At 34.4% G+C, this 72,089-nt stretch overlaps 1 protein-coding gene and 1 long non-coding RNA gene across 6 annotated transcripts in view; one reads left to right on the forward strand and one right to left on the reverse strand.

Annotated features, from left to right (window-relative positions):
• The first annotated feature begins 9,343 nt into the window (after positions 1 to 9,343).
• LOC112940162 (uncharacterized) lies at positions 9,344 to 25,016 on the forward strand. 3 transcript variants are annotated; one of them, XR_003244092.2, is made up of 4 exons: positions 9,344 to 10,844; positions 16,723 to 16,882; positions 17,554 to 19,479; positions 20,706 to 25,016. It is a non-coding gene; the product is annotated as an uncharacterized lncRNA (long non-coding RNA). The 3 variants fall into 3 exon arrangements; XR_003244090.2 differs by having other exon boundaries at positions 16,723 to 19,479; XR_003244091.2 differs by having other exon boundaries at positions 16,723 to 19,479; positions 24,515 to 25,016.
• Positions 25,017 to 67,658: 42,642 nt separating this feature from the next.
• LOC101249684 (uncharacterized) overlaps positions 67,659 to 72,089 on the reverse strand; it is a 4,460-nt gene continuing 29 nt past the window's right edge. For 2 of the 3 annotated variants that reach the window (XR_011212143.1, XM_069290414.1), the window contains exons 1-6: positions 70,662 to 72,089; positions 70,382 to 70,576; positions 69,888 to 70,304; positions 69,033 to 69,687; positions 68,874 to 68,947; positions 67,659 to 67,869 (exon numbers count right to left, since the gene is read on the reverse strand). The exon at positions 70,662 to 72,089 is cut by the window's right edge and continues 29 nt beyond it. Coding sequence is in view for 1 of the 3 variants with exons in the window: in XM_069290414.1 (XP_069146515.1) it covers positions 67,840 to 67,869; positions 68,874 to 68,947; positions 69,033 to 69,414 (486 nt within the window). In the remaining 2 variants the exon portion in view is untranslated. The remainder of the gene's footprint in view (positions 67,870 to 68,873; positions 68,948 to 69,032; positions 69,688 to 69,887; positions 70,305 to 70,381; positions 70,577 to 70,661) is intronic. The other variant, XR_011212144.1, reaches the window with a different exon arrangement.

Below are 72,089 nucleotides of genomic sequence, written 5' to 3' on the forward strand. Positions count from 1 at the left end.
TATTGGAGATTGATTTTTGCAACTTTAGCAATTAATTGATATCCGAAGTCGGTTTCAAAGATTGTGACTTGAATTTCAAGTGTGATTTCTGGGTTTATTATTTTTGCTATGTAAGTTTATTATCTTTTCATCTAATAATATGAATTGTGATCTTGCTAATATGGGTAACTAAATCCATAACTAGGCTATGGAACTATGGGTAATTGAAAGAGTATGACTAGCAACTAACCAATTCTTGAGTAGTGGTTTGCCTGCGTTGGTAATTCTTTCATTTAGAAGTCTTTTTAACAGTTGCCAACGTTAGAACTCGCCTTATTGCTATTTGCTAGACCAAGAAGGTAGTTAGTAGGAAAAGAATTTTCAACATAGATTTAGTGTATACTATCTAATAGGCTAGTGTAGATTGGTGCGAACTAAAACTAAGACATACATCTATTAGATGTTTAATATGAGGTAATGATAAGGGTTAGTCAGTTACACATATGTAGGCAGACCAAAGTGGGGGTGAAATTTCAAGGATGTCGGGCCAATGATTTAGAGATACTTAAAATAATCACTTTGAATGTAATACACTAGGAAAGGATTGCTATTTTTATGAACACTATGTTATGAACATGTAGGGAACGCATACACCGTAGTTACTTTCTCATACTTGATAACAACCAAAGCCTACTTTTGTTCACTTGATAATCAAACTATTTAAGGAATTTGTTTCACAAACCCCAGCTTTACTTGCTTATTTTGGAATGAAATTGACTACACAAATATAATCAAGGGTTAAAGTTAATTCTAAATCATTTCCTCATGGGATCGACTGAAACCTACAAGTTGGATTCTTTACTTAATAACAATCCCTTATGCTTCTTTAGGAAGTTGTAATTTGAGTGTATAAAATTTTGGCTTTGCTGCCAGAGAATTTGGTTTTTAAATTAATTTCAATTACATTATTGAAAGTCAATTATTTCCTGATATTACTTTTTTTTTGTTTATATCGGGTCTAGCTCTAGTGTATATCAAGTACGCAGAGCCGAGGGGATTTACTTACTCCATATGATTCCGAAATGAATTGAACCTTGTGAAGAATGAAAAAAGAGATCCTAGTTAATCAAAATAGCAGGAATATAGGCGATGGAGCAGGCCATCAGCCTCCAATACAAGTTGAGGCACACAACCAGGCACACATGGAAAATCAGTTTGGAGACACCTTGAAAGTGCAACCTCTAGTAGCCTCAAGACCTCAGGACTACTATAGATGCAACATAAACATCACCGACTCTGATGGACCTCTTGTCCTACCCCCACTGCCTACAGGGCACACATTAATGGTGACGAGTGTCCTAATGCAGATGCTCGCCATGAGGGGTTTATTTTTTAGACTGCCACAGGAAGATCAACATTCTCATTTCGCCAAGCTGGATGTTTGTAAATGTTCTATGGGAAGACCACATCTGGACATGGATGTTATCGAGTTGCGCGTGTTTCCTCTATAACTGACAGGGGAGGCTGCAATGAGAGATGTGTTTTTAGCAAAGTAATATCCAGTTTCCAAGAATGTCAATCATAGGTGAACAACTTTGTGGCGTTATGTGGAGAGTCGGTGAGTAGTTCTTGAGATAGATTCACTGCGTCCGTGAGGGTTGTCCCAAATCACCACATTAATGATGAGTCACTGAAGGAGTACTTCTACAGGTTAAAATGACAACAATAAACCGGTGCTAGGCACTATCGAGGGTGTATAGGGAATACACATATGATGAGACTGCAAAAAAGTTGGAGAAGATATCTCGCAACAATAAATCTTCTAGCACTACAAAGTTGGACACTGGCAAAACACTTTTGATGTTTAGTCTACAAAAATAAAGACACAGATGAGATTCGTGAAGAGATGGAGTAGATGAGAACTGAGTTGGGTTTAGTCTTCAAGCATGTGAGCAGAGGCACAAAAAAGGTGAATGTAGTAAATTATTTGACTAGAATGCCACCACTAGTAGAAGAGTATTACTATGAAGAGGATGTATATTAAGTGAATGATCAGACAGGGTTTTTTGATCAAACACCCAAGGTTCCAACACGAATAATTGGCACAAAAGTCAAGGAAATATAGGTTGGAAATATGGAAAATACAAACGATAGGGTCAATATGAAAGATATGGGAACTATAATCTTCAATTGGAACAATTTTGACAACAGGAGCGATCATATTGGACCATATTTTCCCTGTAAAAATCAAGAAGCTGCCCCTAGGGAAAGTTGAGGTAGTATGGCACGGATTGAGGATATGACGCAGAATATGTTAAGGAGGTTTGATGTAACTGATAAGAATTTCAAGGAAACAAGAAGTAATCTATCCGACATTGGACAAAAGATGGATGCACATGCGGTCTCGATAAAACACCTTGAGCTACAAATGACTCAGCTGTCTACTGTAGTGAACCCACGCCAACCCGACACTCTCCTAAGAAAAAACTAGCAGAATCCAAAGAATGATGGGCATTGCATGACAGTCACTACTTGAGGAGGTAAGAGAACCAATTATCCACCCATGCCATCTGCAGGAGAAAATGGTATGAGAAAAGAAGATGATGTAGCATAAGCTAGTTGACAGTTGGTAATGCAATAGAAAAAGAAGCAGAGCCATCTCAAAAAGCGGTCCAATGCCTCGACCTCCACCACCATTTCCACAAAGATTGGTAAAGAAAATAGAAAGTAGGAGATACCGCCGATTTATCACCATGTTGAAGAAACTTCCCATCAATATTCCTTTGATGGACACTTTAGACATAATTCGCAAATATTCTAAGTTTATCAAGGATATGGTGACAAAGAAGAAATCGGTGAGTTTTGAAGATGATGATAGAATGCAGCAATATAGTGCTATTACTACATGGTCTATGGTGCAGAAGAAGAAGGATCTAGGATCCTTCACTATTCCATGTACTATAGGGTTGGTACACTTTTATAAGGCAATTTGTGATCTTGGTCCAAACATATATCATATGGCATTGTCCATTTATAAGAAGCTAGGGTTGGGGGACCCAAAGCCTACTACGATGCATTTACTAATGGCCAATAGATTTATTCCATGATATGCTTGTGATAGTGGAGTTATTTATAATTCCCACCAACTCTGTGATTCTTAACTGTCCGATTGATTTTGAGGTCTCCATTATTCTTTAAAGACCATTCCTTGCGGAAAGTGCCGAAATGATCTATTGTTTCCTCCTGAGTGCCCCGAGTTAGAGAGCATTGAAGAAAGTTATGAGGAAGTTGTTGCCCGCAAACCTTATCTCGAAGGACATTTGGCAGAAGGAAACCAGAAAATCACTCTCGATGAATATCCACAAGAATACCGAATAAAAATGGAATCCATTTCGTGCGCCCTCATTTTGGAGGACTATTGATCTAGACGTATGTTGAGGCCCGTCGAAAGAGCATCCTCCAAGGTGGGATCAAGAGACACCCGCAATACTTATGAGTGTCATCCTAACAAGAAATGCCACACAATATAGGAGTGCATAGAGTTTAAGAATGCGGTCCACCGTTTGCTCGATATGGACAGTATTGTGAACAGTTGCGGTGACGGCGTCATCATTGCGTGTGATGAACCGAGGCTCAAATATACCGGTCACTGACAAGACTAAATTCTATCATTTCTCCTTCACACCTTTCAAGAAAACAATTTTGGAGGTCTATTCAGAATTGGTTTGAAATAGAGTCTTTACCCTTCTCTATAAGGACATGGGAGTGTTATATTCCCTTGGGTTCGAAGTTTTGAAACATTATCCCTAACACAGGGCCGCTGATCATAGCATGTAAAAGTGTCTTGATTTTTCCCCATGACATGGAATACCTCACCTGTATGGCTGGCAGCGTGTCCAGAACCAGGACTGCTAGATACTGGAATAGTCACGAAATTGGGATCCACCAGTCTGAACCATGCCAGAAGACTGATCGATACTGGTATTTCCTCGATTTTTCCCTGTTTCTGTTCTGGTCCGCCAAGGAACCAGTGCAAAAACAAACCGATCCAGACCGGATTCTGAGTTTTGATCGGGTTTAATTCTTTTTAAAAACAATTTTCTTAAATTTTTTGTGTTAAAATAAATTAAAATTAAAAATTATTTTTAAAAGTTAAAAAATTATACTTTTCAAACTTTTAAAGTTAATTACTTATACTTTATAAACATCAAATTTATAATGTTTGTAAAACTTTAAATTTTAAAGACTTAAAGTTTTAAGTTTGAAAGTTGGATAGTTTAAAGTTTGAATATAATTTATATTATATAAATTTAAAATTTTATATTTTTAGTTTAAAATTTCAAAGTTTTAACGTTTCAAATTTTAAATTTTCAAAATTTAATACTTTGAAATTTAAATTTTCAAAATTTTAAGTTACAAAATTAAAACTTTAAAAACTACAAAAGTTTAAATTTTACAATAATAAAAAAATAAATTGAACAAAATAATAAAAAAATTAAGGCGAATTGCCTAGGCTTTTATTAATATTAATTTGATAGTACAATTTGATCTAGAAAAATATTAGTAGAGTATTAAAAGATGTAAGTTACACAACCACCTGCTAGGAAGGGTTCTTTTTGAATTAGATCTCGATTATCGTTCTCATACTAATAAACAATTAAACATTTAAATTTAATAGTCAGTGGTACGATAGAGATCCTTTGTTAAATCATTTAACATTTCTATAGTAACATGATCGGAAATTGGTTGAATAGATAAATCCTCCATTGCTTCAATCCCGTCGTCACTATAATCATACATTATTTCATCAACGTCACTTTGAAATTTGGTCGGTAGAGGTTCACGACCCAAATTTCATCTATCGGTGTTAATCCAATTTCTAGATAATACTGATATCTCCAAGCTATCTACTGCTAGTGAATTCTTATGCTCTCCAATTTGAAACCTTGCTGAACTAAAAATGCCTTACAAAGCTACTGAAGATGCTTGAATAACTAATACATCTCGACCCATCGGTTGAACTTTTGAAATCCTTTGCCGCGATTTATCCACCATGCTAGAACATCTTCAGTAGGTTCTATATTTTGATTAACATATGCATCAAAATCATTTCTATTATTGTGAGAAAGTTCAACAATAAGAATCTAAATAATCATCAATATTATCTTCATTAACTCTACTTCTAGAACTTTCAGGTTCTTGATTATTTGATAAATTTATATTGAAATTATATAAGTCATACAATTTTCTAGATTCAAATTTTATGCTATCTTTGACTTCTTGACAACTAGGAATTTCATCTTTTCACTATCAATATCCATGTTAAAATATATTTTATCAACCATCTTAGATGCACCTACATCTTTGTAATGAGGGTTTAACAAACAAGCGGTTAAATAAATTTGAGGAATAGGAATATATTACTTTTTAAACCTTTTAATATTTTTTTGAATACTTTCTTGAAATCCTGCTTATTTTTATATTTATAAAATTTAGAATAAATCATACAAATATCAGGTAAAACATTGCAAATTAATGGACAATAAAGTACATATATTCTTTTGGTCGTGTTGTAAAAAACATTTAGAAAATGTATGAGTTTATATATGTCATGCCAATCACTATCATCGAGTCTATATGACATATCTAAGTTATGAACATCCCAAACCATTTGTAAGGGTTTTCTATATTCATAAGTGATTACAAGCATTTCATATAAAGAATTCCATCTAGTAGACATTGTTTTTTGAATTTTTCTAGGTGGAAGAGGATATTAAAAACAATGATTTTGAAAATCTCTACGTCTAGACTTAATTTTCCATATAAATATAAAACGACATGAATTTTCTACTTTCATCCAACCGTTATCATAAATTTGTTTACCATCTGTAACAATCAAATTATATATGTGTGCAGTACACCTAATATGATAATCATCACCATACTAGCAATTTTTTCTATCGACGTAGGTTCATAGATTTGCTCTGAAATCAACCAATTCCACCGATCATGAATACTGAGAAGCTAAAGTGCGAAAAGCACCCCAATTAACAGTAGTTTGGTAGATGCAGGAAATGTTTTATATTGCTTATATAGACGACCTGGGAACATGAACAACATTGTTTCATCAAATTCCAAATAATGTGAAGTCTATAATGAAGATACAACTATGATTCAAAAATAAATCAAATAAAACTCCCAAAATACATTTTTACGATTTTTATCAAGGACGTCATATGCATCATATTATAAGACATGATAGTGTTACTACTCGAAGGTTTAGTTTGTCCATAATATCATCTTAGATGATACACTACATGGAGGGTCATTTTACCATATTGTTAATCGAGGCGATATCATTATTTAGAAGATAACTATATTGCTCGATTGATGCACTGTCTTCATTTGGTACCAAAGATGACATCAAGAGGGAAATATCATGCATCACGAGAAAATATTCATGCATCTAGGAGAATCATTCGTCACAAAAAATCATGCACCGGGGGAAGATATTCATGAATCAAAAAAAATTTCATGCACCACAAGAAGATATTCATGTCTTGCAGAAAATGTCATGCACCGCGAGAAGATTTTCATGCATTGCGGAAAATCATGCATCGCGTAAAATCATGCATCACGATTTTATATTAATACATTGCGAAAAATCATGCATCGCGAGTTGATATTCATGCATCGCGGAAAGTAATGCATCACAAAAAAAGAAGTCATGCATGGCAAGAGAAATTCATGCCTCGCGAGAAGATATTCATGCATCGTGGAAATTCATAAATCGTGAAAAGTCATGCAATGCAAGAGGAGATTTGGGCATCGTGGAAAAAATCATGCATTGCTGAGAAGAAGTCATCCATTCTAAAATAAAATTCATGCATGATGAAAAAGAGGCTATGTATAGCAAGAGAAGTAACTCATGCATCGCAAAAAAAAGTCATTGTGCATCCCTGGAGAATATTTTCCCATCAACATCAATCAAATCCTTGTTATTTTGGAGAAGATTAAACACCAAGAAAATCATCAAAGATGACATCAAAAAAAATTAGCACATTGCTTCAACTTTTATTTACTTCGACATCAAATGAGGACTACATTGAATATTATATTGCAAACGTAATACATGAGCTTTTTTTTTCTTACGTCAAACCCGAGGGAGTTGACGACAAATGTTGAAGGAGAGAAACTAAGTGTCAACACGGTAAAAAACACTGTCTCCCATTTGAATTGCATTTTTTATGCTGTCAAATTTTACCTCATTCTTTTTCGAAAGCATCCAAAATTATGAATTCTCCAAAAAAAGAAGTCGCAGGTGCGGACGACGTCAAAAAGGATACAACATAACATGCAATTTTTTTTAGCAGCGAACTGGGACATAGTCCAAAGAGGAGTGTCAAACACTTAGGACGCGATCGGAGGAGCAAATTCCACCACAATCAAACCACATACCTATCAGAAGGCATGTGAGTTTTTCTTTAGGTTTCTTGGTTTCGGTCACGCATCCGGAAATTTTGATAGCCGGTGTAAGAAAGTTTCCAATCTGAGTGACAATGCACCAAGAGCTCTGGAAATTATGTCTATGTAAGTTCTTGATTGTGGGTGTGAAGCACGCCAAATTCATTTCTAAGAGGCTATAAGCCTCCTTTTCATACTCGATTTAATTTGTCACTTGTCCAGAACCAAAGGTTATCTAGCATAATAGATTCCCTTTTCAACCGATCTAGTCAAACTACAAGCAACCTGATTTCTTGAATTTAAGGATATGTAGCAAACTAAGTGCTGGAAACTCAGCTGTACTCCAACATTTGCTCTGAAATCTTATTATCGAGCATCTCAGTCCCTTCATATTTTGGTATCGGGTGGCTTTTAAATTTCTTAAAAATCGTGCGTTAAATAAAGCATATCAAATTACAGTTGACCTCCATTCTCATATATCCTAAGATTATGCATTAAGCCCATATTTAGGGTTCGGCCATAATTCCTAAAGTCCATAACAAATCCCTTTCCAAAGATGAATGTGTGGTCGGCAAAAACTGGATTACTCAACTTCATTTTTCTCGAATTTCTTGCATCAATCCAAGCCAAATGAGGGACATTTGTTGACACCCAATATCACCCTCCCCATTAGGAATTAATTGAAGAGTTTCTTAATTTTTAAACGATTTAGAATAATTAGTTTACTAAAATTCCAAATGTTATTCAAATTATTTTATAGCAATGTAGTCATTTTAAGAAAATTTAAATAATGAATATATGGTGTATAATTAGTATATTTTATGAATATTTAAAAATCATCTTGTAAAGTTTTGTTTTAAGTCAAATACTCTTTTAGTTTGATCCATAGTATAATTGCGATTAGTCTTTATTTTTAATTAATTAATTTTAACCGAGTTTATTATTTTATTTCGTTTAAATTAAGAATCTCATTAATTGATTATCCTCGTTAGCCTTATTTATGTTTAAGCCTAACTAAAAATTCGAACTTAATTCATTCGAAAATCTAGCTAATTTTGTGATTCATTTGGCCTAACTTAAGATGCAACTCTAACCATCTACTTACCCACCCCTTTATCCCACTTGAGAAGATAAAATTAAGCCTACAACCTAATCTCTTTTCTTTAGAAAGCCACCAATAATTCTCACATTTATTTCATTCTTTCAACACCCCAGCTAATCCAATCCGCTGACCTAGTCCACTCCTATTCTAAAGAAACCCAAAATTGTCATCTAATATAGTACAGTTCCTAGCAAAACGACAGGTTTTAGCATCCTAACGATTTCAGCGCATCAACTACGAAACAAAAGTGTTGAAATACGCAAGCCCGATCTCTACTTCGTTCTTCCTCAACACGACGACAACATCCCAAACAATGCCCCTTCGCACATGACCAACCTATCCCTAACGTCTCTTTCCCCTTTTCTTATTTATTCGGCTTTAGCGATTGTACGACTCTTAGCAGCAAATTTTGTCCTTGGATAGGTGGATGGGCACCACCTCGAGCACAAGGACAATTAGGTTGAATTTGAGCCATCCGTTCCTTGCCTCATCCGAGTTTTGAGGGATTTTGGGCTTATTTCCTGCCAACAATAGAGCAGTCCCTTGTCTTGGGGAAGTTTTCAAAATTTTTGAATTGATGTGATTTTCAATTTTAACCCCTTCTAGTATGGAACCTTAATTTCCTCTCATTTATAACCTCGCTTCATGTTCTGGAGGAAGGGGATTTTCTTACTTCCACTAAAACCGTAAAGAAAATAATGTCCTAGCTCAAGTCGGAAATCAGAGGCTTATAGCAGCAAATATCACAAAAACATGTGCTAGCACATCTACTGGCATATCAGGGATAGACGCAAGCAATCCAATGTATAAAGAATTTATGGATTTTATAAAATCCAGACAACAAGAACAGTCATAATACTCAGCAGTGGCCAATGAAGAGGTCATTGAAAATATTGAAGTCTATGACCAAAATGATTTGGATGAAATAATATTAATTCTAGACCCAAGGGATCTACAATGGAAGGATGAACCTTGGCAAATCATGACAAGGTATTTTGACACAGCATCATATGCTGTCCCGACTTATAAATTCAAAATGCATTATGAGATTATACTCTCATCCATGGGATCAGCTGAATTCCAACATTTTTACCCAGCAAATACTAGAAAAGTTTATAACTTTTCTAAAATAATCATAAAAAAGATAGTTACTCCAGAAGAATGGGGAACTAGTACAATGAGGGAGAGAGAATATTCTCACCCAGAACAGAAAACAGCAGTAAGATTTAATTACTGGGATTATGTGGAAAGCTTTAATAAAGTTCTGTTATATGAGAACGCTAATAGAAATCATTCATGGTTTATTAAGATTTGCTCTAATAATTTTAAACAAAACATCCCAAATTGGTTTTGTAAATGGTGGACTTTATATGGTCCCACAATAAATATTCTTCCTGAGAATTATAAACGATTATATGCAGAATGGGTGGATATATCCCCCAAGATCTTACAATTACAAAAAGATGATATTTATTTTAAAGGGATTTCAATAATGTATTTCTTTATAGAATTTTCAATTCAATGGCTAATGAAATGGACAGTTGAAGTCCAAATAGATGGACGAGAATTTCCTTGCCTCAAGAGGAAATTTCATACAAAGTTTTGGAGTAAATTACTCCACAAAAATCCAGAAGGACAATTACATGGACAGGAGATAATAGACTCCATTAACATTTCCATTGAAAAAGGTATTAACCAGAATGGTTCATCAACAGATAGGGAAGATACAAGTCCCTTTAAGTAGATTTGCCGAAAAATCCAGATGAAGGGAGGAGTCATATCTGAGTCTGAAATTCTAGCTTCTTATATGGAGGAGGTAAAAAGAGACTTAATAAAGCATTTGGGAAAAAATATCCCGAAAAAAGTTACAGATAATATGTCAGTTTCTACTTCAAATGAAGATGAATGTCTAGCCGGGGAATCCCAAGACGAAGATGAAATGGACATCGAAGAATTCCTGCAACAATTCAGCAGTCAGATGGAAGAATCTTCCAGTTCAAAAAACGACAAAGGCAAACGAATAGCAAAAGACTAAAAATGTCAAAAAGATAATAATTAATTAACTTTTATAAAAGTTGTAGGTCCCAATGTCGGCCATCACTAATGTGCATGATGTAAGCGCTTAAGTCATTTATTTTGTTATTTTCCGTGATCCTTCTCTATAAAAGGATCCTTCTTTCTTAGTTGGAGGCAGGCATTAGCCCCCATCATATTTCTCTCTTTTAAATTTATATCTTTTGTAAGTTTTTGGAGTGTGAATTAAAATCTTCAGCAGTTGTGCATATAAGATAATCGTAAGGTATATTATTTTATATCTGTTAATTCTAAATTTATTTACTTTGTTGTTTACTTACGCCTAGATGATAGGCTAAACTTTTACTGACGGATTCATATCGTCCTAAACTATGAACAAGATGGTAAGTCTTGAAGTGTTCCGATGTTTCTATGGTCGAAATAGTACAGTTTAAAGATGAAAAATCTTGGCTTTGTCGGAGTTCCTATTTAGGCCCATGTGAAGCCGTTGAGTAAGGCGTTGTTTGGGCTATGTTGGAACCGTAAAAGATTTTCCGTCCCTAAAACTGTACAATTCGTAAAAGATCCTGTAGTTACATTAAAGTGATTCTGGATGAAGCATTTGATTCCATATGCTTAAATTGGCAATGGCAGCGCAGACTACCGCCAGCCAGCCAATCTAAGAATGGTATCAGAGCCATGTTGTTTATATGCTTAGGCGGTATTAATCTGTCAGTATTCCTATAATGAATCTTATAAGAAATCGGTCTACTGTCAAAAACAGTAGAAAAGATGAATATGATATGCCTTAACAATTGGATCTCCTTAATAGATGGACAATTCCTAAAATAGAACCCAGGGTTATATACCAGATGGGAACTTTTAAAAAATTGGGTTTTAAACAAATTGTTAAAACCACTGAAGAAACTATCACTGTGGATTCTGATCATGGCACCTTCAGATTATTATCTGAAAATGCTTTTGCCCCTTATAGGGATAATTATAAATTTATGCATATTGGCCTTGTTCAAGTTGCTTTTAAACCTCTTACTTTAAGAGGTCTACCGGAAAGCTTTATAGCAGCTTTAAGAGATGGTAGAAACCAAAATTGGAAGAAGTCTCTAATAGGGACGGTGCAAACCAGCTTGGCCTATGGCCCTGTTTATTTTAATGCTTATCCTAATTTGCAGATATCTTTAAGTGATGAAAATTCTTTAAATACTTCAATATTAAGTATTATGATTATTTACCTAGAACTGAAGTTATATGTATTTGTTATAGAATCTATTATAAACCACTCTATACTTTAAATCCTATGTGTAAAATTATGGATCTAAAAAATGAGACTATTTTAATAGAAACTAATTTTAGTAGATCTAAAGTTATTACTAGACGACCTATTAAATGGGATGAAATTGATTTTCCTAAAGAATGGATTATAGAAGAAGCCGTTGCTCCTAGAAATAATATGAATTTTGATATTTCTGATATTGAACAGGCTCCTGATGGAACGGTAAAAGTAAAATTTACGGATCAAAACCTGTTAATGAGCTATACCGATAATATCGGGCTGCAGGCAAAAATGCCTAGATCTAATTATTCTTATATTTCTCCAGCTGATTATGTGGTTAATATACCCTCCCGAGCTTCTACATCTCAAATAAGAGATGAAGAAAACTCTAGATCTTCTACCTTTGATATAAAGGAAAATGAACGAATTGATAATATCAAAATAGAAAATCATATTGTTACTCCTGATATGGATGAACCCACTCTCTCTGAGATGAATTTTCCAAATGGTTTTGATGGATCAAAAAGACAGACTTGATTTTAGACCGGGATCTCCGGTAAGAGAAAAGATTTCAAATGAATTCTTTGAACCTAAATGGAAACTTTTTAGAGAATGGTTCTTTAAAAATTTTGATAAAAACCAAAGGACATTTTTACAAGATGATTTTTATAAAGATCTTTGACAAGCCAATAAGATTATCGCTTTTATTCTTTGGTTTATGACTAAATATATTTATAAATATATTTGTATGCTTGAAAGAGATTACAAATTGACTGATGGGTCTATTACTAAATCAATCTTGCCTCCCCAACAGTCTTTTCAAATTGAAAAAAATAATAAAATTGTTCATTTTACAACTTTTGCAGAATTATTTAATGTTGATACTGCTTTAATAACTACTAAACATGTTAAAATTCTTATACAGCAAAATAATTATACAAATGTTTATATGAGCGTTTTAGGAGAACATATTCTTTCTTTACATGATAAAATCAATCATATTTGTTCTACTATTGAAAAATCTAAAGCCTCTGATAAAGGCAAAGAAAAAGCTTCTGCAAGTATCCAGCCTCCACCTGAAATCAAAGATTTTAAATTATCAAAACTTCATAATATTGAGAGATGGCTTGAAGAGAAATATAAAAAAGATCTAGAACTTAGTCCTCTTAATATAGAGGGAAATGATAATAATACTTCTAAAAAGAGTAATACTCTTGATGAGATTAATAAAATCTCTGAAAAACATGCTAGAAAACCGGTCCAAAGGATGTACTATTATCCTAGACCAACTCCTCAAGATATACTCTTGGAAGAACAAGAATTTATTGTGTCTAATAGTTTCAGTGGTACTGAGATTTACGAATGGAATATTGATGGTTTCACTGATAGACAAATTTATACACTGGCTCATAGAATTCTTATGTATAGAACTATATGCAAAGCTAATAAGAATTCAGAACAAAAAACAGCAAGTATGGTTATTGCTGGATTTACAGGACAATTAAAAAGATGGTGGGATAATTATCTCACAGAAGAACAGAGGATTACAATTTTGAATGCCGTAAAACAAGAAAATGGTAATCCAACTCCAAATATAGTTTATACACTAGTTCTAACCATCATAGAGCATTTCTCTGGAAGATGGTCAGATAATAGTGAGACAATTAGGACTCTTTTACAAAATCTTAAGTGTAGATCTCTTACTAATTGGAGATGGTACAAGGACACATTCCTGTCAAGAGTAATGGAATTACCAAAATGTAATAGTTCTCATTGGAAATCCAAATTCATAGATGGACTTCCAAACTTATTCGCTGAAAGAAATAAGAAAGATCTTAGAGGGAATAAGGTTAATATTAAATATGAACATTATACTTATGGAAAGATTATAGCAGTTGTGGTTCAAGAAGGGCTAGCTTTATGCAATGAAATACAGTTGAATCAACAAATCAAGAGATATCATATAAATGAGAAGCAGCAATTAGGAGAATTCTGTGAACAATTTGCTATTGACATCCCAAAATCTTCAAAAAGATCTTCTCAAAAGAAGAAAGATAAGGACTATACAGATAGGTCTTATAAACCTCATAGGAAAAAGAAACGTTTGGATAAACGTGAAAATAGGAAATCCAAAAGATCTGATAAAAAATCCTTTAAGCATAATAATTCGGATGCTTGCTACAAATGTTGAAGGGTAGGCCACTATGCCAGAGATTGTAGCGTTAAGGACAAAATTAAGAGTCTTAATTTAGATGATAATATCAACGATTCATTATGTAAAATCCTGTTAAACTCTTCACCTGAAGGATCAGGCCATGATGATAGTGGGGGAGAAGAATCCCATACCAGTGAGGATTTAACGGTTCTCCATGATGAGAGTTACATCTCTTCGTCAGATGGAGAATGTATGCCTTGTCAAATAGGAGAAAGCTGTGAAGACAAGCAGAATACAGATGAGTTTTATAAACTCTATTCTCAATTCAAAGATCTTAATCTTAATGTCATTAGTAGTGATGATTGGATCGAGATGATCAAATTAATAGATGATCCTATAATAAGATCTCAAATTATTGACAAAATGGGAAGTACTTCTACTAATAAGGTAGAGTCTCCTAGAAAAGAAATTCAGACTGAGAACACTACTTATACAATGGCTGAATTAAAGAGACAACTTCATAAGAGGTCTCAAAGGAATAATATTCCAACTACAATTCAAGATTTATCTGAAGAAGTTAATAACCTTAAAAAAGAAATTAATGATTTAAAAAATAAAAATATTATTCTTGATGAAAGAATTACATTTGTTGAGAGTATTAATAAAACTCAAGAAGGTAAGCAGGCTACTGATAATTCTGTAGATTCTCTTAATAATTTAACTCCTAAAGATTTTACAGAAGAAAATAAAGAATCATTTTTAAAAACTATTGAGTTAATTACAGCTCATAAACCTCTTGCAAAAATTTTTATAGTTATTGATTATAATTTGAAATGAGATTTTATTGCTCTTATTGATAGCGGAGCTGATTTAAATTGTATTCAAGAAGGGTTGATCCCTTCAAAATATTTTAAAAAGACTACTCATATTTTAAGAAATGCTAGTGGTCATAAGATGTATATTGATTATAAAATTTCCAAAGCTTATATTTGTACAAACAATGTTTGCATTCCTGAAAGTTTTGTTTTAATAAAAGAACATTTCAAATGAAATTATTCTTGGAATGCCTTTCTTTTGGAAAATTTATCCAATTACTTCTTGGGATCATACTGGTATTACTGGAAATTTTGAGGGAAAAAGGGTTAGAATTGATTTTATATCTCCACCTTATTCTAAATTCATAAATGAAGTTAAAGATTTAATTTCTTTAAAGAACAAGCAAATAGGCTTTTTGAAAAATGAAATTTGTAGTCTTACTATAGAAAAAACTTTACAAAATCCTAAATTACAGGAAAAAATTGAATATTTAAAAAATCAATTTTCTTTACAAATTTGTGGTGATCACCCAAATGTTTTCTGGGAAAGGAAAAAACATATTGTTAGTCTTCCATATGAAGAAAATTTCTTAGAAGATTATATTCCTACTAAGGCAAGACCTTGCCAAATGAATTCGGATTATTTAGAATTATGTAAGAATGAGATTAATAGTCTCTTACAGAAAGGTTTAATAAGACCTTCAAAGTCACCATGGTCTTGTACTGCTTTTTATGTTAATAAACATGCAGAACAAGAAAGAGGAGTTCCTAGACTCGTTATAAATTATAAACCTTTGAATAAAGTTTTGAAATGGATCAGATATCATATTCCTAATAAAAAGGATTTACTAAATCGTCTTCATGAAGCTATTATATTTTCAAAATTTGACTTAAAATCCGCTTATTGGCAGATTAAGATTTCTGAAGCTGATAAATATAAAACAGCATTTAATGTACCCATGGGACAATATGAATGGAATGTTATGCCATTTGGTTTAAAAAATGCCCCATCAGAATTTCAAAAAATTATGAATGATATGTTCAATCCTTTTAGCAATTTTATAATTGTGTATATAGATGATATTTTGATATTTTCTAAAAGTTTAGAAACCCATTTCAAACATCTTGATTTGTTTAAGAAAATCATTATTCAAAATGGTCTGGTTATATCTAAACCAAAAATGCATATTTTTCAAACTACTGTTAGATTCTTGGGTCACAATATTGAAAAGGGAAAAATCATTACTATTCGGAGAAGCATAGAATTTGCATCTATATTCCCTGATATCATTACGGATAAAACACAGCTTCAAAGATTTTTAGGAAGCTTGAATTAAATTTCTCCTTTTATAAAGGACTGGGCAAAAGATGCTGCTCCATTATATGAAAGGCTTAAGAAAAATGCTAAGCCATGGACAGAGGATCATACGAAAGTTGTTCAACAAATTAAAAGTAAGGTTAATAACCTTTCATGTCTGGGTCTAGCTAATCCCAGTTGGAACAAGATTGTTGAAACAGATGCCTCTGATATAGGCTATGGAGGAATTTTAAAACAAATCTCTCCAGATGATAATAAGGAATATCTAATACAATTTTATTTAGGAAAATGGAATAATAGCCAAAGAAATTATGCTACCATAAGAAATCTTGGCTATTGTAAAAAGTGTTCTAAAATTTCAAGGAGACCTTTATGATCAAAAGTTTATCATAAAAGCTGATTGTCAAGCTGCTAAATTCATTTTTAATAAGGATGTAAAACATGATGTTTCTAAACAGATGTTTGCTAGATGGCAGGCCTTATTGACACCTTTTGATTTCGAAATACTTTATAAAAAAGGAATAGATAATAGTCTTCTTGATTTTCTGACTAGAGAATACTTAATTAAATAATTCTCTTTTGCAGCATGATGAGGCCATCTTGGACCTCTTCCTCTAATAGAGGAAAGGGGAGAGGACGAGGAGGAAGGACGAACAATAATGTCCTAGCTCAAGTCGGAAACCAGAGGCTTATAGCAGCAAATATCACAAAAACATCTGCTCTCCAACTCGCTGCACAAAATACGGTAAATACAAATTCTATTTATTTGGACTTGTTATTCCTTGTCTTGTTTCAATCGTGTTTGGCCGCTGTTTGATTTATCTTTGGTCGTTCTTTCTTGGCTGACCCATGCTGCTCGACTCTCAGTTTATATAGTATCCTAGAGGTTGAGTTAGAATCATTTTCGCGTTCATCCGATGTATAAAAGATGTGCTCTAAATGTTGTCGCTCTTATAAGTTTTAGAATTCTTCTTTCAAGTTAGCTATGATATTAATAGTTCCATCTTACTTGAATGGAATTTCTAATATTGTGTGAAATTGCTGGTTGTCTCTTTCTTGGTGTTGCTGTCTCTTTATGTTATTTTGTGGCCATTTCCTATTCTCTTCTTTTCAGTCTATTTGTTTTAAGTGGGTAATCTATTTAGCATGTTTTAGTTTATTGATATTTTGAGATTGGTGTTCTTGTTCAAAAAAATTCTATCTGTTGTATGTAGGGTTTATTTGTTTGACCCTATTCGAGTTTCCCCTCTTTTCTCATGTTCGTAACTAAGTATTCATGACCAAGCGTAGTGAAGTTGGTTTGTTCTCCCTACCTCACATCTCAAAAGGTCCATTTTAGTATAGATAGCGTCATTCACTTCATCTTTAAAACATTTGAATGGTCTAAAGAGGTCTGTTGTTTCTCATTTTTGCAAGGCTCTTCTCGTTGCTGGCCGAAGTGTTATATTGCGATTTCTTCTGTCCATAAAATTGCAGCATGTCTCCCTCTTCAGTTTTCCTTGGTTAAATTTGTCCAACAAGCACTTTTTGGCTAGTTTTAGTGATCGAAGGAAAGTGCTCAAACGACTATCATCATCTGAAGAGTAGAAATTTGTAATTTTAGGCTCGAAACATACAAATATATGTGAACTGTTTTATATTCTAAGTTTTAGTGACTGATTTTTTAGCATGTTGTTGTTAGTCAATATACAAGTAGCTCTCTCTCATCTTTGTCGAAATTCAAATATATCTGTACTAGTTTTAGTTTTCCGTCCATCTCAACTACTTATATGGTATCTTCACTTAGCAATGTCCTTTTTGGATTTCATGTATATCCGTGTCTGCTTGCGTTTACCGCCAGCATTTTAGCTTGAGAAAATAGAATCGTTGGGGTCAGTTTATTATAGTTACAATTTATCACTTCTCTTAGAAATGGTGTGGCAAAATCAATTCATTTTCTCTACTTTTGCTTGGGAAATTGTGTTTGCTCCCTCCTTAGCATTGTTAGTTTTCATTAAATAAAGTTGGATAGACTAAAGTCTGTGATTGTTTTATTTGCTAATTATCCACTTGTTTTCTTTAAATGCTTGGAGTTTTTAAGTTTTTTAGTGAACAGTTGTATATCCCCTGGAACATAGCAAGCTCATAAGTGAACATACACGCATATATATGTACAACCGTTAGTTTCGTGATCCGCTTATTATCTTTGTCCCTTTTAACTTGCTTATTTAATTTTTCGTTAGAGTAGTATTTCTGTTCAATTTAATTTCCTTGAATAGCATCCATTTTAATCAAATTCCATTTTTTTAAGTTATACCTTATTTGTTCTATAACTTCGTGTGATAACCCTTGCAATTTTTTTGATACATGTGAAATCTACCTCCGAGTCTTCATGGACTCCATTTTGTCCCTGCATTTCAATAGAGTTACAAAGAATCATAATGCCTTTCGATTGAACCAATCATTAGAAATCGACGTATAGGTCTCGATGATTAAAGAATCGAAGGAGATTAGATAAATTTGACGGAGTGGAGACAAAGTGTCCAAAATTTTATTTTGGTAGCGTTGTATTTTTTAGTTTGGGCCTAGACCTTGTCGTCTTTTCTTTTCTGTATTTATGATTCGTTAATTGTCTGTTTATCTTACGACAGGTACAAATAAAAGTGGTCCAAATACCGGTCCAGGCAGACAGAAACCGATTTGGGCCCAACCAACTCTCTCTCTTTGTCTCTTTATTGTTTTATGTTTTTTTTAATTTACCATTAGTTCTAAGGTCGAAAGACTCAAATCCACTGCAAGGCGCTATTTCATTTTAATAATTCAAAATAGATCAATCGATTTCAAATGGACTTAAAAACAAAAAAAATTGAAAAATAAACAAATCATTTAGATAAATTTTATCTTACCTTTTTGAAAGACTTCTAAAGAAATTTGATTCAAGGTATTTTTAAAGTCAGACAAGTTTGTTGCTGGAAAACTGAATTAACAGATATTGTAAATTTCGTAAAAACCATTCAAAAATATAAGTGAGAATTCCTGAACCCCCTTTGAAATTTTCAATTGGTTTCCTGTTTGAAGTCGTTTGAAAACCAAGTTTTCTTAATTTTTCTTAAAAATTTTAAAAATTAAGTGGAACCTCTAATTAAGTCTAAAACAACATAAAATATTTTCATTTTCGAATAAAACAGTGTTTGTGTCTAAAAAGTGTCCAAAAAAATAAAAAAAGAATGGCCTAATATGTGTTACATATGCAGGAGGAAAAATCAAAAATTTGTTGAAAATTGTCTGGTGCAGAGGCCTACAGACCCCATTGACGGTCTGTCTCTTGATCGACAGAACTTAAAGGACGTATGCTGATCGCAGGTAAGCCTTGAAATATTTCTAAATATCAGCATGATCGATGTTCCAATCGACGGATCGTCAACCGAACACAGACCGTCAATGGTGTCCGTAGATCCCAAGTAAGCTATACAAATTTTCTATGTCTAAGAGTGATTGACGGACCTTCGATCAATCCAAAGATCATAGACGGGGACTCGTGGATCAAGTTGGCCAGTGAACCGACCCTACCCAGACGGTTATATTAAAACCCCAATCTTTCAAATTCTTTCCCTCTTTCCAATTTCTTTCAAACTTTTTTGCATAATCGTTTCACCCCATCAAATTCCTCCTGAAATCACTCCCCAATTGAATACCACATCTCCCAAAACCATATGTGTACTTATTTCTCCAAATCTCAAACATTCTTTCCCAAATTCTCTCATCCTCTATCCTCCAAAGTCCGGTCATCGGGTTCGGAAAGCGTCGGCCACTTCTTTAGGTTGTATATCACTGTAGGCACACAATCACAACACTTTTCACTGCTTGTAAGGTAATTCGATTTCCCCTCACTTAGAATTCCCGTTCATAAATTATTATAGGAAGTCGAGAGTGGGTCTTGGTGTTGGGACTAAATTGAATCACTTTGCTTGCTAAAAATCGCGTAGTAACTTCTCTTAGGATATTAGACAATGGTAGTGTAGCAATTTAACTACCTAAACCGTTGTGTGGCTAAGTCTTCGTGTACGTTTTGACCTAGGGTTCCAATTTTTACTCAATTGGGTTAGATATTGGTACGAAATAGCAACCTCGGGAATGAGGAATTAACATATTATGTGTTGAAAATTATTTTTAAACTTGATTGTGTTAAAATGGGTCACTAAAATATTTCGGAAATTGAACTTGAAACAGGCCTGAAATCTGTCACATGTTAAAGTACGAGACAGTTCTATGAACCGTCATTCAATCGATAGGCCATCATTAAACACACTCAAAAATAAATTGATGTGTCATACGATAGATGTGGACTACGGTCCGTTTATTGATCGACGGGCCATTCTGCAGATCCTTCGTTTCTATCAAAGAATCTATTTTTACCCAAACGAAGGACGATTTCTACAGACCATAGATAACTTTATGGACCTTTGATAAATCTCATTGAACTAAACTTGCAGTCAAGATTTGTATTTTTTTTCTTTTCATGTTTTATTCTTTTCGTTGTTATACAAGTGTGTCGTCAATCTTCAAGGATACTAACAATTACTCAATAGGTACAATGACCCCGAAGATGAAATTAGTGTACTCAAAGAAAGGCAAATCCAAGTCATTTTCCCCGTCTTATCAATTGATCAATGAAGACAATGATACAGAGCAGGACCAATCCTATGTTCCTTCTCGTATGCAAACACCACCAGCATCATCCCGATAACCTAGGAGCAACCTACGGAAGGTGCACCTTGACTTAGTCACTACCTCCCTAAATGAGGAGCACACATTGACCAATTCACAAACAGGGGATGCGTCCAGTTCAGAGGGGCCTCAATATCAAGCTCTGAGTCCGCCATAACTTCAGGTTCAGGGTTAGCCAGTCTTCAATGTCCAAGTCGGCCACTAACACTGATTCCAACTTTCAGGGAGCCACGAGATCAGGGGGTCAAGAACAACAAGGCATGTCTGATGAGGCCACTAGTTTGGATTTTGCACCTGCACCCTAAACAAATTACTCCACCCTTGTTGTAGATGAACTAAACATGTGATGTGTGGATGGGAAATTATAGGTATATAGAGATGCAAAGATGCTCAATAAGAAAGGGGTGATGACTCAATTGAATAATGAGGAGCGTAGAGTTCTCACCGGGATTTTTCATATAGTTTTAGAGGTGCAAAGACTCCTTAATCTCTAAAAATCCGACTGGATGGATCAGGACTTGGACCCATATAGTGAGGAGATTGTTCGGGAGTTCTATGGCTCTTATCTTGCTACCCTCCAGGGGTCTATCCACAACCGGGCCAAACTCACAAAGCAAGACCCTCTCACATACACCATCTGTCGATTCCTATATAGTCCCACCACCGGTATAACATGGAGCCTCAACAGCGTAGAGTTCGGTTACTGGTGGGATACAATATGAGGAGGAGATCTTCAGAGAAACGCAGAGAAGAAGGAGGCAGTGAAACTGTGGTTAGCTCAATATATTGTAGTAGCTGGGGAGATGGCTGACTGGGTTATAAATCCCTGAGGGCTCATAAAAGAGACTACAGTCACTTTTGTGGACAAATTTTTCTGGATGTTGGTCCGACACCGAGTATCACCCACAAAGGCCGACAATGTACTTACATGGGATAGGGCGGAGATGGTGGCAACACTGGTAGTTGGGCTGGAGATAAACTTTGCATGAAAGATTTTAGTGGAGATATGCGAGAGTAAATTTAAGACCTCAACCACTTACCCCTTTCTGTATCTTATCTATTGGATATAGAGGGACGTTGGAGTGCCAATTTGTCACTGTGACCCACTCCGTCGACTTACCGGGACATTGGATATAAGACTCATAAAAGATGAGGATAATATAGCGGCACACCATAGAGGGCCTCGGAATGAGGTTCCCCAGTTGTGTGAAAATTTGGTAGATAGAGTGGAGCTAGCCCAAGACGCTGATCCTTCTGTATAAGAGCATGATGACCCCATTCAGGACTCCTCTTCGGATGCAGCCAACAAGCCCCCCAGCTCATCCAGATCCATACCACCACCTGCAGCACTGATCCCTTTAGCTTGAGTCTAAAAGTTGTAGGTGCAGATTACCACCTTGCTCCATCATAATCATCCATGGATGCAGATATCCATAGCCGATGCAGAAGACCACATGTAGAAGCGGGTGGCCAAGCAGGAAAAGCAATACATTAAAGAAGTCCACAAATTCCTTGATGCATCCGAGCTACGTGTTATAGCACGACCAACACCCACCACTGACCTCACTGCCATACAAATTGAGTAGGCCAGCTTTCGAGCCAATGTTGATACCATTTTAGAGATTCAAGGAGCTGAGCCAGAGATTGGTCGCACTGAACTAGCTGAGGACACTATGCTTGAAGCCTTATTCAAGCTACCTGTTGAGACACAATCCGAGCCACATGTTTGTAGAACGAGGCACTGCTCCAGCCACATCACTAAGGTGGATGATGAGACCCGTCTAAGAAAGAAGGAGCGGACGGAGATGGGGCAGTCTAGGAAGTCCTCGCTAATGGATGAGGAGATACGCCTTAAGAAGGCACAAAAGATAGTTGCTGGGGCATCCAACTCTATTCTTGAGAGCGGACCGAGTAGAACTATTGATGGTGTTGAGATAGAGGAGGATGAAACTACTGATGGTTCCATCCTTAGAGATGTGGGCACTACTAAAGGAAGCACAATTTCAAATCCAATGGGCTCCGAGAGACTAGACCCACCCACTTGTTGAGAGATCTTCGGTGTTATACGCCACATGTTTGTTTCACCTAATACCACACTGTCACTAATTTCATATAAATTAGGGACAATTAAAAAAACAAATTGTTAGGGGTGGAGTAAATGGATTGCAAGTGGTAGAATAATGTCTTAGTAGCCCAAGTCATGATCCTCTCTTGAGGTTTTCTTGCCCGTTTTCTTTTTCCCCAAAAGACTGCTTAAATTTCTATTGGATCGACATGTATTAGTGGGTAGAAGTGTAGAGGCATGAAAGACAAAAAAAAATGATGGCTAATAAATAATGATACCCGCTCCCATTGTAATTTTTGCATATAAAGGTTAAGATAAGTTTAATGTGTTGGTTCTAAACATGACATAAAAAGACACTCACTACATAACCTTCCACTAAAACCTGAACTGGGAAATCTTATAATCTGACAATGAAATGATGTTCCAAGAGAGTGTGAGGATATTCGAGTGTTTAACTGTTGGTGCCTAACTAGAACTTTTCGGGTTAGTACTGCAAAAGGAATCTACTCAAGTTGACCAAATAAAATAACTGTCCCTTATGATCCAAATATGTCGAGCCTATAATAGACCAATTTTTTTGCTTCACTAACTCTACTTCCCAGGGTCTATTTTTTTCCCTAGTGTCTCCTTGGACATATGCACCTCAACTTAGGCCAAAATCCTAAGTTTAGGGTCGCTAATGTAGAAAGTGACCTTATCTTGGACCTTACCTGACCTCGGGTATTTTGTACTTCAACCATAGAAAAGTCATGAGTTAATGGTGACTATTATGAGAGAAGACCCAAAAATGGGTATGAAAAGAGTTGGATGTTTAAAATAAAATCTTAAGTAAGAGAAATATGAGACTTGTCAAAAAATAAAAAATCTGTTGAAAAACAAATAATGAAAGTCACATCTAAAAATGGAAATAAGGCAAAGGAAAGAAGAGAAAACAAATAGGGGGTCAAAAGCAATAAAAAAAGGTAAATAGCTTAGCGGTAATGTCAAGAAGGTCAGGAAGTCACTTAATGTACCTAAATGTACCACACCTGACCCCGAGCCTACATTACAATCAAAGAAAGTCCTACCGTGATCCTAAAGTCTACTGTAGTTAACCTAAGCAGCAAAAATAAGGGCAAGCCTATGGCATGGAGCACTAACATTATTTGAACTCATTCCTGAGTGTGATGTTGAACAAAGATCCTTGTACCCAAAATGCAATATCACTATGTGAAAACTGAGATTTCTTTTATAGTGAGGACACTAGTTGCATTATGTGAAAGTTGGTACCTTGGTGAGAGGAAAAACAATAGAGGTGTCTGTTGCATGGTGAATTTGTGTCATGATGTGATCTGTATGTGTCGGCTTATCGATCCTTAGAGAATAGGCCTGCAATCAATCAATAAAGAGTCAAGATAGATAGTTAGATGATTGCTAGAGCTTAGAGTGTCTACTCCTATACAAATATCGTTTAGGGTCATGGTGTGTCTCTTGAGGAAAAATAACGAATTTGAGTTGAGGGTGTTGATATACCATGATTTCACGGTATTTTTAATTCATTTCACTTAAGAGTTTTGTGTGTGTATATCCAAGTGGTTTTAACAAGTTTTGTGTATTGTTTGGCAGGAAAGATGTTCACGCTAAAAATGGAGAAGATAATTGATAAAAGTGCAGAAATAGACTTACGGAGGTAATCGATAGACCGTAGTTGGTGATCGTAGATAGGAAAATTGGAAAACGAAGAAAAATCAGGAAAGTCTAAGTATAGAATCACGAGAGGAATCGACGATCCATTGACTGATCGATAGACTGTACTAGTGAGCTATCATTTAATTCAATACCTGATTTTTGAAGATTCTAAGCATCGAACAATGGATGAGCATCGACGGCCTGTGATAAAACCTTAATTTTTGGAGATAGTTACTATTACTCTTGTCCTAGTATCTGTATTGGAGATTGACTTTTGCAACTTTAGAAATGCATGGTGAAATTAACTAGATGTCGGACCAAGGATTTAGAGATACCTAACTTATCACTTTGAATGTAATACACTAAGAAAGGATTGCTATTGCCATAAATATTGTGTTATGAACCTGTGGGGAACACAAACACTATAATTACTTTCTCATCTTGATAACAACCAAAGTCTACTTTTTTCACTTGATAATCATACTATTTAAGGAATTTGTTTCACAAACTCCCCTTCACTTACATGTTTCGGAAAGACATTGACTAAAAAAATATAATTGTGAGTTAAATTTAAGTCTACACCATTTTCCTCGTGGTTTCGACCTCAACCTACAAGCTGATGTTTTTAAAAGAGGTGTAACTTGAGCATATCAGGGACTCAATTTAATAATCTTCCAGCTAGTCAGAGTATTGTGCATGTCGTGTGCAGTAGACCATATAGTGGTCGTACTTTCTTTAAATATGGGGAACTTGGACACATAATGAAACACTTCCCACAACCATGATCACTCGAGTCCGGACAGCAACCTTCTCAATCAATTGTGCACGTGGGGATAGTAATAATGGTAAAGGTTGTCCACAAGTTGGGAGAGGAGGATGTTAGCTAGGCCTTGGAGGTAGAGAAAATGGTAACATATGTAGAAGTAACGTGCAACCTTGAATGGAGGTGGCTTGTGTGGATGATAGCGCATAATGTTATGCCTTTCTAGGCAACAATGAGGTAGAGGCATCCGATGAAGTGATCACAGGTACTATTCTAGTTTGTGACTGGATTGCTAATATGTTGTTTGATATGGAATCGACCTATTCTTATTTGTCTATAAGTTTTACATTTGATTTAGATATGTTATGTGTTATTCTTGATGTCCCTATACATATTTCCTCCCCGATTGGAGAGTCAGTCATAGTCACTCATGTATATCGTGTTTGCCCTATCTTGTTTATGGAATTTCAAACTTAGGGTGATTTTGTCATTTTGGACATGGATAATTTTTATATTATCTTAGGCATGACTTGGTTTTCTCCCTATTATTTTGTGCTTTATTTTATTACTACTTATGTAACTCTAGAAATTCCAATAAGTAAAAAATGAGAGTGGAAGGGGTGTACAAGCCTAAAAAAGCTAATATTGTATCCTCTATCTGGGATAGTAAACTCATATAGCAAGGTTGTTTAGTTTATTTGGCTCATGTTAGGGATGCTGCGATTGAAGCTCCATCTATTGGGTCTATTCTTGTTGTATCTAAGTTTAATGAAGTATTCCCAAATGATTTGTCGAGCATGTCTCCAGATAGAGACATAGATTTTTATATTGACTTAGAGACTGGTACCTGACTCATTTCTATCCCTTCGTATCACAGGGATCCGATTAAGTTAAGAGAGATTATGGCTCAAATCCAAGAACTTCTTGATATGGATTTTCCATGTGTGAATTTTGGTTGAAGTCGGTTGCATTTTTGAGGCATGTGGTATCAAAAAGGGGTAAGGGTTGATCCCCTAAAGGTTGAAGCGGTCAAGAATTGGGTACTACCTAGTTCGGTGATGGAAGTTTGGGGTTTTGTGGGACTTGCTAGTTACTATTGTCGTTTTGTTGAGAAATTTTTCTTCAATTGTTACTCACTTGATCAATCAGACCAAAAAGTAGGTATCGTTTGAATGGACTAAAAAATGTAAGAAGATCTTCCAAAATCTTAAGATTCTTTGAATATTGTGCCCATCCTAGAATTACCAGTTGAGAGTAAATATTTCATCATTTATTGTGTTACTTCACATTTTGATTTGGATGTTGTGTTGACATAGGATATGTGTTATAGCTTATGCCTCACGTCAATTTAACGTGCATGAGATAAATTATTCCACTCATAATCTTTAGTTGGCAGTGGTTGTATTTGCTCTTAAGATTTGGCGACATTATCTTTATGGTGTTAAGTGTGAGTTATTTATTTATCATCGTATGTTGCATCATGTGTTCACTCAAAAGGATTTGAACTTGTGACAATGAATATGGATGGAACTACTCAAGGATTATGATGTGACCATTCAATACGATTTGGGCAAGGCAGATATTGTGGTACATGCTTTGAGTCGAAAAACAGTAAGTATGGGTAGTTTAGCTTACTTGAGTATAGGCAAGCGACCTTTGGCCAAGGAAATTCAAGAATTAGAATATAAGATTATGCAATAAGGCATTTCAAAAAGACGTGGGTTGTTAGCTAGCATTGATACTAATTCCATGTTCATAGAGGATATCAAGGCCAAACAATTCAAAGATGGAGATACAGATGTGCTTAGATGAATGATTTTGTTAGGTAAATCTCAAGTAACTACTTTAGATATGGATAGTGTGCTCAACTACAAGGGCAGGATATGTGTTCCATGAGTTGATAAATTTATTCCAAGATTGTTGGTGAAAGCTCATGGCTCGCACTATTTTATTGACATGGGAGTGATCAAGATGTATAGAGATCTTAAAGGAGTTTATTTGTGGTCCGTCATGATACAAGATATTACAAAGTATGAATATATAAGGCCTGCGAGGTTACTTGAAAAAATGTCAATTCCGAAATGGAAGTGGGAAAAGATATCGATGGATTTTATGGTTGGTCTCCCTAAGACCTTAGGGAAGTTGGACTCTATTTAGGTTTTAGACAATAGAATGACTAAATCAACCAACTTTAATCTGGTAAGGGTAGATTACAATGATTAACGATTGGCTATCATTTATGTAAAAGAGATAGTGAGGTTGCATGGCATGCCCCTATCCATCATCTCACATCGTGGACCTTTTCATTTCTAAGTTTTTTAGGAAATCGCATGATGAATTGGTCATGCAACTCACTTTTAGTACAACCTTTCATCCCTAGACGGATGGACAATCGGAGAGAACTATTCAAATGTGGGAAGACATTTTGAGAAATTGTGTTATTGTCTTGGATGACATTGGGATGAGTTTTTACCACTAAATGAATTATCTTACAATAATAGTTATCACTCAAGCATTGATATGACACCATTTGATGTGTTATATGGGAGGGGATGTAGATAACCCATAGGTTTGTTTGAGTCCGGAGATGTGAAATCTTTGGGGGTTGACTTAGTGAAAGATGCTCCAGATAAGGTGAGAAGCATTCAAACTAAAATTCTAGCTACGCATAGTAGACAAAAGAAGTATACAGATCACAAGGCAAGATATATGGAGTTTTAGACGGGCCATAATGTTCTCCAAAAGATATCACACATGAAAAGGGTGATGTGATTTGGTAAGAGGGGTAAGTTGAGTCTGTGCTATGTTGGACCCTTTTGATATTCTTAAACATATACGACCGGTTGTATATTGATTGATGTTACCCCTTAACTTGTCGGTATACATCCCATACTTCATGAGTCTATGTTGAAGAGATATCACGATGATGGTGACTATGTCATTAAATGGGACTTAATAGTACTGTACAAAGACCTTCAATATAAGGAGAAGCCGATTTATATTATTGATCATGACGTTCGTAAGTTGAGGACCAAGGAGATTAAGTCCGTGAAGGTTAAATGGAAACATCGTCCCGTTGAGAAAGCTACTTGGAAAACCGAGAAGGACATACGAGACAAGTATCACAGTTGTTCGTCAAATCAAGTACTACCTTATTCTTTTTAACCTACTTTTCCTTAGTTGATCGCTCAAGGATAGTTAAATTTATATCTATTATAATGTCCGGGTTTCATCATTATAGAAAATACCAACGAGGAAAATTTGGGACAGAAAAAACTTTTTCGTAGTAGTAGGATGTTCCCAACCTTTTCCAGATTTAGAAAAAATTGGAGTCATCAAGGTATAGGGAAATATGAAAGCAATTGGGTGGATTAAGTAAGACTTTTAGTAAATAATTTCTTAGACAACTCATTAAGGTATCCGTAAGACTTTACAAAATTAAATTTAGATAAATAGATCCCCGAGAATCGATCCTAGCATTAAAGATATATTCCAAACATAGTTGGTCAAGAGTGTGTTGTGAAAATGGGAAATTGAAAATCCCTTAGGAGTTCATTGCTCGCTTCGTGCTACTGCAACAAGATTACTACCGCTGCACCGAAGCCGCTACAACTGGATGGGTGCCGCTGTAGAGGGCAAAACGGTGTTGGATTTATACGACTTTGAAATTTTGCAAGATATGGCTTTGTATTTCAAAAAATTCCACTATAGCGAGATTAGTGCCACTTCAGCAAAGCCTCTTCAACAGGATGGGTGACGCTGTAGGGGGTGTTGGGTTTTCTAATTCGTCAATAAAACCCTCAAACGATCTTATTTGAAACTTCTCATATTTTAGAGCTAAGAAATGACCCTTGGGTGATTTCAACTTGTTTTCCACCATTCTTAAAGCTAAAGGTAAGCATTACATTCCCCATTTTCTCTTTTCGATCCGCAGAACATTTTAGAATAGGTCATAATTGACGGGGAAGGGTTTCTTGATAGAATTTATGGTATAAACAACCCTAGTCTAGTTAGTTGGGGTCATGGGTTTGACCTAGGGTTCATGATTTTTTTAGAATTCTGAGAAATTAGTGATTTATTTATGGTCATATATTGTTGATTGTTTCAAGAGCAAGAACAAAAGGAACGAATCCAAAAAGGGAAGGATCAAGTTTCTTAGGGTTCCAAACTTGTTTCGAGGTATATGATGGTTGTGATTCTATTGTTATGTGATATATACGTGTTCTTTCTTCATTGTGATACTTGTATATGTGTGCATGTTGCAATATCATCATAGATGTTGAAAAATTAAATCATGACTAAAATGTGTGATCTTGATGTGTTGCTTTGATATGTGATTGGGATTGGATTGCAACACTACAACATGCTAACAGTTGTATCGGATTGCCACGTGCCGGCATGCTAGCATTGGATCAAATTTCCACGTTTCGTCATGCTAACATTTTGGGTTTATGTTCCGTGAGAGGACCAACTATGTGATAAGCATGTGAAGACTGTTGTTGACTCCTTATGATGATATTGAATATGATCATACATATCCATGTTTTATAATGTTGTTTGGCTTGTTTAGGTTACAGTAGTGAGATAGCTACGTGATACTACCAGTACACCGTAGTTGTGTACTGATCCTGCACTTGTTCTCATTTTTTTTTTGAGTACAATGCTTCTTCACGCGACTGTTGACAGATCTCGATTAGGAGATCAATGATCGTTTCGAGTTCAAGGGTGAGCCACTTCGTTTGGTATGCCATGGAATTCTCTTTGTCTATGTCCAATCTTTCTAGATTTAGACTTTTGTTTTAGATATTTCAATAAAATTATATGTTAGATTTGGTTGTCGTTTCTAGTTTTGTTACATTGACTTCAGATTCTAGGTTTATCTTTCGTATTGTTAGTTAGTAGTTAGATCTTGATTTAGTCATGAAATGTATTTAGTTATTTAACTTGTTTCCGTAATTTTAATTTCCTCAGTTTTAGATTTCTTGCTTTAGTTGGATGGTAGTAATGGTTCTCCCACTGGTTGTTCATGTGGGGCCAATCACAGTGGTTTGGGTTGTGACACTCCCGCATGACTTGGCCTCAACTGGAGTTTGAACACTTTTAAAGGGGGCCTTACAATTGTGAACAACAAATTTGGATGGATTTGACTTTTATACCATATAAAATATGGCACATGGGCGTAACTTGTCACGCCTCGAGCCTACACCCCGGACATTGATGGCACTTGAGAACCATTGTTGTCCCTAAGGGAACCCTTTTCCGAAATTACTTACTCAGCGGAAGACTGAAAAACAACAAATAAAACTCATGCAATAAGTTAAGAAATAACATCTTTGCCAAAATGAATACTCATGTCTTAAACATATACAACTGAAATGAATAAGACTACAAAACTATAATTATCTGTCTATAAAGACTCTTACACAATGAAGGATTTCGGAACAAGACCCCGGATCATCCTAATAATGAAATACTCAAAGCAATGTAAAAAGAGTCCTCAAAAATACAAGGAGGCTCACCAATGCTTAACTGGATCAACAAGGCATTGGCTGCTGGTCCTAGTTACCTGAGTCCTCATCATAAGACCATGCAGGTAAACTGACATTATTATATTAAATGTATGAGTATGCAAGTTGGAATGCTAAACACAACATAAGCTTGAATTTTTTTTGAAAAGAATACTTACCTTGAGTTTACTCAACTCCTGAATAACATAACTCAATATAAAGCAATAAAGCATATGAAATATATATAGATCTTGTAAAACAATGAAAAAAAACATAGTGTGTTAAATAAAATGCAATAACAAACTCAAATTTACTGCAGTAAAGTAATATAATTTTTTTAGGAGATCATTTAACCAACAACAATCGCTATGAGCGTAACTAGTGATACACCGTCTTGCCTACACTGCCAAACTTTCCTATACTTTACTATCATATTGGACGCCTTAACTATGCAGATCTACTACTCTATGGAAAAAAAGAACTTACTACCCTTGATGGCTACATGGTTTATAGAGACGTGAGTTATCTTAACTAAAACCTGTCCCCATATTGGTGCTTAATACTACTCCAGAAATATACTTAGCTCATATGTTTGTAAAAACAAAGCTCTTTCTTTGACTTGAGATAATTACTTAAAAACTTAGCTTCAAAGCTCTTTTAGAAATCTCACTTTTCTTTTTTTTTCGCAAATGTGAAAATATTTTAATCTTGGGAATAATTACTTCCCATATAATCTTTGAAAATTAACTTACTCTTACTCGTTACTGAAAACTAGTTTAAAGGCTCTTTTGGAGATATTAGTTTCCTTTCTTCTTCTTCAAGTGTGAACAACATTTACTATTTGGGAATACAAACTTCCGATATACTCTTTTGAAGAAATGACTTCAATCCTTAATGTTACTTAACTTGAATTTTAAGTCTTAAAACAAAGTTATAACATTTATGAAATACTTTTGAAAACTTTATGAACTTCGCATTGACTTGCTTCTTAACTTCTAGACTTGACTCTTAAATTTCCTAGAATTGAATTATGGATTCAAGTTTCATGATATCGTGTTTATTGATGATTTCATGATGTTTAGATGTACCTAAGAGTATTGAAATCAACTAGAAAAAATAAGTATATTGCTAAGAAACTAGTAAGAAAAGTTTGGGAGGAAAAGGAAGAACTGACGTCCCAAGCGTTGTGAGAGGCGCGGGGTGGCAGCCTTAAAACTTCAGAGAGCTGGGTGGGGCGCTTTGGTTGGAACGACTCCCCAAGACCCAAACTTCAGAGAGCTCTTCTTGGGCCTCTGGGAGGGGGGACGCCCCAGGGACCTACCCAGGTGCATCTCGACTTTTCTTACTCATTTTTCGACTCTAAACCCTTTGAATTCATCTTGGGTCTTTTACCAAACACTTATAATAAACGATACCCTCAATATATGAAAGACTATAATCGAGATCACACCTAAAATCATGGAGTTCAAATGAAACAGCTCCTGAACAATTTCAACAAGTTAAGAATTAAATAGAATTTCAACAAATCCATCAACAACTCAATTTCTTGAAATTTAAAAACTTAAATTCGCTGAAATAAATCATGATTGGCACGTGGGTGAACTAACCAATATGATGTGATCTGACATACCTCTTAGGGATCACCTCTCGATGAAATCCATAAGGAACTTCCTTACAAACATTGATCTTGACTCATTTAATTTCTTCTTTTTTTCTCCTCTTGCGTTATTTCACCAAAACCCTTACTCTATTTTTCAAAAGCGTAAACTGACCAATTTCAGCTTAGACCTTAAAAATATTACCAAAAAAGAATTAATTGAGTTGGGTATGGAAAATACCAAACTGCCCTTTAAAAATCTGGACTGGACCTTCCTTATTTAAACAATCCAACTTCCAAAAGGCATATATCACTCATACAGACTCATTATTGCGCAAACTCAGCGGTATTGGAAAGATTTTTCTAGGAGATTTCCTATTATATCAAGAAGTACATCTAATTCATCCCGAGCTAGGAGTTATGGTCGTTTGAAGTTGTCCCAAAACTCACTTATAACTTAATAAAACTTCCCAATTTTGATTATTTCCAAATATCAGTATTTACAATTCTTAACTCCTTCCTAGTTATTTCAACTTGCAGATGTTACATAACTCAACCCCAAAAGCTAGCTCATGAGGGGATGTTTGTCCAAGTCAATATAAGAAGATCAAATTCACATCCCTCTACAGATATGGGACTTCTTAACAGCTATTGTCTGCTAACTCATCAAATAACGTTACTATTCTTCATATTGAGCTTGTAATTTATTTCTTAGTAAATCTTCCATATAGTAGTCACAACACACGTTTAATTATTACCTTTCTGCTAGAAAAAACTCATTGACCAAAAACCGTAGAAACCCTAATCCAAACTTTACCTCTAGCGGGAAACTAATGCCGGAGAAATTCTCATGCTTACTACCTAAGGAAATACCCAGCACCCCCTATTCTAGAACTAACAGCTACAAGTATGTCAACATGTTAAAACCTAAGGATCTAATCTAGATAGGAGTTAAAGTCTCTCCCAAAGCAGTGACTATGGTGCAAGGGGAACCAAATTTTACGTGAAAATCATCGGAAGTAAGAATCTGATCATCAAGGAAAACCTACAATATGCCATTATTAGGAAATTTTGATATGAAATATATTCCAAAAAATTTTTGAATCAAAGGACAAAAAGAGTGAAAATAAAGTCCAAAGTTGATAAAAAAATATATATTACTTTCTACAATAGGAAACTCTAAGGATCCGACAACATGTAATAGATAGCTAAAATGTGTAACATAATAGGCCTTTGTCGTCGGTGTGTCTTTGTTTGGTCCTTCGAACGAGCAGACTGGGCCTTTGCCCATTTGTTTAGGGAAAAATACACATATAAGGAAACACATACTAGTTAATTACTTAACATAATTATAGTTTGCCTTAATTACATTTGCGGCTAATCAACCTTTTGGTTTTGTATAATTTGTACGTTCGTATAATTCAAAATTTGTATAATATAATCTGTATAACTTTTATATAATTCAAAATTTGTATAATATGATTTGCAAAGTTTTTTACACTTATGATGTTTGTATTTGTATAAATTAGTTATTTTTAGCTTATACAAAAATAACTGAAATATACAAATGTATTATCAAATTATACAAACCTGCAAACTATGAAAATCTGTAAATTATACAAACGCGACTCAGCTTAAACTCTAGGCACAACCCGTAAATATGAAAATTATAGCTATGAAACATAACTAAATTTATTAAAGATTCAATTTGTGAAAGTGCCTCGTTTAGTTGGTTGTTTAATAAGTAAATCCCAACGTTTGTTTTTTTAAAAAATATTAGTTTTTCCATTCAAAACAGTTGTAAAATGTCTAATAAGTTAAATAATAATTAATGGAAACTTTTCACAATTTTTTCACCTCCTAACTTAAATGCAAGCTGAAGAGTCATAAAGTGAACATATTCCTAATGTAAGTTACAAAGACACAAGTTAATAGCATATGAATAATATGTTATAAAAATGAAAATAAAAATGAAAATGGTTAATTTTTTGCTTAACTTTTGAAAAAAAATCTTATTCCTTGCTTAATTTTCTTCTATCATATTACTTTCAAACATGTATTAAGTTTAGACTAATAATTAGAATGATATTGGTTATTAACATGGGAAACTTTTCATAATTCTAATCTAATGAATATAAATTTAGCTTAATGAAATCCTATTTAATATTAAAGAATTGCTAAATGTCTTCAAACCGTTTATTTTTCATCATTTAGTATTAACTAACACCAATGATGAATTTATATTGAATTTTGTTCATTTAACGTCTTATATAAATGGATATAAAGAATGTGTCTAACTTTAATCTTTGGATGATACATCTAACATCTATGTAACAATTGATCCTCATATGTTATAACAATATGAATATCAAGAATGTTTTTGATTTTCCTTTGCTCGTGTTTTCCTCAAACTATTAAGTAATACTGTGAAGGTTTTTCATACTCTATGTAAATTTTATGATATAATAACATTTTTTTGTTTGGCATGAGAACATTTATAAATGTTCATTAAACATAGTAGTGAAATGCGATTCAAGTTCTTAGTTGAGTCATGAGTTAGTCAATCTCTTTCTGCTATGTGTGACAAAATTATCAGAAACATGATCACTTATATGATATGCCTGATACCATAAATTTTTTGATTTGTTTTATGCCTAAAAATTTTATAAATTATAGAATTAATTTGTCGGGGGAGGAAGAGTTTAAGTGTGAGGGATTATTGAGCTTTTCTTTGTTCATAAATTGTTATTTTAAATTTACTTTCTCTTCTCAACTTTGCGTTCTTTTCATTGTACCAATCATATCATTTTACATGTGTTTAGATTAACTTTTTGGGACAAACATAAAAAGCATGTTTCAAAAATAGTATATAGTATATGTAAGATCATGGTACTGTGCGTGTGTGCATGTGTGTGTGCGCGCGCGCATGTGCGTGTGTGTGCGTGTCTGTGAGTGTGTGTGCGCGTGAGTGTGTGTGTGTGTGTGCATGTTGTGAGCGCGTGTGTGCGCCATTGTGTTACCCAATCTACTATAAATAATTTATATGATATATGCATTTATGTGGTACCCGATTCATTGGAAATAATTTATATAATATATGCACTAGCATAATACTTATTTCACTCATCATGTATAAAGATGACGTGCGCCCGGTGGTTATTTGGTCAAAAGATTTTGTAAGCGTTCGTGACGACCTATTTAATAGTGTGTGTTGGATTAGAGGGTCAATCAGCAACATTTTAAAGTTTAAACAAGGTCCAAAAAGGGAAATAGACATTTTTTCATTTTTAGTGTGTTATATAGTACATAAATTTTAAAAGAAATATGCGTCCGGTGTTTTTTTGGATGAAATTTTATTAGGGCGTTGTGACGACCTAATAATTGGCATGCATTGGTTCGGAGGAGTAAATGGATTTTAAAGTTCAAACAAGGTCTGGAAGGGGAAATAGATATTTTCCATTTTCGTGTGTTATAGTCCATGAATTTTTTGTGATATGTGTTCCCGATGATTCTTTGGTCTCAATTTTTTGTGGGCAGATGTGATGACAATTTTAATGAAGTACATTGGTTTAGAGTCACCTAACTCATTACGTACTAAAAGGTATGCTAGTTTATATTTTTGTGTTTAGGCGAGGTAATCATTGATTACATTATTTATTACACAATTTTTTTGGTCGAAATTTTTTGTTAACGTACATGACGACCTATGTAATGGAGTGCATTGGTTAGGATGGGAAAATTTTAGCATTTTAAGTTTAAACAAGCTCCGAAATGAGTAAAAAGATTTGCAACCTCACCAACCTTAAATCAACCAATAGGAAACTTGCACCTCCTACAAAAAATACAAAATTCAAACATTGTCATCCCAATGCTGGAATGATAGCTATTACTATATGGATAATCAACCAAAGGAAAATGATGATCCTAGTTACACTGAAATCAATCACATATGCTCTCAATATATCCTCTAAAGTCTGAATAGTAGGCTTAGTTTGTCCATCGGCTTGAGTGTGTAAAGTCGTATTGGTATTACTTGAATACCAAGAACTTTTTTGAAGCAACTTCCAAAATAGATATGTAAATTGAGTACCTCAATCAGATATAATGGACAAATTCACTCAATGAAACCTTACCGTTTCTCTAATATAAAACTTGACATAATACTCCGATAAAAAATAAACTCTTAACGGGAAGAAAGTGAGTCGATTTATTCGTTCTGTCCACAATAACCCAGATCGAATAAACCTATCGACTAGTGAGAAGTAAATGCCTAATTAAGTCCATATTCAAATCTTCTAACTTCCATAAAAATACTTATATCTTGAGTCAAACGAACTAGTTATTAATGCTCCACAAAAAGAATATCGAGAACTATGGAATTCTGATATAATCTGATTTCTCAACTCATCAACATTTGGAACATATAATTCTCCTTGATTTTAAAGAACTCCATCTCCCCTTTCAGAAATAGTCTCAATGGCGTTTTTCGAAAACCGACATCATCATGTCAACTAACACTGAATGAAGATCTTGCTTAGATTTCACGAACCATTATGGACAAAAAGACCACTTTCATTGGAATTAACAAATCGAAAACCTAATCGGGCCAATCTATGAACATCACGAACAAACTTCTTCTTGTCTTCCTGAACAGGAGCAAAACATCCCATTGATAATCGATTAAGAGCGTCTGCCACTATATTTTCCTTACAAGGATAATAGAGCAAACTTATGTTGTTTAGCAACTCAATCCATCTCATTTGGTGAATATTCAAATCCTTTTGGGTGAACACGTATTTCAAACTCTTGTGATCCATTAAAACATCTACGTGCAGACAAATGTCTCCAAATCTTTAGAGCAAAAAACATCACTACTAATTCTGACTCATGAATTGGATATTCTTTTTATGCACTTTCAATTGCCTTGAAGCATAAGCAATGGCTTTCTCATGTTGCGTCAGAAGAAAACCAAGACCAACACGTGAATAATCACAATAAACCACAAAACCATCTGATCCTTCTAGTAGTGTAAAATTGGTGCCGAATTGAGTCTATCTTTTAACTCTTGGAAATTCTTCTCACAAGATCCTGACCATAGGAATTTCACTTTCATTTGAGTCAGCGTTATCAATTGAAGTAAAAAAGAGGAAAATACTTCCAAAAATGTTCTATAGGAACTGGCCAACTCAAGAAACTTTGTATATCATACAAATGTCTAAACCAATTCTTAAAAGCCTTAGTTTTCTTAGAATCTACACGAATACCTTCATTAGAGACAATATATCCCAAGAGAGCAATAAACCTCAAAAAAAACTCACACTTGATAAATTTAGCATACAATTAAGGATACTTTAGAATTTGTAATACAATCATCAAATGCTTAACATGCTCATCTTCATTTTAATATTAAATCAAGGTATGGTCGATAATAAAAATTACAAACACCTACTTAAAGTGCATACTTATCAAATCCATGAATTTTGTTTGGGAATTATTCAAACCTAATGAAACGACTAAAAACACATAATTACCATATTGAGTTCGTAAAGTCGACCTTAAAATGTAACTTTCATTAACCCTCAATTGGTTGTAGCCTGCCCTGAGGTCAATGTTAGAGAAATTACTTGTTCCTTGGAGTTGATAAAATGAATCATCAATTCTTCGAAGAGAATATTTATTTTTACATTGTTCAATTGTCGATAATCAATACACAAGCAAAGTGAATGATCCTTCTTAAGAAACAAAAAAAAATTGGAGCACCACTTTAGGAGATACTTGGTCTAATATTTCATAAAAAAATAAACCTAAATTTTTTCATTAACTCCTTCAGTTCTGCGAAGGCCATATAGTACAGAGAAATAGAGATACGCTACATATTTGGGAGAAGGTCAATATCACAGTTTATTTCTGTTTTGAGAGGAATATAGGGATGATTATAAGGAAACACTTCAAAAACTCATTTACAATTGGAACCAACTGTAATGCTCTCATAATTTATATCTATAACCCGAACAAGATGATAAAATCAACCCTTAAAAATAATTTTCCTAGCTTTTAGACAAAAAATAAACTAAACGTTACGCATAGAAATCCCCCTTCTCCTTGACATGATAGGCTCATTCTTAACATTGAATGTGACCAATCAGTTCCAACGGTCTATAGATGCATGGAATCCATTAAGAAAATTCATCGTAAGAATAACATAAAAATCTAACATATCAAGTTCTACAAGGTCCATGAATTTTTTGTGATATGTGTTCCCGATGATTCTTTAGTCTCAATTTTTTGTAGGCACATGTGATGATAATTTTAATGAAGTACGTTGGTTTAGAGTCACCTAAATCATTACGTACTAAAGGTATGCTAGTTTATATTTTTGTGTTTAGGCGAAGTAATCATTGATTACATTATTTATTACACAATTTTTTTGGTCAAAAATTTTTGTTAACGTACATGACGACCTATGTAATGGAGTGCATTGGTTAGGATGGAAAAATTTTAGCATTTTAAGATTAAACAAGCTCCAAAATGAGTAAAAAGATTTGCAACCTCACCAACCTTAAATCAACCAATAGGAAACTTGCACCTCCTACAAAAAACCAAAATTCAAACATTGTCATCCCAATGCTGGAATGATAGCTATTACTACAAGGATACTCAACCAAAGGAAAATGATGATCCTAGTTACACTGAAATCAATCACATATGCTCTCAATATATCCTCTAAAGTCTGAATAGTATGCTTAGTTTGTCCATCGGTTTGAGTGTGTAAAGTCGTGTTGGTATCACTTGAATACCAAGAACTTTTTTGAAGCAACTTCCAAAATAGATATGTAAATTGAGTACCTCAATCAAATATAATGGACAAATTCACTCAATGAAACCTTACCGTTTCTCTAATATAAAACTTGACATAATACTCCGATAAGAATAAACTCTTAACGGGAAGAAAGTGAGTCGATTTAGTCATTCAGTCCACAATAATCCAGATCGAATCAACCTATCGACTAGTGAGAAGTAAATGCCTAATTAAGTCCATATTCAAATCTTCTAACTTCCATGAAAATACTTATATCTTGAGTCAAACCAACTAGTTATTAATGCTCCACAAATAGAATATCAAGAACTATGGAATTCTAATATAATCTGATTTCTCAACTCATCAACATTCGGAACATATAATTATCCTTGATTTTAAAGAACACCATCTCCCCTTTCACAAATAGTCTCAATGGCGTTTTTCGAAAACCGACTTCATCATGTCAACTAACACTAAATCAAGATCTTGCATAGTTTTCACGGACCATTATAAACAAATCGAAAACCTAATCGGGCCAATCTATGAACATCACGAACAAACTTTTTCTTGTCTTCCTGTACAGGAGCAAAACATCCCACTGATAATCGATTAAGAGCATCTGCCACTATATTTTCCTTACAAGGATGATAGAGCAAACTTATGTTGTTTAGCAACTCAATCCATCTCATTTGGTGAATATTCAAATCCTTTTGGGTGAACACGTATTTCAAACTCTTGTGATCCATAAAAACATCTACGTGCAGACAAATGTCTCCAAATCTTTAAAGCAAACAACATCACTACTAATTCTGACTCATGAATTAGATATTCTTTTTATGCACTTTCAATTGCCTTGAATCATAAGCAATGACTTTCTCATGTTGCGTCAGAAGAAAACCAAGACCAACACGTGAAGAATCACAATAAACCACAAAACCATGTGATCCTTCTAGTAGTGTAAAATTGGTGTCGAATTGAGTCTATCTTTTAACTCTTGGAAACTCATCTCACAAGATTCTGACCATAGGAATTTCACTTTAATTTGAGTCAACGTTATCAATGGAAGTGAAAAAGGGGAAAATACTTCCAAAAATGTTCTATAGGAACTGGCCAACTCAAGAAACTTTGTATATCATACAAATGTCTAAACCAATTCTTAAAATCCTTAGTTTTCTTAGAATCTACACGAATACCTTCATTAGAGACAATATATCCCACGAGAGCAATAAAACTCAACAAAAACTCACACTTGTTAAATTTATCATACAATTAAGGATACTTTAGAATTTTAAATACAATCATCAAATGCTTAACATGCTCATCTTCATTTTAATATTAAATCAAGGTATCATCGATAATCAAAATTACAAACACCTACTTAAAGTGCATACTTATCAAATCCATGAATTTTCTTTGGGAATTATTCAAACCTAATGAAATGACTAAAAACACATAATTACCATATTGAGTTCTTAAAGTTGTCCTTAAAATATAACTTTCATTAACGCTCAATTGGTGGTATCTTGCCCTGAGGTCAATTTTAGAGAAATTACTTGTTCCTTGGAGTTAATAAAATGAATCATCAATTATTCGAAGAGAATATTTATTTTTACATTGTTCAATTGTCGATAATCAATACACAAGCAAAGTGAATGATCCTTCTTACGAAACAAAAAAATTAGAGCACCACTTTAGGAGATACCTGGTCTAATATTTCATATAAAATAAACCTATTATTTTCCATTAACTCCTTCAGTTCTGCGAAGGCCATATAGTACAGCGAAATAGAGATACGCTACATATTTGGGAGAAGGTCAATATCACAGTTTATTTCTCTTTTGAGAGGAAAATAGGGATGATTATTAGGAAACACTTCAAAAACTCATTTACAATCGGAACCAACTATAATGCTCTCATAATTTATATCTATAACCCGAACAAGATGATAAAATCAACCCTTAGAAATAATTTTCCTAGCATTTAGACAACAAATAAACTAAACCTTACGCATAGGAATCCCCCTTCTCCTTGACATGATAGGCTCATTCTTAACATTGAATGTGACCAATAAGTTCCAACGGTCTATAGATGCATGGAATCCATTAAGACAATTCATTGTAAGAATAACATGAAAATCTAACATATCAAGTTCTACAAGGTCCATCTAATTGACTCTATGAGTAACCAGAGTAGAAAAATTTCTATGTACTCTCTTAGTCACAATAGCATGCCCATGGAGTAGAGATGCAGAAAGGATTAGAAGGGATTTTGAGAGAAAGATCAAATCTGATGGCCACGTAAATAGTAAAAAAAATATAAGATTAAGCCTTAATTAAAGCATAAACATCAAGGTGAAATACTTTTAACATACTATTTACAACATCCAAAGAACCCTCACGATCTTGCCGAGTATGAAAACATTTTTTTTTCATTTGGATCACTCGAAGAAGAACCAATAGATTTAATTACCCTACCATCCTTACCCTTGCTAGTTTGAAATGGTCAATCCTTTACTTTGGGGCAGCTTTTATCACAACCGGAGTAACTATCCGTACTGGTTAAGCACTTATCTCCGGATGGAGACACTATTTATAAGCATGATGAAAGTATTGAATCCCAAATCTTGAAAAGAAACTCTAATATACATTATTAATGATGATGCCTTGGTATAGAAGAAGGATTGATGAATTAAAGTAATGGGATTGATGATGCCTTGGTATAGAGAAGGCTTGATGATTTACAGAATGATATTAGTGGATCAGAGTGTCACGTTCCGACACATAGTATTAGTGGATCGAAGTGTCACGTTCCAACACATAGTATTAGTGGATCGGAGTGTCACGTTCCGACACATAGTATTAGTGGATCGGAGTGTCACGTTCCGACACATAGAATTAGGGGATCGGAGTGTCACGTACCGACACATATAGGGGATCGGAGTGTCACGTACCGACACATATAGGGGATCGGAGTGTCACGTACCGACACATATAGGTGATCGGAGTGTCACGTACCGACACATATAGGGGATTGGGTGTCACGAACCGACACGTAGAATTAGGGGATCGGAGTGTCATGTACCGACACATAGCAGTAGGGGATCGGAGTGTCATGTACCGACACAAGAGGAAGAAAGATAATGAATCTTGAAAGATGATAATATACTCAACTTAATAAACTTAATTCCCAAATGAGTATGGTGTTGAGGCTTTAGCCCTCATGGATGAACTTGATGGTACTAATTGATTATTATAGTACTTGTTGTTGCTACATGTTGAGTTTTATAGTTGATTTATGATAATATTTGATATATACTGTTCCCTATTTTGAATTGGCCGATGATATCTACTCAGTACTCGTGTTTTGTACTGACCCCTACTTTTATGTTTTCTTGTTGTTTATTTGTGGAGTGCAGCAAATGTGCCATCGTCTTCAACTCAACGGTTATTCAAGCCAGTCTTACTACATCGGAAATTCAGGGTGAGCTAATGCTTCTAGCTTGGACTAGATCTTCTTCTTCAAGTCTTGATGCCTTGAACCTCCGGCATGGACTAGCTTCTTATGTATTTTTACATTTTAGAATACTCTTAGTTTAGTCATTTGATCGTAGATGTTCTTGTGATGATGATTTCCAGATTTTGGGAATAATAATAGTTATTGATTTTATTAAAGAGTTTAAGTCTTCCGCATTACTTTATGTTGATATTACCTTGAAATGTTAAGGTTTAGATTGGTTGGTTCGCTCACATAGGAGAGTAAGTGTGGGTGCCAGTCACGGCCCGGATTTGGGTCGTGACATTCTTACCGAACCTTGGGCAAGTGGGGATAGAGAAGCCATTACCACCACCTTCTTAAGGTTTTGGGTTAGACATCCTATCTTTGTTGAACTCAAGATTCAATCTATTGTAATAACCTTGACCTCAAATCCTTTGCTGGAATTCAGGATGCCCATGTCCACCATACATAAAATGTGACAAGTGACCATTACTGGTCCTTGCCTCTTTTTTCCCTTTCCTTGAGATTTTCCTTATCAATATTTTTTGGAATGTATAATCTAACGAAAAATATTCATTTCTTCGATCAATATGTTGGTATGAAATTCTTAGACAACCAACTCCGACACACCCACATTAACATACTCATCCTTGCTGTAGAATTGACAACCACATATCGACCATACTTAGCCAATCGAATGAACTTCAAAGTATAATCCTTCACACTCATATTACCTTGATAAATATTGATGAATTCAAACACTTTTTCTTCTCTCATTCATAGGAAAGAAACAATCTGAAAAGTACGCACGTCAACCACCCTCATACTTTTCTATTGTTAAAACCATACTTTAGCAGAACCCTTAATTTGATAAGAGTCCAACTCCACATTTTCAACTGTAGTCAATTCCATAATTCCCACTATATTGCAGACCTAATAAATGAACTCTTGGGGATCCTCATCCACCTTAGACCATGAAATTCTTGAGAATTCATTCTAGTGAAGTCTATTATCCTTGTCGTCTTCGTAACCCTATTTGGGTACATATGATCATTAGCCTCTTTATTGGATTGATTCCTTGTACATTGAGCAAATACTTGGAAAGTGACTCAAAATTTAGCATGAATGACTTGCTCTACCAAGGGATCAACCTGAACTTGAAGAACACTAGGCTCCATATTCTCACCTGCATTCTTCTTACATTAGCTTTTTCAAGGGTCCGTATCTTGAAAAAATCAAACATGATTGAGGAGAAGGATGTTTGTAGAGATGAACTTCATGTTATGAATTTATAGTAATAAAAGAAGTGAAAATTCCTAAAGCTTTGTAGCCTCATATTCATAACTATGGTGTTGTCACATTCATAAACAAAACTCTACTCAACATGACTTGTAAGATTCGTAGGACCTTTTGCTAAAACTTTGTGCTCTGAATACCATTTTTTTATGATCCAAGGTATACCCTAGATTTTAAATGACATATAATACCCCAAAATTACTTGCACAAGCCATTTGACATGCATATACACAATATTATAGCAAAAAATAAGAGACCTTATAAAATGTAAAGATTTTTACATAAGCGGAAGTACATCAATGAGAGTTTTTGGGACGTAACTTGTGAAATACATACAAAGTATGAAATAGTAAGACAACAGAAGACGAGTAAAAGCAACATGGTCTACTGAACATGAGGACGCACTAATTCTTTATCTTAAAATTGTCAATGAGATCAACTAGCCACGAACAGTAGGAGAAGAATTTTTATTCCCAAATTAGTGAAATAATATAGGAACAAGTATCAATTAGTACATGAAATGTACTACACATGAGGGAAATATAATAAAACATGAGACGTTCATAAGGGGACAAAATCCAAAACATGGTATGCCTAACCAAGCTAAGCATAGTAAAATCATTTAGAAAGAAGAATAAAAAATCATGAGCATGGGTGATGAATCATAAAATCACGATGAAAGATTCATAAAATTTTGTAAGTAAATTAGTTAATTTTCTAGGATATTAGTTTTAAACGACGTCAGACAATGCGAGCTATAACATAAAATCTAGTACAACTCCCACACCAAAAAAGGAGAACTTGCTAAGGTAGAATTCCATATCTATCATATTTTATAGGTGGATCCGCTAGCTAAGTCAATTATGGAAAAATAACATGGATAAATACTTAGTAACTAGATGTTTCTACTAGAGACTACCTTATTTGAGCCTTCATGTTAATGTTTTCTCAATGTTAATTTAAATCCCAACGAAATAGTCATTTTTATAAAGTCATCATCATAAATGACAAAAATAATTCATACAATTAACCTAGATCATAAACCACTGTCTTTTGTAGATCATGCATAAGTTCATGAAAACATCACTCATTGATTCATAATTTTTCTTCAAATCCATGCAAATTAAGTTGTAGTCAAAATAATGGTCAACGTATGGGTTCTTGTGAATTCAATTGTAAAGTGAGTAACTGAGTCAAAACAGTCATAATAAGATCAAGTTCAATAAATCTAATCAACATAAATAGAAACCATGAGAATTCATTGAAATTTTTAATAAATTTATTTGGAGAGTTAAGGAATCTTTGGGGACTCAATAGAAGAATGAAACCAATTGATAACTCCCTACATAGCTTAATTGAAATCCTAAGAAATGAAGGAGAAAAAAAGTTTTGTACTTGAAGAACTCTAGCTTTTTCCTTGGTCGTAGAGAGAGGATCTTTAGAGAGAACTCTAGATAGAATTTTTGAATTTCATCGAATGGGAGAGTTGGGGAAAATTTTAAGGTCGAAGGATAGTTATATGTCTTAGATTTAGGGTAAAACAACGTAGCATATGCATTAAATGCACATGAAAAGACTTAAATGCCCTTTCACAATAACTAGTGGACTGACCTATGGTAGCATCCTACGATCCCCCCTGGTCAACCATAGGACCAACTTCCAAAACCCAAATATTCAATAATTTTCCACTAGAATATTCCACTACTCTCCGAACTTTCTAGAGTCTGTATAACTCAAATTTAACTAAGTCTGGAATCTTTCTATGGGGACCTTATTAGAACACACATAACCAATGAGGATCTGTCAAATCCTTCCACAACACTAAGGTCCTAAATCAAATCTTTGAATCAATCTTATGGGTTCCATCTATCATTTGTCAACCATCCTGTGGTTCATATTGTCAAGTCGTAGTTCAAAATTCCATAAATTAATTCTCCAAAACTCAACCCAACTTCTATGATTACACTTCTACAACCTGTTGGACTTTCCATGGTCCTAGATGGGACTCACAGTTCAGTAGTGTCAACAAAATTTTGCATTTTTTCATTCCTTTTTGACTTTGCAATTCTTGGGGTCTTACCAGTTCACATGTGAAGTTGCTGACATTTACAAATTAAAATAAGGCCCGAAATGGGAAAGATGAATTTTTCCATATGTCATGTGATTTAGTCTATTGAGTTTAGTATCGATGTGTTAATAGAACTCGTGATGATTGTAGTGTTTGTTTGAAGAAAGAAACATGTGGTTGCTCTTTTGGGTGATTCTTTTTTAATTTCGTATTGACAAGTCGTGTTTTGATGTGATCCTTGCAATGGACATCCCCCATAAGGTTTTGATTTTTTTAGGTTGTACTAAATTATTGACTCTGAAGTGCGATGTGTGGCATGGTTTTACTTTAGACGAATACTTGTGAAATCCTAGAACTTGCCTAGTTTGTCAAACTATTTAGCCTTGGTAGGTGCAAGTAATGAATTTGGGCAAAATATTTGAGAGCGAACCCAAATTTCCATATCCTGTTGTGACCACCTTGTCAGGATCTTCATCAATTTTAACACTATTTGAGCCTAAACCATTTCTTGACAACAAAATTGAAACCTCTTCAGACAAATTGTCCCTAACTTCTCACCCAAAATTCTTTTCGAAACGTTAGTTTGATTGAATAGCCAACCTTGGCCAAAATCCCAAGTTGGGGTGTATAAAGGAGGAGGAAGGAAAGCTAAGTGCAAAAAAAGAAGAAAATGAGATGAAAGTCAACTTTGAAGTTTGTTACAAAAAAAAAGGATCCCTTCCTTACAACTGAAAAGATATTGAGATGAGAAAATTTTGAAAAATTGTTATAAATATTAGAGTCTTGTGAAATAAAAAGGGGTTCCTAATAAATGATTTACAAATAAAAGTTTTGAGTTCTCAAACAAAAATGGTGAAAAGAACATGAGAATAGGCGAAGATTATTGCAAACATGCTTTGTAAAGGTGAAGTCACTGAGAAAAATTAACCATACCTTAACCCTTAGTCCCATTACAAGCCTAAAATACCCTTGAGATCTTGCATGAGCTGGGTTATGTGATGATTGAAAGATATGGGAAACCCTATCGGGTGAATCTTGCATGTATTTCTCTTTTGGAAGTGTGAGAATTGTGTTGATTCCTTGTTTCTTTATTAATTTGCTTTGTGAGAACATAACAACATTCTTGATGTGAGGGAACTTGAATGCATTTGTTGAAACATGGTCTTGCATTAAAAAAAGTTATAGTGAGGTTGAACCTTTTTTGATACTAACTAGTAATCATCTGAAGCTTTTGGATTATGATTGAGTGTAGCATGTTATTAAAAGTAGTATTGTAAAAGCACTTGCATATTAGTTGTGATTTAGAATTATTGTAGACACCCTGGTTGAACTGTGTTGTTGACTTACTTGAGGATAAGAAAAAGTTTAAGTTTCGGTTGTTTATGAGTGGTAGAGTTACCCTCATCGAGGCCAATTCAGTTAAAAACTTAGTAAACTTAATGCCTAATTATGTCAAATTATAATGATATTTTATGATTTTTAGCTATTAAGTCTAAGGGACAAGGCAATGATGAATGTTTGAAAGAATGATGAAAAACGTGTGAACTCTCTATTGTTGATTTCCTTAAAAGAAGTGTGGATCGCCTAAGGGGTAGAACCTCGCCTATGTTCACAGTGCACAACAATTGAAGTAATTGAAGCAAGTTAGCAAACTCAAAGAGGAACGGTGAATCCTTGAATATAAAGGGCAAACAAGGTAATGATCATTGAAGGTGACAGTACTTGGAGAAAAATGAAAAGCTTGAAAGGCGAACAAAGGTGGTACTCGACAATCCACCAAATGTCAAAGGTAATATCTAGCAAGCTCGACGGTTGAGTTTCAAACACCTGAAGCCTAAAATAAGAAAAAGGTGAGCTGAGGAGTAATTGGGATTCACCTAATGTGAAAGACATACATTGTGATTTGATCCAAATTATAGGAAATTTATATAAATCTTAAAGGAGAAAGGATATTGAGTTTATCGATGTCCTTCAGAGTTTTAGAAGTGTGGAAGTGACAAAATTTGATACATAGAGATTTTTTTACTTTGTGTTAAACATTTTTCTGGTTTTGAGATTTTTTAACTTTATTCTTAAAATTCACAAGTTCAAGTTTAAATTGAAGTAGGTATTGTCTATAATTTATTAATCTTGTGTTACCCATGGATGCTTATGCAAGGTATAATTTCTTTATAGTTTTTCATGAATGTGGTTAAAACCCCAAAGACTAGGGGTGCAATCATGGGGTTGGCTGTTCATTTGATATACTTGGTATTGTGTCATTTTTTGTGGTGTTTTTGTTCATACATGGATTTGGGTTAATCAGCTTGGACTTAACTTATGGGTTAAAATTGCAAATATAATCCCTACTTTAGATATCCGATTTGTGCATGAAAGAGATTGATTGGAGTGGATAATAATTCAACATTTGCCATTTATGTTTGAAGTCAGTAATTTTCTTGATAATTTACCTTTTTCTGCATCGAAAGAGAGAATACGGTAAGGTATTGAGCTGTTTAGTTTGCACATAGATGGGATCGAAAGGGGATTCTATGAATTGATGTGATAGAAAGAATATTAGTTTTATTGAGGATGACCCAACTTATCCATGAATGTTCATCACCATAGAGCTACATAACTACTCCTGTGTGACATTAATTTCAAATCCCCGCATCCCTAGATTACTTCTTACTTATTTGAATTTCTCAAACTATAGTTTAATTGTGACTATTGATAACAAATTTTTTATTGTAAATTTGATGGAATCATCGACCCACTTGTTCATATTCCTACAAATGAATGAATTACAATAACATTGAGAGAAAATACCACTTGACCTGTGATATAACTAAATTGAGTGAGATGAGAGTTTTGAAGATTGAATCGAACAACAATTTGGGGGAACCGTGTATCAAGGGCTTACCTCAGAAAGCTTTTGATAAGAACGTAGAAGAAACGAGTGTTAAAATTGTACATGCATGATTAGAAGTGTAAGGGAGATATTGTTGAGGCATTATATTGATCATGTGATTTAGTTATATTTTGGTATTAATCCTTTGTAAAGACATTGTATTTTATGTTATTTATTACTCTGCCCCAACTTATGTGGAACTTTTCAAATTTTAAGGTTCAAAAAAGTCTATCTTTGACCGTAAAGTTTCATATATCTTTCATTTATTTATGATTGAAAATTATTTTGACTTAGTTTACATAGTTTACAAATATATAAATTCATTTCAAGAAAAATTGAAGATGCCACATGCAAATTTTTGGTGAAATTTAAAGTGTTCGACTCTTGAAAAATAGAGTATAGTAATGTTTCAGTTTGAATAGATCATTGTGTTTATATCACACCCCGATGCTACTCCCTAGACCCAACATGATGGTTAGTGTCACATGTGACCCCAAGCTAACTATGACATGCCATATCTATACAAGTTCAATCAAAACAGGCATTGCAAAAAATATAAAATTGGTTTAATATCTGAAATAGGGATAACCTACATGTCTAAATATAAATATATGAAGAATATACTGATAACTTAAAACAACGCTAACAACTTAGTTGAATCTACCATATGTATGAAAGACTCTAATCTGAGTTATTGGGACATATCCCCAATTAGAACACTGAAACTGGAAAGTGAATATGAGGACTCACCACTGAAGGTGTTAAGTACGGACTGAAACCAAGCTAAGCGGAGTTTGGATGTTGAGCGTCTGAACCTACATCATACACCAATGTAGCGTAAAAGAACATCTAACTACTTTGAATGTACTGAGAATGTGGAGTATATGCTAAACTGAACAATATAAGGTGAACAAGGAACTAGATATACTGAATCATAACTGAATGCTTCGCTGGATTCTATCATCAAGTGTTAATCATGAAGATATAACATGTTGAACTAAATACTAGAATGAATATGGAATATGTGGTCAATGCAACATGAATCTGATTGTGGTAGATACTATTAACTGATATAAACAACGTGAGCTAAATGTTCAGTCTAACGAATGCACCCCACGAGAGGACTCAATATACCTTGAATGGATATAAAGTAATGATGGTGGCATTATCACAACAACACATGCCAAACATGGAGGACTTATAAAACTATGGGTGCATGTAGTTCTAGGACTTGAGGATATGTTGAACCCTAGTCCAATTCGATGCTAAGTTTACTCCCATATAAGTATAAAGATAAGTAGGTAACTATAATACTCAATAGCTTAAAATACTGAGAATCTGAGAATGCATTATACATCTACTGAAAGGTATGACCTTCTAATTCTGATGCATGATTGTCTGGCTAATCTGTTTCAGAAATATAATTCATGAAATACAAATAATTACGATAGGATTTCTGCGTTTATACATGGGAGCATACTAATTCACCAAGAAATATGTAATTAATATCATAGAAACAATAATAGCTATATTCTGATGGATCCTAAGATTTAGGAACCATAGGTCAGAATAGTTTATGGAGAACCTGAAGAATTGAATGAACTATAGGGACCTAATGGTTGAAAGAAACCCACTAATGAAATCCTACATACCTAGTGAAGAACACAACGAAGGAATCATTTGGATTTCAAGGCTAAAATTAAAGGAGAGCTCTGCTTTCTTGAGAGAAAATTATAACTTCTTTTTCTTCTTTTCTTTCTAAAGCTGATGATTTTAGAAGAGTGAATGCTTTCACTACCTTTTGACTAATTAGCTAGGCCTAGGCAAAGTAAAACAACGTAGTCTAAGTGCCAAACACATAAGGAAAAAGTCCATTACGGCTCTTACTAAGAACGGATGAGGTTACTATCAAGAAGGGATTCACTAACCGTCTAAGGCACCATGGCCTGTCCAGTGGGTAGTGATGTTGCCCTGCATGACACGACTTCACAAAAATGAGTTACTCAAATCTTAAAATTAAACAGGTGTTCGAAAGAAGCCTCAAAGACTTCTAATTTTGTTGGTCACGAGCCACCTAATTAATTTTGTTGGTCACGAGCCACGTAATTAATTTTGTGCTAAAAGAAATTATCATTTAAAGTTGACCCAAAACTCAAAACCTGATAAGTCCCTTTCACAGATGGCTTTAGAGACTGTCTAGCCATCAGTGGCCCTTCATAGTGACCTTGGGGTGCAACTCAGTGTCTGTGGTGTTATAATATCTCCTTCTTGGGATTATTCTTCCTCTAATGAAGACTAAAAAAGATGAATTGGAGGGAAATAGTTGCAATGCCTACCAACTAAGTTCTAAAGACTAATATCCAACTGAAATAAGTTTCATGAACACCCACACACTTCTTCACAACCACAAACTCTGAAGGCATTATTGATAATTACCACCCACACACTTCTTCAATAAGGAAATGTGAAGGATTGGATAAACCTCTACTAGTAGTGTTGGAAACTCTAACTCATAAACCCCATTACCAATTCTTTTAAGGATTGTGTAAGGACCTACATAGACAAAACTAAGCTTTCCTTTATTGCCATCACCCCTTTCATGTCTGACACTTAGAGGAAAACCATAATCATCAATTTCAAATTCGAAATCCATTATCCTCACATATGCATAGGAATTCTGATGAATACGAGATGTCCTTAGTTTATCTCTTATGAGTTGAACTTTATTCATAGACTCATGAATCAAATTTATCTCAATCAATGCTACTTCAGTTACTTTGAAGCAATTAACTGGAGACCATTATCTACGTTCATACAGTGCCTCATAAAGACAATATAAATATTAGAATGAAGTTTTCTATTATAGGGAAACTATATGAGAGGTAGGTGATCATCCCAATTAACCTTTAAATCGGTCATAGAAGCTCTTAACATATCCTCTAAGGTTTGAATGGTATGCTATGCATGACCATTTATCTACGAACAAAATATTGTATTGAGATTTACTTCATTACAAAGACATTTCTAAGATGATCTTTAGAATGATATGTAAACTAATGACCCTTATCTGAGATGATTAACATGGGAACCCTATAGATACTGACTATCTCGCAAATGTAGAGTCAGATATAGTTTTTTGCTAAATCTATAGTCATGATAGACAAGAAGTTAGATGCCTTAGAGACTCTATCCCCTATCACCTAAATGGAATTGTGTTGTCTGCGTGTACGAGGTAAACCCAGATGAAATCCATGTTTATTACTTCCCACTTTTACGTAGGAATGCTAATCTTTTGAGTCACACCTCTTGGTCTCTGATGTTCTACATTAACATTTTGATAGTTAAGACGCTTAGCCAAAAAGTCCATGATGTATCTCTTTTTGTTATTCCACTTATAGATTATTTGTAAATCACGGTGCATCTTAGTGGCTCTGGATGAAGAGAGTATTTGGAATTATGGCTTCAATAAGAATTAGATGCCTCAACCATTCCACATTTGGTCCACATAAACGATCCTAGTAATGAAGCAAACCATCTGCACCCTTCAACAAAATCAATATAAGATCACTATCCTATTTTTCCTTAACCTTCGCTAAAAATGAAGATTTTGATCCACTTAGGACTATCACACAAAGTCCTAAGAGAGCAAGCCGGTGAACATCTTTGACTAATTCTTTCTTCTCTTTTTCAATAGGTACCACACCACCAATGTATAGTCTGTTGAGCGCAACATCCACCACATTGGCCTTACCCCGATGGTAGAGCACATTCATGTCATAGTCTTTGAGAAATTCAAGCCATATCCTCCGATGAAGATTCAACTCTTATTGGGTGAACACAACAACAAGAATATCATACAAGTAGTGTCTCCAAATCTTTAGGGAAAATACGACGCCTGCAAGCTCGGAGTCATGAGTCGATTAATCTTGTCATGGACCTTAAGGTTTCTGGAAGCATAAGAAATGACCATTCCCTTCTGCATCAACATGTAACCTAGGCCAACCCTAGGTGCATCATATTAAACCACATAATTGTCTAACCCTTTGGTAGTGTCAAGACCTGAGTTATTGTCAACCCGGTTTTCAGTTCTAAGAAGCTTTTCTCATACACATCTGATCACTGAAACTTGACCTTTTCCTAATTCAACTCGTTCAATGGAGAAATTATGGATGAATATCCTTCAACAAACATCTTTTAGTAATTAGACAAATGCAAGAAACTTCTGATATCATTCATAGAAGTGAATTTTGTCGAGAACTATACTACCTTAATTTTTTTTGCGAATTCATATGGATCCCTTGGTTGGATACAACATCACCATGGAAAGTGACTAACGCTAACCACAATTCACATTTGCTGAACTTAGAAAATAATTGTCTATCTTTGAGGGTTTGCAGATCCACTTTCAGATGAGTCACATGTTCTTCCTCAGTCCGAGAATAAATGTTGATGTCATCAATAAAGATTGTGATGAAAAAGTCCAAATACTATTAGAATACCTTATTAATTAAGTCTAGGAAAGTTGAAGTAGCATTTTTTAGTCCAAAAAAGACGTAACTTCAAACTCATAGTGACCATACCGAACCTCGAAGGTTGTTTTCGAGATTTCATCCTCTCTGACTATAAGATGATGATAGTCGGATATGATTTCTATATTAAAAAAGAAACTAGCACCCTAAATTGGTCGAAGAAGTCATCAATCATGGGGATGGGGTACTTATTGTTGATTGTGACTTTATAAAACTGATGGTAGTCAATGAATATCATGAAGGAACCAGTTTTTGTTTCACAAGAACAACACCGGAGCACCCCATAGAAAGATGTTGGGTTTGATGAAGCTCTTATGTATTGTTAACACCAAATTTTTACCCTCCACCATATAAATCAATCCTCGAGTTTCTTCAATTTTAATGATCTAAAATAATTAGTTTTATAAAAATTTTAAACAAATAAAAAATATTTATACTAATATAGTTTATAAGTTGTTTTAAATATTTGTGTCAATTTTTTTTAAATTTCAAATAAAATATATGTCTCTTCAAATTAGTATATTTTATGAATATTTGGAAATATTCTCAAAAAGATTTATTTTTACTTAAATATTTTACTAATTAGTTTAGCTATGTAACAGTTTGCAGTTTAGAATTAATTAGTTTATAATTAAGTTGATTATTTTATTTCGTTAAGGTAAAGAAGTTCTTTAATTAATAAATATTAATTCGTCTTATTTAGTGTTTAGCTGAGAAACCAACCTGACTCAATTTTTGCTAAATTGTTAAATCTAAATGGCTACAATTGAAATTCATGTGGTCATTTTCTTAATAGGAATTCTAACTACTTACTTCTATGCCTTCAACAGAATTCAAGAAACCAAGTTGGGCCATTCATTCAGCAATTTGCAGCAGCCAAGATAACCTTTCAGCAGCCCAACTTCCAACAATGCCTAGTCCACCAAAAAAATCCAAGAAGAATACAACAAGATTACTAGTCACATACTTTTCAATTAATCGAAATATATAAAAATAGGCTCCAAACAATTGAAATTTGGGAGTTGTAGCTTCAGATTATCTTTCTCTCTTGTTGTTTGTTGAAGTTCTGTGGTGAATTCGTTACTAGCTCTTGGTTCCAGTGTCGCTGCCTGGAAAAAGGTCATACCTCCTCTTCTGCTTGCGTTTTCATTTCGATTCTGAATATTATTTGATGAACCTGTCTCTGTTGGGTACTTTTTGGCTTCATTCTTGCTTTGATGGTTTATGAATGACCATGGCTTATTGCCTATATGGTTGGAATTCCGCAAAGAAAATTGTGTTATTCATACCTTTTCTCGGTCAGATGTTTGAATCAGATTATAGTTGTTTGAGCCTAACTTCGTGTTGTTTCGCATAACATGTTATTATTGCCTTGATTATTACGCCTAATATGTTTTCAAGCACCAACAAAGTTATCTCGATATCACCTGTTGGGAATTAGAGTCATTAATTCGTTTATGATTCTCTGAAATGGGTTGAGTCTTTTTCTCGCTCGAAATAATTTGGGTACTCATGTGGTTTAGACTTTGAATATGCTTACTGTAGCTCTATCCCCTCATTGTTTGTTTGTACACTAGGCTGTCTTCTCACTCATTTTGAATTCTCCTATGCTAGCTTAATCTCGTAGAATCTATCTTTGGTTCTCGTGTAATTTGGGTGTTGTCTGCGTCTTTCGTATTTCAGTTAGTAATGTCGTGTTTGCAACTCACTATTGATGTTGTTCTCAAAAAGCTTCCTTAATCACATCTCATTGGGTTTGGTGCTGCTAATCTTTCTCTTTCGCTTGAATTTGGTCGAGTCTATTTCGAATATTGTCATATGAATTTTTTTTGTCAACATGTTTTGAATCGATCTCGTGTTCATTTTAGTGCTTCTAGTTTTGAATACCTTAAGTAAATGGCTGTTGAGATTATCCATATGCCTGTTTGTGAAATATGAAATTTCTTCTTTCATCTTTAGTATGTTCCGAAAATTGAATCAATCCTTCTTTGAACACACTGGTTGGAGAGAGTACGGTTCCTTTATGTCGCTAACCTTGGACTTTCAATCCGACTCTATAAATTGTTTGGTTTTAACTTGTGTTTTTTCTTGTCGTGTTGTTTTATAAATCAGCTATAAAATGTTCTTCATGTAAATCTTGTGCTAGGATAGTTCCAAACAATAGTCTCTTATTTAATTTGCTAGTTATATTTTCATATTTTGTTATACCGATGTATTGAAAATTTTGTTTCCAATCTGTGTTATAAAATCAGAAATTACTGGTTCTAATAAATCATTCAGAGACACAAAGTAACTGAGATTTAATAATTTCCTTAAGATTGTTTCCAATATGTGTTATAAAATCAGAAATTACTGGTTCTAATAAATCATTCAGAAACACAAAGTAACTGAGACTTAATAAAACCAGTAAATAAGATGAACAGAAATTTATTCGTAAAAAATAATTTAATCTGTAAAAACGTACCAGAATATGGAATACTCTTATTGAAAATTTAGGAAGAAAATCAAGTCCACTGAATTCACAGTGTCCCCTTAAGGAAATTATTCCCCTCTAGTATCCGAGGTTTGATTTGGAATATAACCTCCCAGGGTAAAATGATTTTAATCAGTAGAGTGTGGATACCAAAAACTCTACTGTCAGCAAATCAATCCACAGCAGGAAAGTACACGAAGAAATATGTGATTTTAAGAAGAAGGAAGATCAGAAAAAAAAACGTAGTAATATTCTGAAGACTGAATGGTATTTATAGGCAAGAAGAATATATTCTGAAAGGTTGCAACCCTTTCAGAATTAACACGACCATTAATGAAAGGTTGCAAACTTTCAAATGGTATTGACTGTTCCTGAAAGTTGCAACCTTTCAGAACAGTCATGGCGGGAAATTTTGAATATAATGGAAATTAAAACAGGTCACTCGCGCGGATCCAAGTCGGGTCGGGTTTTAACTAAAAAATTGAAAACATTTCGGTTATCAACTAATTTATTAAAAATTATCTCTCGATCGATCATTTGCCAAAGCCAAGGCCAAAGCCGAAGCCGAAGCGAGCGAGCGACGATGACGACAGCGCGAGGGGGGTCCCTCTTTCAAACCCTTTTAACAATTAATAGGAGTGTTTACTTATTTAAACTCTCCTATTTTCCTTTTCATTACCGATGAGGGACTATTGCCTTTTTCAATAAAGCATTAGAGGACTTTTCAAGTTCCCAACCTTTCAAGTTCTAAACCTTTCAAATTCCTCTCCTTCCCTCTATTTCCCGTCAATTCTTGCAACATACCCAACAATCCCCCACATTGATGGGGAATAGTTATAACATAGGGATGCATGGACAAATGTGTACTTTACAAGCAAGGATTAATTGCATCTGGATGAGTAGGTTTCCCCTTGGACTTTCCGTAGTGAGCATATGTCGGATATACTTGGTCAATCGGTAGATGTGATATCTTTGAACCGTCGAACTTTGGTGTATACCTAGACAACCATATGTCACACAATTAACCCTTTACTGTTTATGATTCTTATGGTTGTGTTCGTTTCAGCCATGAAAACCTCCGGGTTTCATGAGTGTATAGAGAATAGGCTTTTGACGTAAATTCTCTTTGAAGCGGCTTCCACTTCACACTAACATAGGTGATTTCTAACCGTGTCATCTCGTAGATACACTATTTGGTCAAATCTACCAAACTTAGCAAATCATTAAAAACTTTAAGCTTTATTACTTCATTAACAAGCCTTAAAGTCTTAACCTTTTCCTGAACATTGTCTTCATCATGAGAATGGATTGAGTTATTTGACAATGTTGAACCGCCAGCCACAACTTTGTTTTTCTCCTTGAATCTAGCTCTTGGGATCTCCAGTCTGCTAGATAGAGTTACCGTCATACTGACTTGTCCTAATCCGTAAACCCATTCCCTTAGATGATCTTTCAACTGCCTCTCTCACTAGGCCTTTCGTTAGTGGATCTGACACATTATCGCTTGACTTTACATAGTCAATTGTGATAATTCCACTAGAGAGCAGTTGTCTTATGGTGTTATGTCTACGTCGTATATGATGAGACTTTCCGTTGTACATAAAGCTCCCTGCCCTACCTATTGCTGCTTGACTATCGCAATGTATGCAAATTGGTCCGACAGGTTTGGGCCAGAATGGAATACCTCTACGAAATTCCGGATCCATTCTGCTTCTTCACCAGCCTTATCCAAAGCAATGAATTCAGATTCCATTGTGGAGCGAGCAATACATGTCTGTTTGGAAGATTTCCAAGAGACAGCTCCTCCACCAAGTATGAATACATAACCACTCGTGGATTTTACATCATTTGACCCAGTGATCCAATTTGCATCACTATATCCTTCAATCACAGCAGGATATTTATTATAATGCAAAGCATAATGTTGTGTCCATTTAAGATAACCTAACACACGTTTCATAGCCATCCAGTGAGTTTGATTCGGATTACTAGTGTACCGACTCAGTTTACTAATAGCACATGCTATATCTGGTCGTGTGCAATTCATAATATACATCAAACTTCCCAACACTCTGGCACATTCCAATTGAGAGTCACTTTGACCTTCATTCTTTTTAAATGTACAACTTAAATCAATTGGAGTTTTGACTATATTGAAATTCAAGTAATTGAACTTATCCAATTCTTTTTCAATATAATGAGATTGAGATAATGCTTGTCCCTGGGGAGTTTTGATAATCCTGACCCTTAAGATCAAATCAGCAACTCCTAAGTCTTTCATATCGAACTTATTGGACAACATGCGCTTAGTAGCATTTATATCATCAATTTCTTTACTCATTATTAACATGTCATCAACATACAAAACAAACAATGACTTCATGATTCATAACATTTTTGATGTAAACACATTTATCACATTCGTTAATCTTGAATCCATTTGCCAACATTACTTGATCAAATTTAGTATGCCATTGTTTGGGTGCTTGCTTGAGTCCATAACGTGACTTCACAAGTCTGCACAGTTTCTTTTCTTTACCAGGAACTATAAACCCTTCAGGTTGTTCCATGTAAATTTATTCCTCTAACTCTCCATTTAAGAAGGCTGTGTTTACATCCATTTGGTGGATTTTAAGATCATGCACTGCTGCAAGTGCTATTAACATCCTAATTGATGTTATCCTTGTTACTGGAGAATATGTGTCAAAGTAGTCCAGACCTTCCTTTTGTCTGTACCCTTTGACTACCAGTCTAGCCTTGTATTTGTCAATAGTCCCATCAGGTTTCATTTTCCTTTTAAAGATCCATTTTGATCCTAAAGGTTTATTTCCTGGAGGAAGATCAGTCAATTCCCAAGTGTGATTGCTTAAAATTGATTCAATCTCATTATTGGCTGCTTCTTTCCAATAAGTTGACTCTGACGAAGACATAGCTGCTTTAAATGTTTGTGGCTCATTTTCAAGCAATAGTGCTACAAAATCTGGTCCAAAAGAAACAGATTTTAGTTGTCGAGTACTTCGCCTAGGTTCCTCACTAGTTAGAATATTTTCCATTGATTCTTCTCGTGGTCGTTTATATCTTTCACTTGTTGACTCACTTTCAGTTTTATACGGATAAATGTTTTCAAAAAACTCTGCATTATCTGATTCAATTATCGTATTAACATGAATCTCAGGATTATCACATTTGTGAACCAAAAATCGACAGGCTTTACTATTCACAGCATATCCAATAAAGACACAATCTATTGTTTTGGGTCTAATTTTAACCCTCTTCGGTAAAGGAACCTCTACCTTGGCTAAACACCCCCACACTTTAAAATATTTCAAGTTGGGTTTTCTTCCTTTCCACAACTCATATGGAATTGATTGTGTTTTTCGATGGGGTACTCTATTGAGTATTTTATTAGCTATAAGAATGGCTTCCCCCCAAAGATTTCGCGGTGAACCAGAATTGATCATTAAGGCATTCATCATTTCCTTTAATGTTCTGTTCTTCCGTTCTGCCAAACCATTTGACTGTGGTGTATAAGGTGCAGTAGTTTGATGAATAATACCATATTCCAAACATATCTCTGCAAAAGGAGATTCATATTCTCCACCCCTATCACTCCGAATCATTTTTATCTTTAGATTCAATTGGTTTTCCACTTCATTTTTGTATTGCTTAAATGCATCAATTGCTTCATCCTTACTATTAAGCAAGTATACATAACAAAATCGAGTGCAGTCATCAATAAAAGTAATAAAGTACTTTTTTCCACCACGAGATGGTGTTGACTTCATATCGCATATATCTGTATGAATTAAGTCTAAAGTTTTAGAATTTCTTTCAACAGACTTGTAAGGATGTTTAACAAACTTACTTTCCACACAAATTTCACATTTTGACTTATCGCATTTAAAATCAGGCAATACTTCTAAATTAACCAATTTTCGCAAGGCTTTGTAATTTACATGTCCCAAACGGGCATGCCATAAATCACTTAACTCCAATAAGTAAATAGAAGCAGAATTTTTATTGATACTTTCAATAACCATTACATTTAGTTTGAAAAGAACCTCATTGAGATAGCCCTTTCCTATGAATATTTCATTCTTACTTATTACAGCTTTATCACTAACTAGGACACACTTAAACCCGTTCTTAACGAGTAGTGCAGCAGAAACTAAATTCTTCCTAATAGTAGGGACATGCAGAACATTATTTAAAGTCAACACTTTGCCGGATGTCATTTTTAATATTACTTTGCCAGTTCCAGCAATCCTTGCTGTTGCTGTGTTTCCCATGAATAAATCTTCATCGTACTCAGCAGGAGTGTATGTTGCAAAGGCTTCTTTTGCAGAGCAAATATGTCTAGTGGCACCTGAGTCGAGAAACCACTCCTTGGGATTTCCAACTAAGTTACACTCCGTTATCATTGCACACAAGTCATCTGCATCTTCCATTTTTTCCACGATGTTTGCTTGATTTTTGCCTTTGCCTTTGTTTTTGTTCTTTCTTGGAGCATGACAATCAGAAGATCTATGACCAGCCTTGCCACAATTATAACAGTTGCCTTTGAATTTCTTCTTGGCCTGTTCTGACTTCTGCCCGTTGGACTTCTTTCTCTTTTTGTCTTTGGTAGGAGGTTCTTCAACAATATTAACTCCAATGATTGTTGAACTCTTACGCGACTTCTTTTCGGCATTTCTGTTATCTTCCTCAATCTTGAGCCGAATCACAAGATCTTCAAGCTTCATTTCTTTACGCTTGTGCTTTAAATAATTCTTGAAATCATTCCACGAAGGAGGCAACTTCTCGATCATTGCAGCCACTTGAAAAGCTTCATTTACTACCATATCTTCAGCAATCAGATCATGGAGAATAAGTTGATGTTCCTGCACTTGTGATCCAACAGTTTTACTATCTGTCATTTTATAGTCTAAAAACTTTGCGACCACAAACTTTTTCAAGCATGCATCATCTGTCTTATATTTCTTCTCAAGTGAATTCCACAACTATTTTGAAGTTGTTATTGCACTATAGATATTATATAAGTCATCCTCTAATGCACTCAAAATGTAACCTTTACATAGGAGGTCTGACTGTTTCCATACTTCAACAATCATAAATTTTTCCCTGTCTGGCATATCATCAGCAGGAACTGGAGTATCTTCACTTGTAAATTTCTGCAGACCAAGAGTTGTAAGCCAGAAAAATACTCGTTGCTGCCATCCTTTAAAATTCACACCTGTGAATTTACCCGGTTTCTCTGCTTGTGATACAATAGGTCGGGTTGGTGCAGCAACAGCCACTGTAACACCAGTGTTTTCCATTTCTGATAAACAAAATTGACACAATATAAGTAAGCAATAAAAATATAATTACAGACTTAAAGGAGTATAAAATCACAAAGATTTTTGTCTCCACCAGAAACACAAATTTAATAATTTCCTTAAGATTGTTTCCAATTTGTGTTATAAAATCAGAAATTACTGGCTCAAATAAATCATTCAAAAACACAAAGTAACTGAGATTTAATAATTTCCTTAAGATTGTTTCCAATCTGTGTTATAAAATCAGAAATTACTGGTTCTAATAAATCATTCAGAAACACAAAGTAACTGAGACTTAATAAAACCAGTAAATAAGATGAACAGAAATTTATTTGTAAAAAATAATTTAATCTGTAAAAACGTACCAGAATCTGGAATACTCTTATTGAAAATTTAGGAAGAAAATCAAGTCCACTGAATTCACAGTGTCCCCTTAAAAAAATTATTCCCCTCTAATATCCGAGGTTTGATTTGGAATATAACCTCCCAGGGTAAAATGATTTTAATCAGTAGAGTGTGGATACCAAAAACTCTACTGTCAGCGAATCAATCCACAACAGAAAAGTACACGAAGAAATATGTGATTTTAAGAAGAAGGAAGATCAGAAAAAAAACGTAGTAATATTCTGAAGACTGAATGGTATTTATAGGCAAGAAGAATATATTCTGAAAGGTTGCAACCCTTTCAGAATTAACACGACCATTAATGAAAGGTTGCAAACTTTCAAATGGTATTGACTGTTCTTGAAAGTTGCAACCTTTCAGAACAGTCATGGCGGGAAATTTTGAATATAACGGAATTTAAAACGGGTCACTCGCGCGGATCCGAGTCGGGTCGGGTTTTAACTAAAAAATTGAAAACATTTCGGTTATCAACTAATTTATTAAAAATTATCTCTCGATCGATCATTTACCAAAGCCGAAGCCAAAGCCGAAGCGAGCGAGCGACGACGACGACGGCGAGAGGGGGGTCCCTCTTTCGAACCCTTTTATTTATTTAAACTCTCCTATTTTCCTTTCCATTACCGATGAGGGACTATTGCCTTTTTCAATAAAGCATTAGAGGACTTTTCAAGTTCCCAACCTTTCAAGTTCTAAACCTTTCAAATTCCTCTCCTTCCCTCTATTTCCCATCAATTCTTGCTACATACCCAACAAATTTTGAAGTATGTCTACCCCTTCTCTCATCCCTTTTATTTAAAGTTGCAGAGATGTTAAGATTTCATTCCCATTCATACCCAGAAACTCTGCAAAATTTTTCATACTTCGTTAATTTTCTTTACTGGTTTGTTCATTTTTCAAAAAGGAGGCTTAGTTTTATTCCATTATTTTATGGAAAAATTACGCAGTTAAGTAAATTTATACTGCTTAATAACTTATCATAGCTATAGTTTTCTACAATTACCAGTCGTGACTAACATTATACATTAATTATGTGGGATGACTTTGAGTTTATATAATTACTCACATTTGTATATGTATAACTCACCAAAATAGACAAATGCATATGTATAATAAACAATTTTATAACTAATATACATATAAAACTCACTTCTCTCCCACTCCTTGCCCTCTCTAGCTTGCCTCTCTCTCTCTCCCAATCCCGCTTGCCATATATACAAATGCATAGGTATAATAGAAAATTATTCTAATCGATATACATATACAGTTTATATCTCTCCCACTCTCTGCCCTCTTCCACTTGCCTCTTGCCCGATCCCACTAGCCTCTCTCCACCCACTCCCAATCTAGCTCGCCTCTCTCCTCCTTCTCCAAATCTTGCTTGTCATATATCCAAATACATATATATAATATACAATTATCTAATCAATGTATATATTCGATTCAAATATCTCCCACTCTTTGCCCTCTGTAGCTCACCTCTCTCCTCGAAGTTTTGACCAAAATGAGCTATTTTTAAAACCAATTCACCAAAATAATATGTTTTTAACTTTTTTCACAAAACTAGTATAAACGTACTTTATGGTAACGTTTTAGGATATTTTCATTATAAAAATTCAACGGACAAAAAGTTAACGGGTTGGAGACGTTAAACGCATAAACGTAACTGTGAGTAACGTTTTATACCTAAAACGTTACTCAAGAGTACGTTTTTGGAGAATCCAATCACGGGCCATTGACTCCAATGCTGAAAAGGCGGAGTCAAATCATTCAACTGTAAAACATTACTACACTAAAAATGTTACTTTGAGTCTCGTTTCTTAAGAATCCAATCACGGGCCTTCGACTTCTGCAAATTTAGAATATATTTAGCTATAAAACGTTACTCACAGTAACGTTTTATCTTAAAAATGTTGCTACCAATTACAACACTCTGTTAAAGTCATATTCCTCAATTTTTCAAACTCACCAAAGTGACTATAAATAAATGTTGTTGTAAATTTTTTTTATGTTCAAATATAATTCAGCAAAAATTTTCCTTGTATGGTCCATTTTAAAAATAATATTCAGAAAATTTCATCAGGTATGAATTAAATAAGTGAAGTTTATCCTTTGTTATGTTCTTATTACAGCCTTAAAATTATCTTTCTAATTTAATAATATTGTTTTAAAAAATATTTTATCTTTATGTGTAGGATTAAGATGACGAGCTTTGAACATAATGTGATGGTTGCTTTGTATTGGGGTGGAGAAATATTTACGGATATGAACGGATTTAGGTATACTGAATGTGCTAGAACGATTATTAGCATGTCGACTTCAACTACCTATGTTGAATTGGTTGGATTGTTACATGAGAAAATGGGAACATATAGTGAAAATATTCGTATGTATATTTCTGGAAAATATCCATGTTCAATTCAAGGTAACAATACAAGGTTCATTGAGTTTAAAATTGAGAATGACCAATCTTTGTTACAATTTCTTTTCATACCTCAAAAATTTGCGGATAAGATTGATATAAATGTTTTGGAGGTGTATGTAAAGACTGTATCGACAGGCCAAAATGTTGCATTTCAAGTTAGTGGTCATCATGGTTATCACATGAATTTGTTGGCTCAAAATTATGGCCTTACCACGATCAACCAAGCTCATTTTGTAGAACCGATTGTTCAACCATCATTTAAACAATTGTTGATGCATGATCATCGATGATTTGGTGAAGGCTCAAGTAGTCAAATGCATATTGATAATAGTCACATGGAATATGAGGCTAGGTAAACAACAAATCTTTATTTTATTAAATTTTAGTCTAACAATTTAATAAGATAATTTTTATTGTAAGTATACGCAAATTATCTCTTATAAATAGAAGAAATAATATTTTAGAATATTTATTATCGCTTTTAAAACAAGCTTGTATATTTATAATTTTGCTAGAATTTGACTAATATTTTTTTACAGAGATATTGATATCAACGTTGATCTATATAATGATGTAAATGCTGAAATTAGTGATGAAAGTTCGGAGGAAGATGAACATCCGAAAGATGGTGATGAAAGTGAACCTGATGAAGATATCGATGATATTAGAGATTTTTCTCAAAATGGTGTAAATCTTCATAATCAGGATCAGGGTGTGTCTCATGACATACCCTATTTCAAGACATTAGAGAATGAGGAAGACATTTTTATGTCTACATGTGAATCTGAGATGGAATGTTGTTCCGTTTGGTCTGAGCAAGCAAAAAAAGATTTAAAAAAAGGTATGCTTTTTAGTAGTAAAGAAAAGTTGAAAATGGGTGTAACGATTTGGAGTTTACACAAAAATAAGGAGTTCAAGGTGGTAACATCTACCAAAAGTCTATGGGTTGTGAGATGTAAGTTTTATAATTTATTGGATTGCATGTGGTTTCTTCGAGGACGACAAGTTGGAGATAAACTTTGGAAGATAGGAAAATATGTTGAAAACCATAGATGTGAGACTGAGGGGCTTTCTAGCGGTCACGCCAACCTAAATACCAATTTTATTGCATCACTACTTCTAAATCAAATTAGAAAAAATCCTAAGTTCTTGGTGGTAGATGTCATTTCAAAGGTTCATGAAAATTTTGGCCACCAAGTGACATATAGGAAAGCATGGCTTGGACGTCAACACGCATTTGAATTGGTATATGGTGACTTTGAGAAATCATTTAGTGACCTACCTAAATTTTTTGCAGCTTTTCAACACTTTAACCATGGAACAATTGTGGAATGGAAATACGAAGAGTCTATGAGTTCATCGGAGGTAAAAACTTTTAAAATTGTATTTTGGGCTTTCAAGCCATGCATTGATGGATTCCAAACATGTTGCCTAGTTATTTCAGTAGATGGAACTCATATTTATGGAAAATATGAGATCAAATTATTAATTGTTGTTGGAATTGATGGAAATGATAACATTCTCCCTTTAGCGTTTGCTATTGTAGACCAAGAATCAAAAGAGGCATGGAAATGGTTTTTTAGAAATTTGAGTGCACATGTGATAAAAAGTAGACAAAATGTATGTGTTATATCTGATAGGGCAAAAGGAATCTTGACTAGTTTGCAGGAGTTGCGGCGATTTCAAGAGCCTCGAGTCTTCCATCGGTTTTGAATAAGACATCTTAAGAGCAACTTTCAATCTAAATTTCCAAACAAGGACCTTAGCATATTGATGTGGAGGGCTGCTTCGGCCCATCAAGTAAGGAAGTTTGAGTCCATGATGTGGAAAATTAAAGAAGAAAATATCGAAGCATATGCATACCTCATGGAAATTCCCTTGGATAAATGGACTGTTAGCCATGGTGATGGAAAAAGATGGGGAGTGTTGACAACAAATCTTTCAGAGTCATTCAATGGAGTGTTGAAAAAAGCATGAGGTTTGTCTGTCACTGCTATGATTAGACTTTCATTGGAGCAAACTATTGAACGGTATACCCGTAGGTCTCAAATAGCACACCAACTTGCAGAGCAAAATGAATTATGGACCGGGAGGTTCAAAATAAAGTGGGAGAAGAATTATGAAAGTTCAAAGAGGCACTTTGTTTTTGATTGGAATATACCCACAGGAGTATACGAGGTTAGATCTATACAAGTTGATGGTACTGGTGGTAATCCTCATTGTGTTTCACTAAATGAAAGAAAATGTGATTGTGGAAAATGGGTTAATCTGCACTTCCCGTGTTCACATGTCATGAAGGTAACTGATAGAATGGGAGGTCTAGCTAGAAATTTTGTTAGCGAGCATTTCACAATAGAGAATTTTGTTGCAACATATTCTGGGTCATTCTCACCAATTGGTCATGAGTCATATTGGCCATCTCAAAGTTTTACAATGACAAGTAATGAATTCTATCGTCGTCCCAATCGGCCAAGGACAACTAGAATACATAATGAAATGGATCGTAGTTCTACAGTGTATGAGCGAGCTTGTGGATTATGCAGGCAGACAGGACATGATAGGCGTCAATGTCCCAATCGTAATTAAATTTAAGTGAATAATTATGGGTCAATGTCTAATGGTGTTAATTTTCTTTATGTTATCTAATGTAATGTGAATTTTTCCAGATTGCTAATAAAGGAAAATTATTAATGTTAATATCCATTTATATTAATTTCCTTTCAATTATTAGTGCTAAACTTGTTGAAGTGTTTTCTACAAAGGTGCTTTAATAAGTCCTTATCTCAAGAGCATATACCATCATAGCAAGATTTCAGGTACATCAATGGTTGGCGGAAGGATCTTAGGTGATGTTTGGTTGGGAGTAGTGGAGAAAGTGATCTCCACTTATACTTAGTGTTATTATAATGTTTTGTTTCATTCTTTCTTTCCATATAAAATTTAGGATATTTATAGTACAATTTTTGTTTCCACTTCTCTTGTCGCATAACTGATATCCTCTTTAAGTTATGCGGGTATTGATATATTATTTTATGCAAGATAAGAATGCGGGGATAGTATAATATGGAGTAAAATTACAAGATGACAAAAATAACCCTTCACGTGTTATCCAATATTTATTTTGTCAAAAGAATTTAAAAAATATTTTTTAATATGCACTTTAGTATAACAAATCTAACATCCATTGAGTAAATAATCCTTCCACTACAGCTCTTGTATTATAAACTTAACCTTGAATTTCAATCCCTACATTACAATCTCTACATTGCCATCCATGCATTTCTAATTCCCCTGTAACTTGCTTCTAATCCAAATGACCAATTAAAGCATTGTGGTACCTGAGATAGTTGCTATTTACCCGGAATACATATATGAGCTACCTATTATTTATGTCAATAAGAGATGCTATACTAAGATTTCAGGCATTATCTTTTAACCACACTTTCTGAAGTGGAAAAGAATAACAAGAAGGAAAGCAAAGAACCAGCAGGAGCATAAGTAGGAAATAAGCACTGAATGTATGCTAATGAGGCAAAACATCCTTGAAGTTGATGTATAAAAGCCACAAATTTGTTTCTTCACCTCAGCAGGAGATTTGTTATGCTCCCTGAAATCACCCATATATATAGAACATGTTGCTTTACAAAATAATAACTAGTAGCTTCATTCTTCACAAAAAATCTCTACTATTCACCAAGGGTTATCCAGAATTACAACAAGCTGCATCAACCTAAGAAAAAATGATTAAGAAAACTTTGATGAGTTATATTCACCAAGAATCAATCTATACTGAAAGCACAAACTCAGTTGCACAAGCTAGCACGTCGAGTACAGCAGCAGTATGGATGGAAACTTGATGTACAGCACACAAAAAGCAACAATTTCCAAGATATCTAAAAGGCTAACGACGCAAGCATTCAAATAACTTGGAAAACTTAAGAATTTCAGTTTTCCAAAAGGCTAAAACTCGACGCAAATCAATTTTCCAATATCTATCGAGAGAATCTAAACATCTTACAAGAAAGTGGGGACTGACAGTGAAACCATAAAGTCAAATATTCCTCCAGCTTTGGACATCTTCATCTGTTAACTGCTTGTTAGACATGGGAATTCAATATTTTTAGGACTTGAAATCTTCATTAAGGATCTATTGAACAGCTAGCAAGGACGGTATATGAAGAAAAGGATGAAGTACAATGGTTCTAAAACTTATATTTGCTAGCACACAAAAAGCAACAATTTGCTAGAACAACTCTGTTTTACCAAAACACGGAAGAAACAACCAATGACGTATTATCATATAGACAACAAAAAGTATTCAAACTATACGACTTAATAATTGTACTAAAACGTAGTAATAAATATGTTATATACTACTCCTCACAATATCGCCAACTCATAAGAATTGCACAATATTTAAATAGGAACAATTAAATTGAAAATCAAAAGATAAATGCCATTTTAGTGTAGCAGCACTTGCTGCAACTCTTCATTAATTGCTATGGATACATAATATCCCTCTAATCCCTTACTCTTACTATTAAGTTATAGTCTAGGTGTCATTTTTCCTTTGATTCTGGTTTGGTTGGTAAGCGATAGCATTTTTTGTTCTATAAAAAGCATATGAAAATGATCCATTAATGTCATGACTTGTTCTGTTCCAACACAGAAAATATCATACCCAATTTTACCTAAGACCGACAAAGAAGAAGAAGGAGTACCAAATTTGAATACCTGAAACCTCTCAATTACAGTTCTTTGTTTGTCGTTGCTTTTTTTTTTGCCATGCTGGTAAAGATAGTGACTCCCTGACAAACAAGAATAATTTTCAGTTGTTCGACTAAACAGAGGAGCATTTATGTCAAAAAAATAAAATAAAGATGTTAATAGTACCAGTCCCACAACGCTGAGGAAAAATCCTACGCTTCTCCTTCACTGATGGTTCACCACATTCGTTTGCATTCTCCACTTCATCGTTGGAGTCCTCTAAATGATTAACAACACCGGGGGTCTCAATGGACATTGGCAGCCCAGGTGATGAATTAAAGTTGGGGGCATTCTCAAAATGTTGAGGTCGAGAACCACCAAATACATTCTCAAGTGATGAAAGACTAGAATTCCTTAATATTTGTGATGTTGTGTATGGAACAATATCAGTATTTGTTGGTTGATATGTCATACCTGATGTCCCGGGAGTGAATTCTTGAGTTTGGCCCCTTGAAATGGAACCAAAATCACAAGTTGTGTGATCATCTTCGGAGACTAATTCATCCATTTCAATAGGCGCTCACCCTTTCTCAACAGCACGAGCCCTCCTACCGGCAACACCACCTTTTCCTCGCCTACGAACCGGATGATGTAAATGATCATCATATACCTCATGTCTTCTATAATCGGCTTGTACATTAATCCTAGCAGCCTCGTGCACATATGTCAAGCACTTTTCTCCTTCATTTTGGACCATTGCACGAAATATGTATAAATCCTCCATTGATGGTTGATCACCAAGGGCTTTTGCTCTATCAACCGTGGAATGAATATGACTCACCTACACAAAGATCAATTTTTTTTCTTACAAACATTTTCCATTCTTTTTTCTAACAGATGCTCAAACAAAGATCAATAAAGCACTTATTTTATATTTTGTAAGAAAAAACATAGGTAACAATTTTCCTAGTCACAATTTTCGAGAAGAAGCAATATTATCCTCAAAAGATAAATCACAAACACGCTAAATATAATGCATACCATTGTTTCATACGCCATTAAATTGGGCACAGAACCTTCTTGTTGTTGAGGACGCTGAGTAGGATTACCAATAACAATACGAGTAATGCGTCTAAACCAAATAAGGTAAGGGTCGTCATATCGAAGTTGTTCACGATTGACCGGAGCATCACAAACATATTGAAGTCGTTGGTTCCAAAGAGGCAACCATTGTGCATGCTCCAACTTCCAATTTGTATTTGGTCTTCCCCTTCGATCATGGTGAAAATGTGTGGTGTCAAATAGAAATGGAGTTGGTATCGTTTGGTTTAATCCAAATTGTCTCATAACTCGATCAGGCAAGTGAACCTCAACGATATCCCAACAATAAATTGGAGCTCTTACACGCTATATAGGAAGACTCTCAATTAAGTCATCCGAATATGGTTCCCAAATAAACTACATAAAGAAAAATACATGAGTTTCAACTACAATATATACATAATTTTTTAAAGAAAAACAGTATAACATCATACCTGATCCTCTGTCATGGAATCAAGTGAATCCCTAAAAAGTTTCAACACATGCTTAGTGGTATCAGTCCAACTAAAATGTGCAAACCATCTAGTAGCACATGGACCCCTAGGTAAACAAGCAAGAAAATTATTTTCGATGTCTCTTTGTGCTATTACCTGAGGTCTGAGGACAGTAACTCTCTCCCATGCCCAAATCTAAACATAATATATAAATATATAATTATGATATTATAAACTAGACGAAATATTTATAAAGAATTGATGTAATTATTAAGTATACCTGAAGAAGTGGTAGAAAGCCAGCTATCTCATTTTGGTTACTCTGTGAGGCCCTATAGAGAAAGCGATACAAGCACGCTAAGGTCGCACTACCCGAACTATAAGAGCTAACTACATTGAGATCCTCGAGCATAGGAAGGTACATAAGCTTTAGATAGTTGCCAGATGTATCTGCCATCATCATACAAGCAATCATCCAAAACATGTAACATCTAGCCATTTGATCGATCATTTCTTGTGTTGTCAAGTCATGTAACTGTAGTTGCTCGAGCATATGCGCATTAAGTGCAGTTACCTTGAGGCTACTACGGTTGAAGTCTTGAGGACGTGGAATAAAACCTAACAATCTTTGACAAATATTTTGCCAATCCCCTATGGTCCTTATCGACTCATCACCAAGTACTGGATCACCATTCACAGGTAATCCATACAACACTTCTACATCTTGCAAGGTGATTGTCGCCTCACCCGTTCTAAAGTGAAATGTATGAGTCTCGGGACGACATCTCTCTACTAGTGAAGTGATCAAGCTACGATCAATAGAAGGTCGATTTGATCTATAAACACCATATAGTCTTGATAATTCAATCATTTCTAAGACTCGTGGATGAATAGGATATTTCTTTACGAGGTCCCAAAATTTTCCATCACACCTCCTCGTATTTAAAATCATATTAACACTTCCATTCCATATATCCCGTGACCTATGGGTAAGTTGTTGAGTTAGTACCGATGGTTCAAGTGGACCGAGATCCAATTGATATGCACTATAACCAGTCATATATGTATCTATTAAATTGAAAATTCCATATGAAAGTATATTAATTATAATTGTTAGTCCAAAATATAACAACCAAATCAAAGTAATGTACTATACCAAATGTTTTATTAAAATATTGAAAAATAAACTCAATTTTAGTAGAAGCGCATATGCAGGTCAACCAAATATAGTCTTCCCTTCTATTTTCATGTGAACATTTTTTTTCTTTGTTTTTCTTTTCATTGTTTCTCTTTTCATCAACAAGATGCATGAATTCAAAATAAAAACAGAATATGCATATTAGAATTTCTTGAGTGATTATTCTATATAACCAAAACGATATAAATACGAGAAGATCGAAATTCTAAAATTCAAGCATTCCATCTACTAGTTTGTAAGGGAAAAAAACATACCTCAAGGCTTTAACACAGGAAATTAACTTGATTCCAAGATTTCCAGAAGATTGATAGCCGTAATTTTTCGTGAAACTCGATATAACAAGAAATCCCCAAAATTAATTTGGAAAAACTACAGCTACCGTTTATCCACGAAATGAGGTTTTTATCCATTCATTATCTTCCTGTATTTTTGTTCTTTAACGCCTCCTCTTCGTCCAAACCGATCGAAAATGGAACTTTTGGAAGTTTAAAATGAGGCGGCTGCCATTTT

The sequence above is a fragment of the Solanum lycopersicum genome, chromosome 10, assembly GCF_036512215.1.
Source record: "Solanum lycopersicum chromosome 10, SLM_r2.1".
NCBI classification, from domain to species: Eukaryota; Viridiplantae; Streptophyta; class Magnoliopsida; order Solanales; family Solanaceae; genus Solanum; species Solanum lycopersicum.